General features: G+C 35.5%; 2 protein-coding genes across 9 annotated transcripts; both read left to right on the top strand.

Moving 5' to 3' along the window:
- Nucleotides 1-28,140: 28,140 nt before the first annotated feature.
- Nucleotides 28,141-45,521, top strand: LOC18447915 (glutamate receptor 3.4). Of its 8 annotated transcripts, none has more exons than XR_016049115.1 (8): nt 28,141-28,263; nt 28,961-29,318; nt 31,251-32,593; nt 32,737-33,014; nt 33,126-33,204; nt 33,457-33,488; nt 33,766-34,172; nt 44,605-45,521. XR_016049115.1 is itself a non-coding variant. In XM_020675949.2 (8 exons), the coding sequence occupies exons 3-8, from the start codon at nt 29,048-29,050 to the stop codon at nt 45,094-45,096; spliced, it is 2,823 nt and encodes a 940-aa protein (XP_020531608.1). In that variant the 5' UTR covers nt 28,141-28,263; nt 28,460-28,545; nt 28,961-29,047; the 3' UTR covers nt 45,097-45,521. The 8 variants fall into 8 exon arrangements, 6 of the variants coding, with proteins under 6 accessions (XP_020531608.1, XP_088714071.1, XP_011628437.1 ...); XM_020675949.2 differs by lacking the exon at nt 33,126-33,204 and adding an exon at nt 28,460-28,545; XM_088857945.1 differs by lacking the exon at nt 33,126-33,204 and adding an exon at nt 28,460-28,545 and having other exon boundaries at nt 31,207-32,593.
- A 23,523-nt stretch (nt 45,522-69,044) lies between these two features.
- CYP77B1 (cytochrome P450, family 77, subfamily B, polypeptide 1) lies at nt 69,045-71,004 on the top strand. Its single transcript, XM_006857999.4, has one exon. The coding sequence runs from the start codon at nt 69,095-69,097 to the stop codon at nt 70,649-70,651; it is 1,557 nt and encodes a 518-aa protein (XP_006858061.4). The 5' UTR covers nt 69,045-69,094; the 3' UTR covers nt 70,652-71,004.
- The last annotated feature ends 1,085 nt before the right edge of the window (nt 71,005-72,089 follow it).

Below are 72,089 nucleotides of genomic sequence, written 5' to 3'. Positions count from 1 at the left end.
ACCAAAAAAGTATCCTCTATGTGTACTATAATCTTTAATTTCATTGGTGGAAGACATGATTTGGAAATCATATATTCCAGTACTGTAGCACTTCTTGTCTTGATAATGGAGAAGTTTTACTGTAACCTTATATTTCCGGTTAAAAAGTGGATACTGACAGTTACTGGAGGTCGTGACATTTAGGGTATCCAAAGAGGCCATTTCTTTCTGAATTCAAACACGCCATTATAAAAATAAAAACACGTAATAAATAAACATTTTTAGGAAAAAAGAAACAAGAAAGAGGGAAACATGCTCCACTACCGAAAACTTAGGACAATAGGGCCGACATGTATGGCAATTATAGGAAGTGGAGGTAAACATGTGTTACACTAAAGATGTACTAAATCTCATGTTTGGGTCCCATTTCATAAAAATGAAGTCAATGTATGTTTACAGGAAAAGGGACTTGGGTCGTGCTAGTAGTACCCCATTAGTGTCACCACGTTGTCGTTTTTATTCTCACCACTAACAGTACTTTAGTAATACTTTTTAAAAGCTAACTCCTAATCAACTTAAAAAAACAAGTAGAGGGAATGTAATATATATATATATATATATATATATATATATATATATATATATATATATATATATGAAAATTATAGTATAGGCCATTGAGCCTAGAGTTAAATATGAGTCCAACAACCTAAATTCAATATGACAGACATGATTTCATTTCGTATTTTAATTTTAATTTTTTTCTACAAATCCAATTTACGTGAAATTTTAGACGTCTATTCTTCTCATCGAGGTATACCTAATAAAATATTAAAAAATAATTTATAAGATATAAATTATCTAAAATACCCCTGAAAAGTTTTGAGGGTATTTTGGTCAATTTATTTCTCACAAAATAAATTGACCAATTATTTATTTCTCACAAAATAAATTGATCAATTTATTTTTATTGGATATTTCTATTTTAAAGAACACACACCCAAAATTTGAAATGATTTAGATTTATAAAAAAAATATTAAAATTAAAATTTAAAATACAATCATGATTATTAGATTGGCCTAGATTCAATCTGGACCATTGGCTTCATATTTAACTTAAGCCCTATGGCAGTACTTCATATCGGAAAAAGGTTATATAAGGATGCAACCTTATAATGTAGAACTACAGATGTCTTATAAAATAAAAAGATTTTATGTCTCAGAAATAATGTATTTTACAACATATTATCACCGTCCATTTTCAAGATTTTCATATGTTTATAGATCTAATTGATTTTAACCATTTTTGAAATTTAAAATTTTACAATCAGATATAAAAATAGATTTTGAGATGATCCTAAAAACATTTTACATCAAAATTATATGCCATGATAAAATTTGAAGGTGCACCTTACCTCTACACCTACGGATGCATCCGTATGCCAACTACACCCTTTTATATATATATATATATATATATATATATATATATATATAGGGGAATGATTTCAGGGGCATGATTTCATGCAACGGTTGTATAGTAGTATAATGCAACTGTCTTCAAAATTAATGAAGGCTAATCCATTTGATGTAATCAGATATGGGGTTGGAGCAAATTTTTTTACCTCAAATTTTGTAAATGGTCTTATCAAATTCAATGAACAATTTTGAAACAAAAGTTCAACTATGAGTTCGCGATGTTTAGCCTTTAATTGATCTTGACTACTGTCGATGACCTTCTTTAAGTCAATAAAACTCTTGATTTTATGAAATTGTTTTTATTTCTTTTCTTTTTTTGACCAATATTAAAATAAAAAAATTACAGTCAAGAAATTAGAAACCACAATCACTATCACCATCGAGAGTAAGAACGCCCCTTCTTTGCCAGAGAATCAGCCACCTCATTTGACTCTATGTACACAAGGAGATAGTCATAGACCCAGAGAAGCAGCCGCCTCATTTGACTCAAATGTACACATGATGAAAGGAGATAGTCATTAACCCCGTCAACTGTAAAACTTCATAGCCAAACTGATGTCAGGGAAATTTTAGTTCTTCTTTACACCATCTGATAACATCCAGCAAAGTCGTCTTCCATATCGCAAGAAATCCCCACTTTCTCCCAATAAAGAGCTTCAAACCTCGGAGAAGAGCTGAAACTTTTCCTGTTTCTTCTAACTCTTTTACCTCATACGCCTATGTGTCCAAATAATTGAGTGAAATGATCTATTCAAAGCGAAAAACTTAAGTCCTCTTTAAAATGAATTCTCTACCATGCTTTTTAATAAACCAATGGAAAGCCTGAAAAGTCCGTGATGAAGTGGTGTCATTTTCTTCCCCAGAACTTTTATATGATAGAAGAAGGGAGAATGGACGCGAGGGTACACATTTGAAGGTGACCTTTTACGTCCTTATTCCATGTGAATGACCCTTTCCCTAGAGGACCCATCTACAAACTTGAAGTCAAGTTCACATGTATTTTGGAAATGGGGTTGAGTCGGCTCTCATTTCCACCGACGTATTCGAAAACAGTTAATTATTTCTAAAAAAAAAAGGTAGGGCCCTGCATTCTCAACTAATCTACCAAAAAAAAAGTTCACATGTATTGTTCTCTTTCACTCTCATTCCAGTGTGGTGTGAAACTTGTCTTCTTATTCTTTTTTTTTTTTCTTTTTTTTCAGATATCACATTATTAATTTTCCTATTTTAACAAAGAAAACCATAATGTTTTTGAAGTATTTACAGTTAATCAATTTAGTGTATTATTTTTCTAGGAAAAAATTTGCTCCGCTTATTGGTCTACCTTCTTACACCAAAAAGCACTTTTTTTACCCAAAATTTTGCACACACATTTCCTTCATTTGACAAGGCCTAAAAACAAAATTATGAAAGATCAACTTGTTAAATGTTTTTTTCAAAAAACTTGACGGGTGCATGCCATCTATTTCATGTGTCGCTGGATCCATCTTTTTAGGGACTCAAAATTTTTGTTCTTTTTATATTAGGATACGGTTTTTATGAGTCCAATTAAAAACACCTTTTAAAAGTGATGGATTTTCGGACCTAATTTTTAAGGATATATAATCTCTAACTTGGAGATCATGAATACGAAAAAATAAATAAAGTTTGAAAATAAAAAATAATCATTCTATTAAAAAAACACTTGGACCGTTAATTTCAATTATTTTTTTTGGTGGACTACCTATTTACATCCATCTTTAATGTAGATACGGTATACCTTGAAGACTGCCAATGTTGAAATGCGGTCCACTTTTTTTCTCTCCTCAAATTCTTAAAATGGCCCACTTTTTTTCTCTCCTCAAATTCTTAAAATGGCCCACTTTTTTTCTCTCCTAAGAGCAAGCAATATATTTTTTTGGGTAAGTCAGTGGCAAGACAGCCCCTACCTTTTTTTTTTTTTTTTTGGGTCTTTTTTTTTTTTTTTTTTTGCTTTTTTAAGTCAACGGATATACAAGTCGTTATGCAGCCCTGGATGCATACTATATTGCAGTGTTCACAGGATAAGTGCATTATTTATAGGAAGATAATTTATATAGGTGTTGATCTAGAAGTAAAGAGCACCTTAAAAATCAGATGTAAAAGGTGCTCTAAAAATAGTGTATTTTGTAATAGATTATCGAACCGTCTATTTTGAATATTTCAATATTTACAGATCTAATCAATCTGGGCCACTTTTTAAAGCTTTAGATTTTATAATGAGGGGTGGAAATAGATTTTCAAATCATGATATTGGACTTGCATCTTCAAACAAAGTTCAAAATTACATCTTATTTTTGGACACCTTTTACATACCACACTCTTATTTTTCAAGTTAGAAGAGTGCTTTTTTTGGTCACTGGGTTTATTTTCTTAGTAATGTTATTGGTAACATTATTTTAGTTTAATAATTTTATTGGTGACATTATTTTTATTTATTATTTTAGTATTGAGAAAATATGCAATATATATTGCATGTATAATATATGGTCCACACAGGAACTATTTACCTTCCTCATCAGAGTGGAGGAAATATTTGCGGGCCATGTGCCATGTGCTAGCTAAGGTGTTAATTTTTTTCAAGCAGGTATAGGGACTAAGATGTATACGAATCTAGAATTAGGTGGATTACTTTGTTAGAGGGACTATGAATAATTATATACTCTCTCCCCCTCTCTTGACCTCTCTCTCCACTGTGTAATAACTATATACTTTCTCCCTCTCTCTTGATCTCTGCACTTTGTTAGAGGGACTATGAAATAACTTTATACTCTCTCTCTCTCGCGGTGACAGAGCTCAAGTAAATGAGTTAGCGTAACTAGTGAGCGTTTCATCCAGTGTTTGGAAGTGATTTAATCGGCTAAAGTGTTGAAAAAATAAAAAATATACCAAAAAAAATCTACTGAAATATGGAAAGTATATAAATAATGATGGAAACAAAACACATTCAAATGAAGTTGAAAATTAATGAAAAATAGATTTTAATGAATCGATTTTTGAATTTCAGTGATCATTAATGACAAAAACAATTTTTAAATATTACCATAATGTAAAGAATATTAAAAAATACATTACAAATTAAATTCCTTATTTTTGAAAATTTATATACAGTTTTTTTTTATTTTTTCTTTTAAATACTGGTTGATCACGAAAGCCACCCAAAACTGGCCAGTTCTGATCCCACTGGGCAGTTAGCAGTTAGATCGCCCGGTTTTTCTAACAATGGTTTCACTGGAGGTCCATGGCTTGGAGCACTTTCCACCCCAAACAAATCCATAAAAATTTTTTGTTTATTAAAGTATATGGTTCATTGTCCTTGTGGTAACAAAACATCTTTTTACTCCACATAACTTATCTTCATTATCATCATTAGAACCTTATGCCGACTCTTTAGGGTTTGGCTACATGAATCTTATCCTTTGCTCTATTAAGAGTTACCCTCAATCAGGATTGATGAAAGGATGTAGCAAAGTTTTATGTTGGTTGTCTTACCCAACACAACTCTCCTCCTTTATCTGGGCTTGGACCGGCTATGGTAGAGTTATATAGTTGAATTTTATTGACCTTGTCAAAAATATATATAATGTGGGCAAAATAAAACGAAATCATTTATAAAATCATTAAAAAGTTCAAATGATCCTAATTAATATGTGCAAGGTTACTTCTTAGTTTCATTTCATTCATAAATCTCCTTAAAAAATATTAAAAAAATTTCAAATTGCCCTTGTTCAAGATTATGAAGGATGAACAATCCAAAATATTTCAGTAATTTGACCCCTGTAATTATTCAAGATTAGTAAGAAGAAACAACTAGGGATATTTTTGGTATTTGCCACCCAAATGCCTTGCATGTATAGAATGACATTCCCCTAATTTTTCCTCATTCGAAATCCTTAACAATGTTTTCCTTATTTGTAACCCCGAACAGACATGAGTGTTTTTTTGTCATTTAATAGAGCCTCTTGGGTTCAAATTACAGAAATACCCCTAATTCTTCATCATTCCCAACCCCAAATTAGGGCAATTTTGAAAATTTTCAAGTTTTTTTCTAAGTATATATTAGAATGAAATAAAAATGAAAAATAACTCTCAAATATTAATTAGGATCATTTGACCCATTTAATGATTCTGTAATGGATTTCAACTTTATTTTCCCATTAAACTAAAATTGTAGAGTCCACTTAAATCATCATAGAAGCATTTTTCAAAAAAACCAAAAAAAAAAAAAAAAAAAAACCCTAATTTACGCCATAAAAAAATTGGATACTTTGTCGAGTATCTACGGTGCGAAGTTTTTCAACCAATACATTCGGAGACTAACTTGACTAGGTCCATACTTAAAATGAGAGTCTTAAAAGATATTTATGGTTCAAATATATATTTTATCGCAGGTGTATGTAATTTTTTATTTATTCTTTGTTCCTATTGAGCAAGATAACCTAGGAAGATGTATTCAAATATAGGAATGGGTGAAATACCATCACATACGGAATATGAATAACTACACACACAATGTGGGGACATACGGAATATGAAATAACTACACACTCTGTGTGTGGGTCAGGGAGCTCAAATCAAGTAGTGTACCTGGTCAATTTTTTTTGTCTTTTTGTTTTTTTGGGTAATTCAATAGGGATAACGAGCCCCTACTAGTATTATGAAATCGTTAATAGTTTTTTAATGCGTTAGGTGAGAATGGAAACCTAAACCTTAGCTAGGCCACACAAGTGGCGCTACCACCACAACCCCAACCCCAACCCCATTCTCTTAACTGAGCACTTTCCACCCCAAATGGATCCATAGATTTTTTTTGTTTATTTTGGGCCTGCAAGTCCATAGAAACATATAAAATTACAAAGTATTATACAAGGAAAGCAAAACAATGAAAAATGTAGGAAACAACATAACCAATTAGCCTCACAATCTTCTAAGACCTAAATAACCAAAAAGCTTGTGATTTGGAATCAAATTTGTGATCTCGAATCAAATGGCTAAGTTTAAGGTTTTTCTTCTGGGAATTGTGGCATGAATTTTAAATGGCTTTTGGGTGCCGCAAGACATACAAGGCACCCACCATGTCTGTCGACATGAAACGTTGAGATGAACCATTACTTTTAAAAACAAGAGGTGGAGATTAAACATACAAGATGAATGTCTATGACTGGAAATTACATAATCTCTGTTACTTCTGAATCCTCCAGGAAAATCATTGTGTATTGATTCATAAAGAATATACAGAGTCCCCTATACATATAGGGCTAATCAGTTATTGATAATAATGAACTAATCTAGTCTTATCAAGAAAGTGTTAATTAGTTATTGATAATAATGAACTAATTTAGGTTTATCAAGAGGGATATCTACATCAAATACAAGATAAACTTAAAATTTAAACTATCATCAATTATCTATATCTCCTCGACTATCTCTATCTCTACACTCCCCTTTAAATGAGGTTGGGTGAACATCATCAGTTTGTCAACGAGATAGTCATGACGAGCATGAGTCATTGCCTTGGTAAAGATATCTGCAAGTTGTTGTTGGGTGGTAATATATGGGAGTGTAACTTCTCCGGCCAGAAACTTGTCATAAATGAAATGACAATCAACTTCTATATGCTTTATACGGTCATGAAACACTGGATTTGACGCAATATGTATGGCGCTCATATTATCAGCATACAATGGTGTAGGAGTTCGATGAATAATATTGAGGTCCTGTAAAAGGACTCTCAACCAAGTAATTTCACTACAAGCTGAGGACACTGCTCGGTATTCGGATTTTGCAGAAGATTTAGACACAGTTTGTTGTTTCTTACATTTCCATGAGATGAGAGAATCTCCAACAAAAATACACCACCCAGTGGTCGAGCGTCTAACATCGGGGCATCCTGCCCAATCCGCATCGGCATAGGCTCGTAATTGGATAGAAGAGTTAGAAGAGAATAATAGACCTCTATGATATGTACCTCGTAGATAATGAATAATACGATGGACAACAGAGAGGTGGATGCGACGATGATCAGCAACAAATTGGCTAACGACCTAAACTGCATGAGAAATATCTAAATGAGTCATAGTGAGATAAAGTAGACTCCTAACCAGTTGTCTATAAAGAGTAGGATCTGGAAGTTTGTCGCCATTATTCTTTCTATATTTTACATTCACCTCCATTGCTGTATCCACTCGTTTTTCATCAGATAAGTTGGCCAGTTTGTTCAAGTCTTTGGTGTACTTCTTCTGGTTAACTATGTATCTATTAGGGGAATAATGAATGTCCAGCCCAAGAAAATAAGTTAACGAACCCAAATCTTTCATTTTGAATGATTGACTGAGAAGCTCTTTCAAATCCAAGTTGTCTCTTGTGATGATAATATCATCAACATATAGGAGAAGAATTGTTATTCCTGAAGAACAATAATGAGTAAATAGCGAATAGTCATGAGCACTTTGTTTCAACTCAGCATACAGAACGACCTATCGAAATCATTCAAACCAAGCTCTAGGAGCTTCTTTTAAACCATACAATGATTTTTTCAAATGATATACCATAGATTTATCATTGCAATAACTAGGAAGAGGTCGCATATATACTGTCTCTTTCAAATGTCTAAGGAGAAATGTATTTTTCACATCCATTTGAGATATAATCCACTGATAAATAGTGGAGAGGGCAATTACGGTTCGTACAGTAGTCATTCTAGCAACAGGAGCAAACGTTTCATCATAGTCTATGCCATACGCCTGTTTGTAACCTTGAGCAACTAATCGTGCTTTATATCGCTCGATCCTTCCATCAGATTTAAACTTCACAGAAAAGACCCATTTATTGCCAATAATAAATGTATGACGAGGACACGGAACAAAATCCCAAGTATCGTTTTTCAACAAGACACTAATTTCTGCATCCATGGCCTCGTTCCAACAAGGCATAGTCAAGGCTTGTTGGTAGGAGGGAGGAATATCCATCGAATCTAAATGGGCAAATAATTATCTAAGGAGTAAATGGAGATCTAGGTCTTGAAAAGGAACCTCAATCATATCAAGGGAAGTAAACAAAGCTCTAGGCTGTAGTGAAAAGTCAAAATTATCAAGGGAGAAACCATATCGATTAGGCGCGTGAGGTACAAGTGAAGAACGTCGTAACTGAGTAGAGCTATCAATAAGAGTAAGAAAAGAATCACTTACAAGTACGGTGGAGGTTTGACCATGCTCTAGTTGGTGAGATGGAGTGTGCATGGATTGGTGTTGTTGGCCTTGCTGTTGAGGCACTAAAAGATGTGATGGTTTATCAATGGAAAAATCTGAAAAGAAAGGAGTAGATGACCCTGATGATTTTACAATTGAAGAGTAATAAAAGATGTTTTCCAAAAAGACAATATTGTGCGAAATACGTATACGACGAGCTGTTGGATCATAACATAGAAATCCCTTTTGGTCGGGACAATAACCCATAAAAACACAAGCGACTGCTTGAATAGAAAATTTTGTTCATTCATGCGGTGGAAGATGAACGAAACATACACACCCAAAAACATGCAAGAGTGAATAATCAAGATGAACATGACGTAAGAAATAATATGGAGATTGTTTATGCAAAACCAATGATGGGAGGCGATTTATGAGATAAACAGCTGTTGATGCAGCTTCAATCTAAAAACTGTGAGGAATACGAGAGTCATGCATAAGGGTCCTTACAACTTCTAAGATATGACGGTTTTTCCTTTCAACTATGTTATTCTGTTGTGGAGTATATGGACAAGTTTTCTGTGATTCTATACCCTGTATTTTCAAAAAGTCTTAAAAATCATTTGATAAATATCCAAGTATAGTATGTACAATCATCAATGAACAAAACAAAATATTTATATCCCATTCTAGATAGAGTTGGAGCAGGACCCCACACATCACGATGAATGAGATGGAAATGTGCAGTTGGTTCACTATTCGAGTCGGAAAAGGCAAACCAATGCTTTTATTCAAAGAACAACTAATACAAGATTTATTGATAGAATTCAAATCAAGTGCTTTATTTGGCAATGAACCAGAACGAAACAAAGTATCTAATTTATTTGCATTCGGATGACCAAGTCTCTGATGCCACATATGCCATTGTTTATTAGAAACAGAAAATCAGAATTCGATAGAGAAAAGAAAGAAGTATCATGGTTTGGTTTCTCAAACTCCAAGGCAAACAAACGACCAATTCTACGTCCCTTCCCTGTCACTCTCCCAATGCGTTAGTCATGTATTAGACAACCATCACGAGAAAATTGAACATTGTAACCATCATCAATTAGTTGGCCCACAGATATTAGATTAGCAGTTAATTTAGGAACGAAGAGGACACTACGTAAATGAAAAGGTGTACCACGGGAGATCGAAAGTGAAATATTATCAGTACTAATAATATTAAGTTCTCCCAATTAACGGTGAGAATTTGACTATTACCTTGGTATGGTTTAGTAGATGCTGGACTTGTGTGCACTCTAGTCATATGATTAGAGGCACCTGAGTCAATAAACCAAATGGCATTTATACTAGGGGATAGGTGAGAGTTCATAGCAGACAAGTCCATAGTGGAGAAAGCAGAAGCGATAGCCGTAGATACAGAGTTTTGTAATAACTATCGAATATTATCTGATGTCTGGGATATTGTCATACTTGGGTCATGAATAGTGCTGGATGGAGGGGTCTCTACTTTTAGTCCCTTGGAAGCATTATTCCATCTTGCTATGCTCTGTACAAAGGTCTTCATGTATTGAATGCCTGGTTGCCTCGCCTAGAACGATTTTGACATTCTGTGATAATATGCCCAACACGTTTACAATAAGTACAAAATTTTTTCTTCTTACACTGGGATACTATATGACCATATTCTTTACACTCATAACATTGCAGCAAATATGGATCCTTTTGTGATGGTGTTCCTTTAGCCCGTTGAGCTACAAGTACAGACTCTATATCATTCTTTCCCTCAATGGTGGCTTGGGTCGTGATTCTTGTTTCCTCACAAAGTAATTCACCTAGAATAGTTGCTATTTTTTTGCGATTCAAAATATTGGCTCGAACAATCTCATAGTTTGGGCGCAACTTCATCAAAAATTGCATCACCTTCCTGTCACCATTTATCTCCATTAAACTCTGAATGCAACAAGCACTAGTGATAACCTTCAAGTTTAGATATTCATATTATGTCCATAAGTTCATGAAACCAGCATAATATTCTTGAATGGTTTTCTCCCCTTGACGATAGGAAAACAACACATACTCTATTTGGAAGCATTTTGCAAGATTTGATTGCTGATAAACTTTTTTCAAATATTCCCACATTTCTTTCGCAGTATGGAAGCCTCTCATTGGCTTTCCAATAACCAAATCTACAGAGCCGAGGATCCATGATATAATTTTTGCATTGTTGATCTTCCATTATTGGGTATCTTTAGCATTAGGTGTACCCGGTTCAGGTTCAGTGCCATCAACATACCTCCCCAAACCTTTTCCTTCAACAAAAAATTGAGAATGGAACCGCCAATCGGGATAATATTTTCCATCAAGTTTTATTACCAATACATCTCCTTTTTCAGAAGCTATGTGTAAGTTGTATCAGAACTCACAGACCTGATTAAGAATTTAATATTATATCAAGATTTTTGATATAATATGATCCCTATGAACCACCTCTTTTATTAAAAAAAATGTAAAGAGATGAACAAGGAAGAGAGAGATTCACGGATAAGGAGATCCACCGAAGATGGTTTCTCTCTTCAAGAAGAAAACCTCGGCCAAATATGCTTTGAGAATAAGTAAGAGAGAGATGCAAGTTGCGACCAGAGGAATCGAAAGAGAGATAGCAGCCTTGCAATTAGAGGAGAAAAAACTTGTTGCGGAGAGTAAAAAGACAACAAAATCACAGAAATCTTGGCTCACCAACTTGTTAGGCTAAGGCAACAAATTGCTAATTTGCAAGGAAGTCGTGCACAAATCAAAGGTGTCGCAACCCACATACAGGCAATGTATGTCAATACCTCACTAGCTGCTGGAATGAAAGGTGCTAGTAAAGCAATGGCAGCAATGAATAAACAAATGGCACAAACCAGGTTCTTGATGAAATTGGTGTTGATATTGCTTCTTAGTTGGACTCAGAAAAGAGGGCACAAACAAGGTGTTATTCCTTGAAGCGACAATATGGAGATATTGCTTCAATGGTTTGATCTTTCTCTCTCTTCACAAGAATTTTCACATTTAATTAACATGACAAGGCAAACTCAGCATAACTTTATAGTTTCTGATCATGGGCTCCACTTGGATGTTGATGGTCACACCTTTCAAACTCAGATGCATCATTAGATGGGCAACACTTCGTTGATAGGGACGTGTTTCTCCACCATGATGGTGATAGTTCGACAGAGAGCAATATCGACATTGACCCAATACATGCAGGCCTGGACCAGTGGGATTCTAATGTGGAAGATGAAGATGGTGAATGGGCAGAAAACTTTTTGAGCCAACAGATGGAGAGAGAGTGGGTGCTCTCCCTATATACTCTCTTCTCTCTCTTCAGCCAACAGGGACGACATCGAGAAGGCAGCCGAAACTTTGCGTCGGATAGTGGTTGATTTTAGGTTCGAAGCTTCTTCTTTTTGTGGTATGGCTCTGATACTTGTTAAATTTCTGAATCCTTCAGGAAAATCATTGTGTATTGATTCATTAAGAATATACAGAGTCCCATATACATATAGGGCTAATCAGTTATTGATAATGAACTAATCTAGTCTTATCAAGAGAGTGCTAATCAGTTATTGATAATAATGAACTAATCTAGGTTTATCAAGAGATATATCTACATCAAATAAAAGATAAACTTAAAATTAAAAACTATTCTCCACTATCTATATCTCCTCGACTATCTCTACTATCTCTATCTCTACAGTCTCTACCGTCCATCGTTTTGGATTGAGGGTGGAGGGTGGATGCTCCTGTTGTGTACTATACATACGTAGGCTAAAAATTTACCTTCTCCTTTTTTTTCATTGAGCTTACGAAGATGCAAGGCTCTTGGGAAAGCTTATATCAACCACTTATGTGTGGCGCCAACCACTTATATGTAACCTCACATCTTAGCCGTTGGATCTGAATTGACAGATATGATTGTTTATATCACAATGTCACGTCAAAAACACTGTTTGATTTTTTATCTTTTTCTACAAACCCTTTTTGACAGAAATTTCAGGTGTCTTGTCTCCTTCTTAGGGCACACCTAGCAAATATAAAAAAAAAGAGCAATGATCCAATGCAAGGGTTGTATCATAGTATAATGCAATGACACTTTTAGAAAACCATGTTTGTGGCATTTGTATGATCCCAAATTTTACACACACATTCTCTTTATCTCAATAATCAATCCAAAAAAAAAAAAAAGTTCAATTTGAACCCTAGATATGGTCAAAATGAGTCCCCTCCAAAACCGAATCTAGACCATACAATTTGTGAATTTTAAGATCTTAGCCTTTATAAACTTAAAATCATTTTTTTCTTTTTTAACATTGTTCATATAATGATAATAAAGCCATCTAAAAAATTTGAAAATGAAAAAGATTGAGACCAGTGATATCTAGGGGGGTCATACCGAAAGGGAAAACTTCCAAAGGCTTTTACTATATGGAAGAAATCTTAAAAAGGAGATAATATGTCTTCCTCGTTTTTTTAAAGTTACATGTACTTGTCAAAAAAAAAGGGGGAAAAAAACCCCAATCGCTAAGGTCTTTATCCATTTACAGGGCCTTTCATTTTCTTGACTAAGTCTACAATTGACCACTACTTTCCATTTACAGGGCCCTTTTTTGTTTTTTCCCAATCGCTAAGGTCTTTTGATTTCCAAAGAATTCTATGTGATTTACGCAAAAAAAATAAAATAAATAAAATAAAATTAAAAAAAATATATATATATATATATATATATATATATATATATATATATATATATATATATGTTTTTTTACGTACTTCTCTCATCTCCCATACGTCTAATAGGAACTTATGATTGAGATGGCCCCAACCGTAATGTCATGTCTAAATACTATTTCATTTTTAACATGATATTGAAATCAAATTTGGGACGTCCAATCCTCTCTTAAACTTGCACATAAAAAAAATTGATAAAAAAAATATTGCAGATAAAATAAAATAATCAAAATATCTTTGAAAGTTATTTTCTTATATATATATATATATATATATAGTAATGATCCTATGAGACCCTCCCACACCCATGTGTGTAGGACAAAGGATCACCATTCAATTTGGCACAAATCACTAAAAAAGTCAAGTCTCACACCCATGTGATAACTTTTCTAGAGATCTGTGCCAAATTTAATGGTGATCCTTTGAGGACTTACATACATAGGTGTAGGAGGGTCTCATAAGATCATTACTATATATATATATATATACTCTGAGATACTAAATCTAGATCAAGCAGTTAGTGGCCACTTATGATATTAAGCTAAAACTATTTTTGCCATCCATTTAGAGCTCGTCATAAGGGATTTGCCTTTAATGTGTGGAGAAAGACGTAGGTCGCTTAGCCCATGGGTCCCTAGGCAAGCAGGCGTACCCTCAAAACTTTTTTACAACGGGACTAATAGTCCCCACCCAATTTTTACATGTAAAATTTATCGAGATATCCTTGTTCGCTAAAAATTTTCAAAATTGTCCAAATTCAATGCCCTTCAAGGCCTCAACAAACCCAAAATTTACTGGAAAATACCCACAAAACCTAATGACAGGTCCCCATTAATGCTTGTTAATGTCCTTTAGGGCATGTTTGTTTTTATGAAATCTTTCTAATTTTCTAAAAGTTCCACGTTTGATACACGATTTCTCTCTAAAAGTTTAGCAAGTAATCGTCCAACAAAGTTCCCGTTACTTTGTTAAAATGTGAAAGATTAAGATCTTGGGGTTAGGAATTTAATTTTTCAGAGCGATTTCGTTTATCACTTTTCACTGTACATAATAAAAATACATAATATTAGCATCATTAATATGATATAATGTAATAAAGATTATATACAATGAGACCGCCTCACTTTTGGTGACAATTCCTTACAATCATTTGATGTGAAACCTGATAGCTTGGATGTACCATGAAGTTCGAGAAAATTTCTTTTGAAGTTTGAGCTTGGTCAATGTAATAATTACAACCACTCAACTTCACATCCAATGGTGAAGATCATTGTGATTACCTTGTATTAAAGATAAATGGTTTCGTTCTATAATTTCCCATATAATATATTATTACTATAATATAGTATTATATAATATAATATTCTAAAGTATTTATATTTATTTTATTATTGTAATTTATATTATATAGTATATATTGATTATATATGTAATATATAATATTAATATATATTTATGATATTATATTTATAATATGTATTATATTATATTAATATATATATATATATATATTATCAAACACAATATCTAGAACTTTTTTGAAATTTTAGTAGGTTAGCAAACACAATACTCAAAATTTATTTAAACCTTTCAAAATAAAACATAATTTTCTTAACATTTTAATAGGTTATCAAACAAAGTAATCAAAATTTATTTAAACCTTTCAAAATAAAACATTCAACTTTCCAAAAATTATCTTTAAGTCAAGAGCGTTTGGGGGAGCTTTTGGAAGCAATAATGTGAATAAGCTGGGTAACGACGATACTCTCTGTCTCTCTCAATTCTTGTTCTGATCTTATTGTCGGTAATGGGTTTTGTGAAATGGGATGCAAAAGTCAGTGACAAAATAGGTTTTCTAAATGGAAAAACCAGAGAGCGAAAATGAATTTTGTTCTCAAATTGGGTCCTTTGAATGTGGTCTACTGCAGTTCTCTTTTGTACTTCACAAACAAGTATTAATGGGAATTGAATGGCCTTCTCTGTCTCTCTCATAATTGTTGATTTGAACTCAACAGGGTTAGGGTGCAGTTGGCATATGGATGCATCCATATCTGTAAAGGTAAGGTGCACCTTCAAATTTTATCATGGTATATAATTTAATGTAAAATATTTTTAGAATTATTTCAAAATCTATTTTTATATCTAGTTATAAATTTTTAAATTTTAAAAATGGTTAAAATCAAGTAGATCTATAAACACATGAAAATCTTGAAAATGGACGGTGTAGATAATATGTTGTAAAATGCACTCTTTCTGAGACTTAAAATCTTTTTATTTTTCATGGTCATTCCTCTCGATGTCGGGATGATCAATCAAAGGGTTTTTCAACATTAAAACTACCTTTTTGAGGGATTTTTGAGGTACATCCGTAGTTCTACATTATAAGGTTGCATTCTTATATAAACTTTTTCCATATGGTTATTATGGATTATCAGACAAATTGGTAGCGAAGGAGGTTTATGCAAAAGTCAAAAATGGCGTTCCAAAAGGTGGCCAAGTGCTTGTTCAGATTCACGAAAGCTTCGTATGAGCAGAAAGGAACGTCTTTTTAACCCAGCTTCGAAAATTTTCCTCTCTACATTGAGCTGGCCTGATTAACGTTTTTATTTCTTTCATAACTTTAGTTGACTGAGATTATAATTGGATACATTTTGGGATTTCAGATGAGAATTTTCTAGCAATACAAGAATGGAGGACCAATAATCTATCTTCAACTTTTTTTTTTTTTTGGGGTGTGGTTTGTATAGAGCCGAGGCTCTAAACAATCGAAGTAATGAGCACCTTCAAATAGTGTTGAGAAATATGGTTTCAATACTGTAAATCTTTGTGATAGCCTTAAAATATATTTTTACTTTTAATTATAAAATTTAAAGCTTAAAAAATGGTGTAGATCGAGCAGATCTATGAAAACTTGAATATCTTAAAAATTAACGGTTAAAAAATGTGTTACAAGATGCACTATTTCCAAAACTTGAAATTCATTTTTTTCTCATGTCCACACATCTTGATATTAAATGATCAATTTGAGGATATTTAGGCATCAAAACAACCTCTTCTAGTGAAACTTTTGAGGTACGCTTTATTTGATTGTTTAGAGCCTCGGCTCTATATAAACTTTTTTTTTTTTTTTCTGACTGATAGTTTGGTGGGAATGGGTCTTCATACATGGTAGAAATAAAACTTAAAACTACCACTCAGACGTCGTGTTGTAACGAGTACCACTATGACCAAGAGCATCTTCGACTTAGTTTAGTCCATCAGTGAAGACAAAGAAAGGTGGATAGAAAGATGTAAACGTGCTAGAATTCCACCCAAAAGTATGAAAATTCTGCCAAAGTGCAGGATATTGATGGAGAAGAAGAAGTTACTTTTCTTGGCGAGACTCCCACGTTTTCTGGCAAAATTAGATTTGTTATTAATTTTTTTAGAAATTGAGTCAAGGTTCAACAAAAACGGATTGGTGACTTAGATCGGCCACCTCAAAAACTATGTTAGATCAGTGGATCTGTGATTTGGATCGAAGAATCGGTAGCATCAAAAAAATCTCAAAAAATAATTATAATTTCTAAAATATTTAGTTTTTTAGGATTCTAAAATAAATAGTGACAATTACATTATGATTTTTCATTATTGTTTAAAAAATATGTAAATAATGATAACATATCTCATGCTAAGTATTTATTATCTATTAAATTTATTTTATAGTCAAAATTAAGTTTAAAATGCTGCATGATAATAAAATGAATCTCTCTAATTCAAATTTTTTTTTTTGGGTGCGGTTTGTATAGAGCCTAGGCTTTAAACAATCAAATTAGAGACTACCTTCAAATGGTATCGAGAAATATGGTTTCAATATTGAAAATCTGTGTGATAGCCTTAAAATATATTTTATCTTTATTTATAAATTTTAAAGATTAAAAAATAGTGTAGATCGACATATCTATAAGCACCTGAAAATCTTGAAAATTGACGGTCAAAAAATGAGTTACAAAATACACTATTTCCAAAACTTAAAATCCATTTTTTTCTCATGTTCATGCATCTTGATGTCGAGATGATCAATTTGAGCATCAAAATAACCTCTTCTAGAGAAAGTTTTTAGGTAGACTCTAATTTGATTGTTTAGAGCCTCAGCTCTATATAAACATTTCCCCTTTTTTTTTTGTATGAACTTAGGAGTTTTGATTTTTAAAAGAATAGGTTTAAGATCTTGCCTATAGGTTTTTTTTATGCCTGGCACACAGAAAGAACCGAAAGGATTTGAAACCAGTCAGACGGGAAGACACAGGTTCTCACGTTTATTCACCCACGTGGGAAATAGGGAGTTCTTTGGAGATGGAAATACCAGACTAGGCAAAAATTGTCTTCGGCGCAAAAGCCAAAAAGCAACGACATCTGGGGATCGCTCCATCTATATATCAGTATATTAGCCATGAGCAATCACTAAGCAGAGTTGAAAGAGACTTGACATGTCAATCTAAATGGAATAAATTTAGTGGGGATCGCTCCATCTATATATCAGTATATTAGCCATGAGCAATCACTAAGCAGAGTTGAAAGAGACTTGACATGTCAATCTAAATGGAATAAATTTAGTGGAAGAGGTTGTTAGTAGAGAGAGAAAGAGAAATTTAATAAAATTGATTATTTGGAGAGAAAAAGAGAGGGGGGCTTATGGGTACGGGGCTAGGGAGAAATTTAATGGAATTGATTATTTGAGTGTGTGCACAATTATTAGCATGTGCGATGTACGAATAATTTGGTGAGGCCCACATGAATATGATGTCGCTATTTTAAACAAAAAGTACAATTGGTTAGTGGGGCCTATGTGATGTCTCTTTTTGAAAAAAAAGTACAATTGGTTAGAGGACATCACTTTTTGAGACAAAAATAAGGCTTGAGTTGCTGCTCCTGGTTTTAAATCTTTTTTTAAAAAAATATAATTAAATTTTTTTTTCAAAAATACACTTGCCCAAGTTTTCTTATTCAAACCGATTCAGACCAGAACTTGCTTCTGGCTTGACATATTCGATCGATTTTTGACAGAATCATCTAGTTTTGTTAGACATCAGACTAGTTAATTAAAAAGAAAAAATTTCAAAAATACACTTGCCTAAGTTTTCTTATTCAAATCGATTCGGACCAAAAACCGGCATCTGGCTTGACATATTCGGTGGATTTCTGACAAAATCATCTAGTTTTGTTAGAGATCAGACTAGTTCAAGGGGGGGACCCGAGCAGTTCCCAATATATGGAGGGAACTGCATAGCCATCGACGATTCCCGATCGGGATCGAGCAATTCTGGTCCATATCACTAATTTTTCAAACCTTAATTTGAATGCTTTTGAACTTTTAAAAAATGGTTATGTTAGGGTGCTCACACTGTGGAATAATTTATCATTGTACTCAACAAATTTTGGACACTTCTATATTCTTATTTTGTCCACAGAGAATTTTTTAATGTGTGCGGTCTGCATAGAGCCGAGGCCCTAAACAATCAAAGTCAAGCCTACTTCAAATAGTGTCTAGAAATGTGGTTTCAATATTGAAAACTTTGTGATAGCCTTAAAATACATTTCCATCTTTAATTATAAAATATAAAGCTTAAAAAATATTGTAAATTGAACAGATCTATGAAATTGCGAAAATCTTGAAAATTGACAGTTCAAAAATGCGTTACAATATGTACTATTTCCAAAACTTGAAATCTATTTTTTTCTCATGTCCATACATCTTGATGTCGAGATGATCAATTTGAGGATATTTGGGCATCAAAACATTCTCTTCTAATGAAATTTTTGAGGTGAGCCCTAATTTGAATGTTTAGAACCTCAACTCTATATAACATTTTTCCTTTTTTAATAAGGATATTTTTTGTCATTAGACCTCATCCATATGAGGTGTGACATCATCTACATGGGTACACTAGTTGCATTTAATGTTCCATGTGGGTGATGTTACACTCTATGTAGATGACATCACACCCCTCTTAATGATCAAAAATATCCTTCACGCCCCTCTTAATGACCAAAAATATCCTTACCTAAAAAAAGCTCTTTGTACAAAACAAGTGTATATAAATATCCAAATTTTGTTAAATACAATGATAAATTACTCCATAGTGTGAGCACCCTAACATAACCCTTTTAAAAATGGTACCTTGGTAAAAATTACATGTAAAAGAAAAAAATAGTAGGCGGAAAGGAGGTTAATGATCCAATTTTTAAAAGTTGGAAGGAGTTTATGAGTTTACATAAACCCAATACGAAGAAGACCCTGAGTTTTAAGGGGAGAATACGTATGTTTCTCTCAATTAATATTTTTCTTAATTAAGGCATTAAATTTTGGGAAATAATTAGATACCTTAATTTTTGGCTTATTAGAAAAAAATCTATACTTTCCTAAACCTCGTTCATACCTTTGTTTGTTTTATTTTCACTTTATGTGTTTTTTTTACCAAAATAGCTTTATGATAGTCGTATGACCGTGAAGGCATCATCATATGATCGTCAAGGCATCACGGTACGTAAATATTGTGATGACCATAAGAGGTATCATGGTACTTAAAATACCATGATACACCATGCTATGTACCACAATATTTTAAGTACCGTGATACACCCTATGGTGGTTCACTGTATTTTAACTACCGTGATGGTCTCAATGTTTTGAGGCATCATTGAGGTAATTGTTGTATTTTATCACAGTATTTTAACTACCGTGATGGTCTCAAGCCTTGGTTTCAACAATGGAACGACTGTACAGTTTGGGGGCTTTGGATGAAGAAGGGCTCTTGAAGAAATTGGGGAGGAAGATAGCTGAGTTTCCTCTGGACCCACTTCATTTGGAAATACTTCTTGCTAGTGTGGATCTTGGTTGTATTTTTTTTTTTTTTAGTATCAAGTGACTGACTCTTATTACTCACCTAATTTCTTTTATTGTCCATTTTCTTTTTTAATTTTTTCGACGCCAAATCCTTTTCACTTGTTGCGTTGCCATATCTGGTTAAAATGTTTTATTCTTGCTGCTAATTTGTAAACAATATCTTGCACATGCATGAATTGGATGTTGTAAGTGAGGGAAAAAATTTCACCAAGAAAAGGAAGGCGATTTGTGCGGGGTTCTTTTTCCATAGCACCCGAAAAGATCTTTAAGAGGGCTATAGGACCTTGGTTGATAGCGAAGCAATTTGTATCTATCCAAGCAGTGCATTGTTCCAGAGGCAGCTTGATTGGGTCATCTACAATGAGCTTGTCATGACCACAAAGGAATATATGAGAGAAGTTAATGTTATTGACCCGAAATGACTAGTTGTGCAAATATTGAGACCATCACGGTAGTTAAAATATCATGATGATTAAAGAGGTATCATGGTACTTAAAATACCATGATGACCACATGGTGTATCATGGCATTTTAAGTATCGTGATGCCTTCATGGCCACATGATTACCATAAAAGCTATTTTGATAAAAAAAATACGAAAAGTGAAATTTTTTTTTTCAGTATAAACGAAGTTTAAGAAATTATGCTTTTTTCTTTTCTTTTCTTTCTAATAAGCCAAGAATTAAGATATCTTTATGATAATTTCCTTTAAATTTTTAGTTTATGTTTTGGATGGTTTGTATATAAGCCTATAAAGTATCAATTAAGACACGATATGGTTCTAGTAGTAGGAAATACTAGTGATGGTATGAAAATCTATTGTTAGTCCTTGTTAAGAAATTTAAAGTTCTAAAAATCAAGATCAAGATGATCTATAAATAATTAAAAAGATTGTATACAATGAGAGCATTTACCCTTAATAGAAGGTGGTCACCATTCTTTACAACCAGTTGATGTGAAGTTTGATAGTTTGGATGCGTTACGAAGTTCTAAAAAATTTATTTTGAAGTTTGAGCTTGGTCAATGTAATAATTACAACTATTCAACGTTCACATCCAATGTCAAGATTATTGTGACCACCTTATATTAAAAGTAAATTATCTAAATTTATATTTTTTCATAATTAAAATTTGGAAAAATTATATATATCCCTTCAAAATCAACTTTGTAGACATCCAACCTACAATACTTTTAGGATCACAACCTCGACCCCAATACATTTTTTTCTTGTACTTATCCCTCAATACTTTTAGGATCACAACCTCGACCCTAATACATTTTTTTTCTAGTATTTATCCCCAATCAAAAAGTCAAAAGGTTTAAGACTAAAAGGCCCTTACTTTCTCTCTTCTCCTATGTTTTGTAGTCACGTGTTATTAGACATCTCTTCTCTCCCTCTATGCGAGAACTCTCTCTCTCTCTCTCTGCACAAACTCTCTCTTTATCAAAAAAACACATTTTGCTCTCTCTATGCCCAAATTATCTCTTTATCAAAAAACCCATTTCGCTCTTTTTGTGCCCAAACTCTCTCTATCTACTGATAAAACCATTTCACTCTTGCTCTCTCTATGCTCAAACTCCCTCTACTGAAACCCACTTTGTCTCTTTTTCTCTATTCACCTCTCTCTACTCGCTTTGTCTCTCTTTCTCTCTACCCACCCTCTCTATTTCTCTCTCTACCTGAAATCTCACGAAACCTAGAGATAGAGAGAGAAAGTGAGAGGGCGGATTGAGAGTGAGTGAGAGAAAAATTCGAAGTCTTGGCCTTTACTTGTTGCCATTGTTCTTACTTTCTCTCTATATATGGATATTGTCTGTCTGATTCTAGTGGTACCTTTACTGCCGCCCCCGAAACCGCAGTGGCGGTAAAAGGCAAAGACCCAGTGGGGAAGGCGGCTAGGCCAAGCCAAGTTAGTTGGCTAAAGTCTTACTTATGCTAGTTTATAATGTGTTTCTTGGTTATGCTTTCTCTCCCTATTTTGATTGATGCGATATAGAACTAACCAGTTTGGCGTGTTTGTAAGTTGTTTTTGTTGCAATAAAAATGGATTTCTCTCTCGATTTTTATCGATCCCTTAATTAGTGCATGAAAGATAAACTGACCAATTTGGCGTGTTTGTAGGTTATTTTTGTTGCATCAAAAATGAGTTTCTCTCTCGAGGTCTTTATCGATGCCTTAATTAGTGCATGAAAGATAGATGGGGGATTCTCTCTCTTGTGTTTTTCTATCCATGGTTTTCTATTGTGGGTAGAGAGAGAGGGCATGTAGAGAGAGAGGGCATGTAGAGAGAGAAAGATAGATAGAGAGGGCGGTAGAGAGAGAGAGAGAGGGTGGGTAGAAAGAGACGGCGGGTAGAGAGGGAGAAAGGGTGGGTAGAGAGAGAAAGAGAGAGAGGGTGGGTAGAGAGAAAGAGAGGAGAAGTACATTTTAGTTTTAATTTCTTTATTTTGGCTGGGGGTAATATAAGAAAAAATAATGTTTGGGTTTAGGGTGTGATACAAAAAATATTGGAGGTAAGATGTTTATTAAGTTGATTTTAGAAGTATCTATAATTTTCCTTTAAAATTTTAAAAGATGAATGGTGTAGACAAATACATAGCAACATGCAATATTTTCAAGACTTAAAATCTCTTTTTTTTTAAAAAAAATATATTTTGATAGGGCTGTAACCCTATCAAAATAAGTAAAACCTCACCTCAAAAAACTCATCAAAATTGTAGTTTTGGCGTCAGGAAAACCTTTGAATTGATCATCTCGGTCTTGACCATTAGGATTGTGAAATCGTTAGGATTTCAAGTCCTAAAAATAGTGTATACTGCAACACATTTCTCGAATGTTCGTTTCGCCCTAAAAATAAGCCATCAATTCACAAGATCTTTACCATTTTTTGAACGTCAAAATTTCATAATTGGTATTGGAAATTGATTTTAGAGTCATCATAAAGATTTCCAATGCCCAAAGTGCTGAAGCTTTACTTTGTTTTCTTAAAGCTCCCTTTTATAGAAACTGTATCTATTTTTAAAGGAAAAGGTTTATATATGGTTACAACCTTAAAATGTAGAATTACATATGCATCTCAAAAATCTATCGGAAAATGTTGTTTTAATGTTGAAAAATCTTCTATTTGATCATCTCAACATCAAGATGTATGAATATTGAAAAAAAAAAGTTTAAGTCCAAAACAAGTGCATCTTTCAACGTAATATCTAGACCATCTATTTTCAAGATTTTCGTATGTTTATGGATCTAGTTGATTTTAACCATTTTTGGAGTTTAAAATTTTATAATTATATATGAAAATAGATTTTGAGATAATCCTAATACTTTTTTACTCCAACATTACATATTATGATAAAATTTGGACGTGCGCTTTATTTGGATTATTTAAGGTGACAACCATATAGAAATCACACCCATTTTTTAATTTTTTTCTCATATCTATACATCTCAGAGATGATTGATTTGAAAGTTTTTGGCGTTTTGTCTTGATTTTTGAGGTGTGCCCTATTCGATATTATAAACTTGGTACCTCCTATAAAATTGTTTTGCCATATCTTTATAAGTAATGATCCTCTGAGGCCCTCACACATGTGGGTTGCATAGTACCCTCCTCAATCACTGAGGCCCTCACACATGTGGGTTGCATAGTACCCTCCTCAATCACTGTCAAATCTCTTTACAGATCCCAATGACGTATGACTTGTTTCTCATCCATTAAATAAATAAAACCCAAATCGATTAAAATGGTAAATAAACAATTTTCCATAGTTAAAATCTATGCAATCTCTCTCTCGCTCCGCAACCTAGTTAAAAGCGAACTTTCTTCCCGAAACGCTGAGCTATTGTGTATGCTCACCATTACTGCACTTGTGCTTCTCAATCCAATAATCCCCAAACCCTGACTTTCAACTCGGCAAAATCGAAGCTTCGCTGTGTGAGCAACCCTGATCAAATCATTGAGATCTTTAACTCAACCCTTGACCTAGCAGGCGTAGTTAGAGATTGGTATTTGATGGATCTAGCGATTAGGCGGCTTGCCAAAGCTCAATGTTTATCTGAAATCGAAATCTTATTAAAAAATCAGAAGAAAAGCCACTATATCAAATCACAAAAGTTTTTATATGGCCTTATTATCTCTTAAGGTCGAGCTAAAATGGTGGAGCTAACCACTTAGCAGAGATGGATGAGTTAGGAATCCATCGTCGTGTAGATTAGTTCAATGCTCTTTTAAGTCCATGCAAAGATGCAAGGTATGGAGAAAAAGACTAATGTCATTACTTAATTTGTTGCTGACTTGTTACTGTAAAAATGGAAAAATTGCAGAGATAGGAAAAGAGGTGGTTCCCAGATAGATTTATCGTTAATGTTTTTTCCATTTTCTCTATGAAATAGATGATTAGGGTTCGCATATGAACGGTTCAAGGACCGTATTAACAAGAAAAGAGCTATTGATTTGGAGACTTTGGGCTTTTTAATTAATGGTCTAGTAAGAAATTCATAGGAGGAGGAAGTAAGAGAGATCATCAAGCTAGTTACAGACGTAGTTATCCTAAATAGAGAGAGATCATCACACGTATTCTTTACATCTCTCTACCCCAAATAGAGAGAGATTTACTCCCAAGTCGAAAAAAAAGCCTTATTTTTGAGAGAGACCTAGGTCCAAAAAAAACCTTAAGATGACGGCACCAGATTTATTTTAGAGAGAGAGAGAGGATAAGGTGAGCGACCCACCTTCCTGCCTATTTTGGCATGAAGGTAAGCTAAGTTGATAAGAGAGAAAAAAAGTGAGAGGAGCGAGTAAATAAACTAAGTTATTAAGAGAGAAAAAGGTGTTTCAAAAAAAAAAAAAAAAAAAAAAACATAAAAAAAAAGTAATCGGCTTAGCAAGTCACTTTGCCGGTATCTCGAGGAATCACAATCTCCGTATGTGGGGTCTTATGGTGCCATCGGTGTGTGAGGGATACACAAGGTCATTTCCCAATATTCCAACTCAATAATTTTGGACCCCAAATAAATTTTGTAGACCACGCTTTCAATGCGCCTGACGTCGATCCAGACGTATTGACAACCACATTCTTGTGAACTTGATGGACTTGGGTCAACCTGTTTAAAAATATCAGAGCTTAATGGACCCATCTATTGAGGAAATATGGGTCCACCTGAAGCTCCATAAGGTTCTTGCTCCCACTGCCATGCGATTTTTCTACTTGGATTGTATACAATATGATTGTATCTTGACATAGGCTAAGGTTGCAAGTCCTAAAGAAGGCCGTTATATGTAAAATCAAACGGCTGAAATGTGCCACATTGTGATGATATTTTTTTTAGACTTTTTATTCTTGTTTTTGGGTGAATAAATCTGAGAATCAGAGTATGATCTCTTTTCTCATACTTGAGAGCAGTCAATGGCATACTTCCACCCGCGTGTTGATATAATTGTTTATCTCCTTCTTTTTTTTTTTTGGTTGTATTTTAAAGAAAAAATTATGTAAATATGCTTATGGAATTTAAAGTTTTTAAATATTTCAAAATTTACGCTCATGTTCTATTTTCTTACAACATGTAGCGTATTTTAACTTTATGTTTTTCGCATGCATAAGATTAAGATTAAATTTCGGGTGTCTATATTTCTCACCATTATGTACCAACAAAATATAAAACTAGTAATTTAAAATAAATAATTGACCAAAAAAACTAAAATATCCCTAAAATTTATGCATATTTTTTTTGTCATTTTATTTTTATTTAAATATATTACTTATTACATATTTGTGATAGTGAGAAATATGAACACATAAAATTTGAGCTTAATACAATAAATGGAGAAAGATACAATTGAAATACTAAATACATTACTAAAAAGCTGGAGCTAAATGTAAAATATAAATGACTGAGTACATGTTTTAAAGGAAAAGTATAAAATGAGATTATTTACCATTGGTATAAAGTTATCACACTAATCCTGAGATAAAGTATAGAATGAGACTATTTACCATTGGTACGAAGCGGACACATTAATCTTGATAATTGGATGTGAAATTGGGTGGTTACAATTATTTTTTTGATCAAATTCAATTTTTTTAAATTTTTTTTTCAAATTTTGTGACACGTTCAAACTATCAAATTTTAAATATAATGATTATAAGTAATGATGACCACCTTATATCAAAAAGCAAATGGTCTTGATGTTTTAAATTCTAAAAATAAAAAATATAATTATTGAGAAATTTATACAAATATCTATAAGAGATGAGTAATTTAAGTTCTAACCATATCAAACAAGTTAGTTTGAAAAGCAGTCATCAAATGTCAGGTGATCATGACGTAATAGTTGAAGGAAATGAAGAACTAAACAGGTCATTTCTACCACGACTTTGATATATTTCTATTTTTTATATTAATTATTTATTGCACTCTTTCTTCGGCTTTAAGTGAGGAAGCCTCCGGTTTCAACTGGTTAAAAAATTTTCTAACCAATTTTTAACAATATAATTTGACCTTGAGAATCCATTAAAGAATTTGTGAGGTCATAATCATTTCCAAGTTTTTATTGCGAACTTTATATTCATTATTTTAGACACGTGAAACAAGCAGGCTATAAATAAAGACTGTATGTTGCCACGTGGGAGAATTTTGTTGGCTCCTAAGTCTCTGATGACATGAGGAGGCCCACCGTGTTTCCCTTTCTTTCCAAAATTTTTATTTAATTTTGAGGAAATCTACTATACTACCATTGGAGCGTTGTGTATCCACTCCCTCACTCAATAGGAGAAATACTTTTGTTCTCAAATTTTAAGAACCATATAAGAGTTATTAGATTATTATTTTAAAGTAAACAATTAAAATTTGGTTTTGTGACAGGTAGATCTGGCCCTTAAAAATTAAATAGTTTCTATTCAATATTGAGAAGTTAAGCTTTTCTAGTATATAATTTCAGAAAGTTAATTTGTTAAGATTATTTTAAGGAAAGTATATCAAGAGATCATTTATTTTTAATATAAAGAAGTCCTAATCACTTTATTCTATCACATTTCAAATTATATGGTTGTGAGCGTATTGTAGATTAGACTATGTTTTTTGGATAAATAACTAGACTCTAAGTTCAAAAAAGAATTTCTTTTGATATACTCCAAGTGTTTAAATTTGATATCTAATTACCAGTATTAATTATGATCCTTTTGTATAAAAAATAAATTATTTTATAATATACAATAAGTTTAAAGAAAGTATATAATGAAACGATTTACCGTTTGTATAAGGTGGTCACAATTAATCTTGACCATTAGATGTCAAATCGGGTGACTGCATTTATTTTACTCACTAAGCTCAAAGTCTAAAAGAAAGTTTTTCAAACTTTATGATACATCTAAGCTATCAGATTTCACAAATGATAAATGATAGTTATAAATAATTGTGACATCTTTTTACAAAAGGTAAATAGCCTCGGTAGTATACAATCCCATAATTTTATGCTCGGTAAATATTACAAAGTATATCTACATGTATTTTGCCCCAGGACGAGGGAGTAAATGCATATATGCTCGCGAGGGACTAGAAAATCTTTTGGCTTATTGTCTCTTCACAATTATTTGTGGGTTCGGATTTTGGTGATGTGGTTTGTCTTTGCAACTAATTTTTCTTAATATTTTGTTTTTTTTTTATATAATATAGTCTTATTCTAGCTTCCCGCTACTCTGTCTATCTCAGTTCTTTCTCTCTCAAGAAATAGAAAGTGGAAGTTCCATTTTTGTGTCATGAATCCACACCAAAGAATCATTCCTTGCTTCTCTCTAAAACCAGTTACATTTTTGTCTTGCATGGGAAGTGATATAGAGCTACCGTTGAGCCCCTAGAGGTTTCCAAATCCTGAAGTGGTGACTTGTTGGAAAGCATATTGGTGAAGTTATTGGGTTCCTAGAGAGAGAAACACATTTCCAGGTATGGTTTCTGTGTTAGTTTTCTTTTCTATAACACATATCCTCTCTGGGTTCTGATTTGCTTGTAGAACTTTTGTGAGAGAATTTGGAGACAGTGAAAAGTGAAAGTTAAACCATTATTTTGCCATAGATTGTGTATCTTTTTCGGATTTATCCTTTTTTTTTTTTTTTTAATATTGGTAGTGTCTATTTCATAGGAATTGTGGTCCCGTATGAGGAACTTGGTGCTTTTTATTCATTAAGCATGGAGGCTTAAATGGTTCCTATTCGTTTTTTCTTTGAGGTGGGTGTCTGCAAATTTGAAAAAATGGATTGATATTGTTCTGGTTACATGAATTGGGTAATTATGCTGAGAGATATCAAGCTGATACGGAATTGGGTTTACTTGAAAAATAAATATGCAGAGAGATATCAAGCTGATACGGAATTGGGTTTACTTGAAAAATACTTAAGAAAGGGAATTGATCACTATTTTTCTATCTAGCATATATTTACCTAATTCATCCCATTTTTAAATATGGATCCTGCACTGCATATAGAAAACTTGGCCCAGTTTGAGGAACTTGGTGTTTTCCATTCATACATATGGAGGTTGAGATGGTTTACTTTTCATTTTTGTTTTCCACCAGGTTTTTTGTAAACTTGAACTAAATGGATTAGCATGGGCCTGGTCTCATAAATTGGGTATTTTTTTGCAGAAAAATACAGAGCTGCTATGAATTGGGTTTGCTCAAAAACTTATTGAGACAAGGGAGTGGGTTGAAGTAATTTCCTGGTTCTCTATAATGGAGTTTCTTCTGCTTCATCTGTTTCTGGTTTCCTCTGCTTGTCTTTGTGTTGTAACTTCGGGCCAGAATACGAGTGTTTCTTCCTTGCCAACCTCTGTAAATATAGGTGTCCTGTTTACTCTTAATTCATCAATTGGAAGATCATCAAGGATTGCAGTTGATGCTGCCGTAGCCGACGTGAATGCTGATAAGAGCATTCTTACTCATACAAAACTAAATATGGTTTTGGAGGACACTAATTGCAGTGGCTTCCTTGGAACTGTAGAAGGTGAGCAACTGTATCATTCGCCTAATTTTTGTCTCTGTATTATTTAGATGCTATTGATACGACCATTGAAGTTCGGTGCTACTCTGGACAAGGATGAACGCTTCTTTTTGTTTTTTCCCCCCTTGATTGAAGCATATTGTTGTTGATATTTCATTTACTTACACATGTTGCTGGCATGCAATACGTACAAAACATTTTTTATGGGAAATATTCTAGTATTTGATGTGCGGGTGTAGTTATTGAAGTAGGTTTTTGGTTGAGATTCCCTTCCAGTGAGGTTTTTGTTGAATTCCTTTCTTTACATCGGACTAGAAACTTCTATTTCTAATTATTATTTATTAATACTATTTTTAATTTTTGCTCAGTGTTTACTATAGCTATTATCAATGCTGTGGTGCTGCTTCTGTTGTTGTTATTGTTATGATCATCATCATCATTGTTTTTATCATTACTATTTTAGTGATGGGATGTTAGGGTGGGTAGAGGGCAATGGTTAGTTAGTTCAACAAATTCCTACCTCTATATCTATTTTCAGAGAGGTTTGGATTTTTCAAAACTCCGTGGTCATGCAGAATAGAAATGCTATCCCCAGTTGGACCAGGACATAACTTTTACCAAAAGAACAGTTCATTGTGGTATTTTTATTCAAATAAAAATTAAGGTGAAGCAGGGTCTGGAGCAATGAATCTCTTTATGATAAACATATCCATTTTGCAAGCTCATTACTACACATATTTCCTACAAAGGATCGGTCAATGTTGGATACAATACTTGAATTATTGATGCAGATGCTTCATAGTTTGTTCTCATCCTTTAGATGAACATCTGTTAGCAAAAAGATCGCTCTAAGATGATAATTCTACGGCTATTGAGTAGGGAGAGGGGATTGTTTGTATGACAGAAAATAAACTTTCCTGACAATTTAGTGGGCTATAAGTGACTGAATAAATGCCTCTTTGAACTGTTCTGTTTTTCCTTTTGTATTGAATTGCAAGTAGATTTGATATTGCTTGTACTTCTTCATTTATAACATTAGAAGTCATATGTTTTCATATTTATCACATATTTCCGCCAATAAACAACTTGCCCAATTATGTTTAATTTATTCAAACCCTGCTGTGTTGTGCAGTGTATCGTACCAGTTGTTTTGTTCTTTTTTGCGTTTTTTCTTTATTTCCGTTAAAAATCTAAATGGCGAGAAAAATGGCACGTACCCGTAGATTAAATGCAAATTTCTATTCAGACTCTGTAGATTTGTAATTATGTGTCCTCAAGAGTCTTTCAAAGCACATGCAAGTAGATTTCATCTGATATTTTTTCTGTTTAAAATTAGTAGACTAGTGAAACGGTATTTATTTGACCATCTTCATGAAATTTATCCCATTGCACTGAGCTTCTCCTGTCCCAAGTTTATATACTCATTATTTTCTAAAATTTATTCCAGCATCTTCGTTGTTGATTAGAACATTATTTTGGATCAGTATTTTTGTGGTGTTATACATAATTACTGTTAATATTTGAATATAAATTGCACATTCTTCAGAAAAGAAGCATTTGCAACTTCAGAAAGGTACTTTTTGATCACCAGGTTTCCTTATCTTTCCTATGGGTTGTGATTAGATATCAATCTTTCTGTTTGTAATAAATTCCTGATTTTAGTGGCTTCCTTGTGCTCAGTTGAAATTCAATTCCTTCATGTTGTTACAGAAACCATTAGGTTACATTTGTTGTTGTAGACTTACTGATTAGGCAAAACACAAATGAAAACATAACTCGTTGTATATGGATTAATAAACTCAAAGCATCAATTGAACAGGTTCTTGCATTTCTGTTATAGCTTAAAAGTTAAGCTTTCTATACAATTTCCTCTAACTAAAAATTTGTTTAGTTATGCATTGCTGCTTGGGTGAAAAGCTCTTCTCATTTGTACAGCGCTTCAGCTCATGGGGAAAGATGTGGTGGCCATGATAGGCCCACAATCCTCTGTAATTGCTCATGTGATTTCTCATGTCGTGAATGAACTCCACATCCCCCTTGTCTCATTTGCTGCCACAGATCCCACACTCTCCTCCCTGCAGTACCCTTACTTCCTTCGAACAACCCAAAGTGACCTCTACCAAATGAATGCAATAGCTGATGTGATTGAGCATTATGGATGGAAACAGATCATAGCTATTTTTGTTGACAATGACTATGGAAGAAATGGAGTAGCTGCTCTAGGAGATGCACTTGCAAAGAAGCGCTCGACGATTTCTTTCAAAGCCGCATTACGCCCTGGAGCTGGGTCAGATGAAATTAAGGATTTGTTGGCTAATGTGAACCGGATGGAATCAAGAGTCTATGTCTTGCATGTGAACCCTGATTCAGGGCTCAATATTTTCTCTAATGCTTACTACCTTCATATGATGGAAAATGGCTATGTTTGGATCACCACAGATTGGCTTACAACGAATTTGGATTCATCATCACTGTCTAATCCTGATACCCACAGTCTTATTCAAGGAGTTGTGTCCCTCCGTCAATATACACCGGGCTCAAGCGCGAAAAGGCGTTTCATGTCTCGATGGAGTGACTTGCTTAGAAATGAGAAGGCTGATACAGGCTTAACGAGTTATGCTCTCTATGCATATGATACTGTTTGGTTAGTTGCTCGTGCCATTGATGAATATCTCCATTCAGGAGGGAGCGTGTCGTTTGCCAATGATCCAAGAATAAAAAATGTGAATGGGAGCACTCTGAATGTATCATCTCTTAAAATATTTAATGGGGGTCCAAAGCTGCGTGATATTTTGTTGAAGATGAATTTTAGTGGCTTAACCGGTCCGTTCCAGTTTAATGCGGAGAGATCCCTGATTCATCCAGCTTTTGAGATCATTAATATTGGTGGAACAGGGTCTCGGAGAGTTGGGTTCTGGTCTAATTACTCTGGTTTATCTGTTGTTACCCCTGAAATCTTATATCAGAAGCCCCTAAATATTTCGACCAGTGGCCAACAGCTGTATAGTGTTGTATGGCCTGGACAAACCACAGACACCCCAAGGGGTTGGGTGTTCCCAAACAATGGAAAGCCATTGAGAATTGGGATTCCTAATAGAATGAGCTATACAGACTTCGTGTCAGTGAAAGGTTCTGGGAAGCCCGAGGGATTTTGTATTGATGTCTTCGATGCAGCTGTGAACTTGTTGCCTTATGCTGTGCCTCATACCTTCATTCCCTTCGGGAATGGCATTAAAAACCCGAGTTATGATGAGCTCGTGAGAAAAGTCGCTTTGGATGTAAGTTATACAATAGATTTCTCTAGAAATATGGGTTTCTTACACATTTCCCAATTTTTGGCTTACCCATAAATTCACAGTTTTTTGGTGAGCCTTGCACGTTATGACAGTGCTATTAAATATATATACATATGTATGGTCAGGACTTTGATGCAGCTGTTGGGGACATAAGCATCGTTACAAACCGGACGAGGATTGTTGATTTCACTCAGCCTTTTGTCGAATCTGGTCTTTTGATAGTGGCCCCTGTCAGGAAGAGAAGTTCTAGTGCTTGGGCTTTTCTGAAGCCATTTACACTGGAGATGTGGTTTGTAACCGGTACATTCTTTCTTATTGTGGGGGCAGTTATATGGATTCTCGAGCATAGAATTAATACAGAGTTTCGTGGACCTCCCAGCAAACAGCTTGTAACTATTTTCTGGTATGTCATCGTTTAGTCCTTAGCAATCAAGAAAATTATCTATCTACAACCGTAGTTTATGTGGTTTGATAAATGGTCATGATATTGCTCTGTTTTTCTTGAGATTTGTAGAATTTTATACATTTGATCTTGTGGGAATTTACTAGTTCTTTCAGCGAGTTTATACAGTGGCGCATGCGGTTTGCACATGGTAAACATCAATCATTTGTTGTTGAGATGACCGTTCCTTTGACATGGCAGAGATTGAGTGGAGGGGAAAGGTCACATCAACTGTCTGTTGTCTATTTGTTGTCGAAATACAACGGACAGTTCATGTGATGGCATTTTACTGTTTGTAAACTTATTACTGTATATTTTTGCTCCTTTCATTAGTTTGATTCCTTCTACCTTTCAATCACTAAATTATGTCTCATGTTTCATCTTTTTATTGCTCATATTTCAGGTTTAGCTTCTCAACTATGTTTTTTGCACACAGTGAGTTCTACTCCTCATTTTATGCAATTAGTACCTCTCTCTCTCTCTCTCTCTCTCTCTCTCTCTCTCTCTCTCTCTCTCTCTCTCTCTCTCTCTCTCTCATTTTATGCATTTAGCACCTCTCTCTCTTTCTCTCTCTCTCAATATGTCATACATTATGCTATCATTTTATTATGATAAAAAAAATTCTAAACCATCACATGGATTTTCTTTAACAAGGTATTAATCCTTGCCTCACATTAGTTGGATTGCCCCAAATTTTTTGTGTTCCCTCTAGGAGAAAACACATCAAGCACCCTTGGGAGAATGGTGTTAATTATATGGCTATTTGTTGTCCTGATCATCAATTCAAGCTACACTGCAAGCTTAACATCAATTCTAACAGTTCAGCAGCTCAGTTCTCGTATTGAAGGAATCGATAGCTTGATCTCAAGTAATGACCCTATCGGGTATCAAACAGGGTCCTTTGCTAGGGACTACTTGACTGAAGAACTCAACATTGCAGCATGGAGACTAAAACCTTTGAACACTCCTGAAGAGTTTGCAGACGCCCTTGAGCGTGGACCTAGGAATGGAGGGGTGGTAGCTATAATTGATGAGAGTCCCTATATTGAGCTTTTATTGTCAAGCAATTGCAAGTTTCAAGTTGTTGGACAGGAGTTTACCAAGAGCGGATGGGGATTTGTAAGTAAATTATTGTTGTTATGCCAAATACTAACTGGAGGATTTTGAATGAGAAAACCAACTATGTTTTAGATATTATAATGTATCTTTCGCTGCTTACAGATATAAAATTGCATTCTTTTTTATATTTGGTGGCAATTGTCATGTCTTGCTCTTTTGAACTTGATGCCTTGCAATTACATTTCACAGATTGCCTGATGCTTTCTTTTTATATATATTTTTTTTGATATTTTATCATGTTTGAAATTGCTTGGGTCTAGCTTTCAGTGTTTCATGGATGCATACCTAAACAGAAGGTTGATTCTTAGTTGCAACCTTTTCTGTAAAAGTTAGATATTACTTCATCTCACAGTATCACATTATGGTCTAAAGTCATTATCTTTCATAATCTTGTTGCTTAAAATCTTTTCGAAGTTTCATATTTGATTTGCACTTCACTGGAGGGCATGTTCTGGATCAGGTATGCTCTCTGGTATTACTGATGGCTGCACACCATTTTAATCCTGGGGGTCCATCTGAGCATAAAATGAAGTGACCATCCAATTGGTGCTCACTTTTACAAAGTCAAAGTTAGAAAAAGTCTGAGTCTGTACCACAATGACATGATGAAGAGCCTGATGCCTTGCACCCGTGGCATGGAGAGACAAAAACTTGAATAGTTGGGATAGGCTCACATTGCTATCTGGTTTTAGAGGAGACCTATCACATTGACCTGGCATGGAGTCATAAACCAAAATTTCATAATAGCTTTGAGGGTCGTAATGGAAAGTGTCTAATTCTATTAGTATACAGACATTCAAGCATACCAATAATCATGATGCTAATTCACAAGTTATATGAGTGACCAAGGTGGATGGCAAAGTTAGTGGTCAAGCAATAAGGGTACACCTGGCAGAGAAACTTGGAGAGGAAATCCATAGGGAGCTCTGCTAGGTATCTAATCTGTAGTGTCCTTATGTTGTGAATTGTCCTTATGTTGTGATTGTGATGACTATGGTCAAGATGAAGATCCAATAATTGTTAAGGCTTTGAAAATTCTTATAAAAAGTCAAATGTTAAAGATTTGTTGGAAATATAGGTCGATATTTCTTGATTCAGAAATCTAAATTGGATAAGTTGTCGATTATGAGGTGACTAAGGTGGTGCGGGGCTGGATTAGGTGGGTAGGTGGTCCTAGCTAAGAGATAGTTTATGACATCTTTGTCTGGGATAGTAGATTAATAGGAAGGTGGATATTACAATGTGAGGGATGGTGACTATAGAGCTTTACATCATTGAAGGGGGCCTGCATGTGTGTCATATTAGCTGTGCATGGCATTCACAATCGAAATCCGTAGAATGTCTGGAGATAGGCTCAAAATGACTAGGCTATGCAAATGATCATGTATTTTTATTATTAAGTAGTTAATGGTGGGTTTAACATCATCATCTTTGTAAAGACAAATCTTGTTTGTGTTCTTAAGAAAAGCAATGAGTCCATTTCTCAAGTTGTAGTGATTAGAGAGGAATTTATTGCGATTAGGTTCTCTTTGAATAGAAGAACAGAAGCATAAATGCTCTGAAGGGGAGTTCCAGCTTACTTGGACTAATTGCTAGGTTGAGAGAGTGATGAGCGTGCTAAAATGCTACCTAGTTTTTGTGACTGAGGAGGCTACTCTTTGGGTGTTAATCAGGTTGCATTACTTCAACCTACCTCAGAACACACTCATTTCCTTATCAATATATTGGCTGAGAGATATCACCCTTCATCCTTCCTACTGGACAATGTCTATGTCTATACGATTCAATTATTTGTAAAGCAATTCCAGATTCATGTGTCAAAAAAAGTGTAAGATTGGCTGGCTTCAGGATGGGTAATAAGTTATAAGAGAATAAGTTTAGGATAAAGGATTGAGACCAATCCACGTTTGGCAACCCAGATGACAGAAGAGACATAGTTCTTTCTGTAATCTCTCCAAATAGGAGGAAAGAGCGAAAATAAGATTTCAAAAAGCTAGGAATACCTATTCAGAAAATAACTATGTAGATGACGCTAGGAAATATGAAATTAGTTAGTGCCAAAAATATAAAGTCAAGTGGCTCAAGCCGGATTACATAATCACAAATTATTCCTTGGTTGGAGTGTAAAGATTTGTTGAGAAAGTTGGTATATGGTTTTCTTTCTAGAAGAGATAAAACTCGAGCTGCTGATGATTAGTCATTTTCCTTCATCCAACACTTGTAGGAGATCATGAAGGAGTATTGCTGGAGTTTTTTAAAGGTTTTTCTTTTTCTTTTGTTGTCTTTTGTTTTGGGTATTGGGGATGGGGCGGAGATGGGGCTTAGCCTCGTGCAAAATGCTTCATTGCATGCTCAGAGTCGAAGGAAAAAAAATACACATGGATTTTAGACCTAGTGGGAGGCTTGTTTGTGATAGTAAGTAAATTAATAAAGTCCTTTCCCCAAGACTTCAATCCATATCATGTTCTCTCTTCTTGAAGTGGCTTTGAGTGCCTGAGGGACTTAATTCATGATTTATGTTTGAGGTGGATGAGAGGAGCCTATACTCAATCTTTGTGAATATCTCCTTGAAGGGTTTCTTTTGGAGATGCAATTAAGGAGACACCATCTTCCCCTTTCCATTTTCCATTGTTTCTGAGGCCAATTCCATCCCTTACTGGGAAGGGACTGTCCTAGGACACGCATGAAAGGTATTTGGACTAGTCATGGTGTGGTTGAAATCACCTGCCTGCTGTTTAGTCAAGCCGAATACTTAACAGCATTCTTAACTTCGAAGATGCTTTGAGGCTACGTCTAATGTGGATCCATTTTGGTAGCAGTGTCCTTTTGTTAGCTTGGTAGCCGTAAGTCTAGAAGTGATGAGTTTGGTGATAGGGTGCAAGATTGAAAAGCTTGAACCTAGGGTCAACCTTTCAGATCTAGTAGCTATGAACAACTCATGGAGGTTAGCACCATAAAAAAGGCATCCTGGGTGGGCTATAAAATGCATTTATTGACTATGAACAATTTATGGAGGTCCATATTTTTAGTATATGTTCTTTCATATCCTGTGAAAGATAGTTATCGGCCTGGGCCTGGCCGCCCTTGGCCCTAGGGCCCCGCCCTGAGCTGGCCATAAAGGCCCTCACCGAAGCCGGGCCCTAGCCATATCTGGTCTGGACCTAATAATTATGTAAAAAGACCAAAAGAAAAAACAAATACAAAGAGGTGGGGCCGGGCCTGGCCTGCCCCTACTCTTAAGCCATGGTTGCTCGACCCTGGCCCGGCTCTCGGGTCACATTTCATGGCCCAAGCCCTAGTTTTTAGGGCCTGGCTGACTGGCCCTCGGGTCACATTTCGTGGCCTAGGCCCTATTTTTAATACATCACTAACAGTTGAAATAAAAATATTGTTAATTTTTTTTATATGTTCTCAGAGTTGGTAATATCATATTGGGGACAAGTACATGGATAATTCTTCTTGGTCCATCTTGCTGATTCTTAGACACCTTTCTAACGCAAAGAATTAAGCTACTGATTGTTGGCAACCGAGGCTATCTCGATTACCCCTTGTTGGGAAATTGGGACAACACAAATCCCTACTTGATGTGATGAACTCCCCACAACAATGAATCCAACAACCCAAATAAAATAACTCAAGAACAATAATGTGTGTGCAATATATTTGAAAAAATTATAGAATAAAAAAAAAGTAATATGAGAAATCATCATAACCACAATACAAGCAAAAAGTTGAAGACACACGGATTAACGTGGTTCACCCAAATGGCCTACGTCCATGGGTAAGTGGGAAATGATGCATTCACTATCGTAGGAAAAAATTTACAAGCTTAGGGTTTTGTAGAGACTACCTCATACATGGAAAGAAAGCTCCATAGAAATTTCCTACCATAATCCCGCCATCAATCGAATCATTGCTTTGTCTCCATCGACTGACACCGTCGCTGCAAGGAAACCACGATTACATATGGGAAATCATCATAACCACAACACATGCAAAAAGTTGAAGACACGGATTAACGTGGTTCACCCAAAATGACCTATGTCCATGGGCAAGAGGGCAATGATGCATTCACTATTGAAGGAAAAAATTTACAAGCTTAGGGTTTTGTAGAGATTACCTCATACATGGAAAGAAAGCTCAATGAAAATTTCCTACCATAATCCTACCATCAATTGAATCTTTCTTTGTCTCCATCGACTAACACCATCGCCACAAGGAAACCTCGATCAAATTTGGCCTAGTACAAGAGTCATAATGGTGCTAGGGTTTACACAAGAAGCCCCCAATCTCTACCTCCTAAAGCTTCTCGACACCTTTCTTTTCTCTTCTTTCTTTATGTTTTCTCTCTTTAAAAATGTCTTTTATAGATCTCCATAAAGCGCCCATTTTCTAGGACAAAAATGCGCTTTAACAGAGAAAAATACTATAGGGGTGATATTTGCATCATGTCCCAACAATCTCCACCTTGATGCAAAATCATACCTTTGCCTTGCCAAATCATATCCGGTTATTCCCTCTTTGAAAAACCTAGAGAACTTAGCCAAGCTCTCTAGCCCAATAACCGCCATGAGCATGCCTTGCTCATCTTCCTTCATTCTTGTTCTTCTTATGCAAACTCCACCTTCTTCAATACTTTCATCCTTGAGTTCTTGAGGCCTTCTTGCCTTCCCACATGCTCCAGGTGAATCGACACACCTACAAGCACCACCGGTGCTTGATCTCATTTCACTGAGATCCCTTGCATATGTCTCTCCCATGAGGCCTTCTTTATGTTCATATCCTTGGCAATGCATGCCCATACTTGTCAAACTTTGAAGTACCCATTTCACTTCATTCCACCATTTTCTTCCAAGGCTAAACACAAGCCATTCAATAAGACTACAAACAAGTGAAGTAACAAATTTTATAGAAATCATGACAATAATCGAAATCAACATTAGAGTAGTATGCAACATTTTAATCATATCGGCCCTTCCTTCACCAAACTTTGAACATTGGCCCAAAGGAAATCCATGTGGTGTTTCTGGTTTCACTTCCTCTTGTGAAAGTCCCATAGCTTTGATTTCTCCACCTTGCTGAATATCTTTATCAAGACCTTGCTTTATCCCATCAAGATCTTCAATTGCCAAACCATGTGCTTACTTTTGAGCTTCATCTTTCTCTACAACCAAATTTACCTTTTCACTTACAACTGTGCTCCCAAACAATTTATACAACTTTCCTTCTCGGACTCCGTTCATCATAACTAGAGCCCCCTTTGAAACTTTGAGCACTCCACCTAGCCTTGTGAATTTATAGCCTTCCATATCTAGAGCAGATAGTGAAATCAAACTCTTCTTCAAATCCAGCACATGTCTCACTTTTTCTAGTGTCCGAACCATCGTATCATACATCTTTATACGAATCATTTCTATTCTGATCGTCTTACTCATTGAGTTGTTTCCCATTGATGCTAAACCGCCGTCACTTGGCTCATATGCATCAAACCACAATCTATGTGGGCACATATGATATGTAGCTTCACCATCAAGAACCCAACTTTGATAGTACATGAGTTTGCATGCCACCATCAACACCTCATCTTCAATGTAACCGGATGTTGATTCTTCAACTTGGTGAGCCTCATTTTTTGCCTCACCTTTCTCTTCCATTCTCAATTCCAAACACTATGAGGAATTTTGCCTTTTTCTTTGCCAACAATTTTTCTTTATGTGGACAAGCTTGCCACAAAACCAACAACCTTTGTTATAAGACCCCCTCGAATTTGATTGGCTACTTGAGGAAACTCTTGATGAACTAACCCGTTCATCCAACCAGCCTCTTGCCATAAGGACATCCATCCTCGAAGTCATCGAATCATCCATCGGTGCCTTCTTTCGAATTTCATTGGCAAGAGGTGCACTACAAACCGAGCCCAAATCAAGAGAATCTTCTTCACTACAACTCAACGTACTAACAAGGTTATCTTAGGATTCCGACAATATACAAACTAAGGTGACCGCCTTATCTTCATCCTCCATTCTCACACCAATACTTTCAAGTTGACAAATGATATTGAATTCATTCAAGTGTTTCGACACCTTTGCAACCTCTTTTGTTCTCAAGGGATACAATTGTTTTTTAAGAAAATTCGGTTTATGAGAGATTTTGTTTGATACAAACTTTTCAATTTTTCCCACAAATTTTTTACTGTCTTTTCGCCAACAATATTAAACAATACTTTATTTGCTAAACATAAGCGAATAGTGGGTTTTGCCTTCATAACAAGTTCGTCCCAATCATCATTAGTCATTTTCACCGATTTTTTATCTTTTCCAATGGTGCCTTGTGTTGCCCTTGATGTACTATCATACATCTTGCATTTTTAATTTCCAAATTATCTTTCCCATTAAACTTCTCCACCTCAAACTTGTGAGATGCCATTTTCCCAAATTATCCACACTTCCCTTGAGCTCTAATACCACTTGTTGGAGATTCGAATACTCAAAACCCCAATTTAGCCAATCATCGAATATCACACACTCAAAACCGAATATGTAAAATCGATAATCTAACAATAAGCTCAAGGATTGTTTGCAACACTTTAAGAAAAATAAATAAGAGATGGAAACATATTAATAAGAGAAAATTAGAGAGAGACAAACCATAACACAAATTTAATGTGGTTCACCCTGTAGGGCTACGTCCATGGGTAAGCTTGGGAGTACTTCCATTATCAAAGAGAACTTTACAAAGAGGATACAATGTTATCTCAATGGAGAAAATCGATGAAAACTGTCACCAAAATACCTTGTTGCAATCACCTAAAACCTACGATATACCCCGTATTTCACTTCGGATGATCCAAGGACTTGAGCAGGACAAGCTCATATAATTTCTCCATAAAAGTGGACAATAAATCCTTTTTCACCTCTTTCCCTTTCTCAAATAACCAAAACAAGCCCAAACCCCTTTCAACAGAGAGAGAAACCATTGTTGGGTTTGGTGATAGCCAAAACACCATACCCATATTTTCTTCTAAAGATTAAGGGTATTATGTAAAAAGAAAAAGGTACTTTTTGGGAAATAAGAAAGTGACATCTATAAAAGAGAATCAATGAAGACATAATACCCATCCTTTTGAGGGTCATCCCTTTGGGGGGTTATGGGAAGGGATCTCCAAGATGGAGATGGGTACCCAAGAGAGAGAGACATGGCCTCCAAGAGAGGCTGTATTCCTATGGGATTTTGGGTTAGTTAAGTTTCCACTTCTAGATAAAGAAAGTCTCTTGGTTGCTCTCAAGGTGCTCTTTCCTATAGCGGTGATAAAGATATTGATCGAAGGTGTTGCTTGATCAAGAGAGTGGGTTTAGAAGGGAAGATCGGTACGAGTTATTTTACCGATGTTTAGAGAGAGGTATTATCTCTTATAACCCAAAATTGTAATCTTCATTGTGATAGTGGATTCCTACTTGCCAAGGCCATGGATATAGCTCTGCAGGGTGGACCACGTAAATCGTATATTGTGGTGGTGTGCTTTTTAATGTTTGCTTTTTTTCTTGCACTCAATTTATAGTTGTATTCATCTACTTTGTATTTAGCAATCACGTATACGATCTTGGGTGGGATCCTGGTTTTTGAGATTTCCGGTTCCTCAAGCTAGGGGTTCTTGAGAACCCTACACTGATGGTGAGCTTCTTTCCATTTCTGCCACATTTAATTGCCTTTTTAAGTACCATTTGTATTAGATCATGGCCTTCTTAGGAATAACTCATGCAGTTAATGGGGTGAGTCAGTTGTTCATGTATTACACACCTCTTATTTGATGGTTCAACATATCATGCAATACATTTGTTCAAACTCATGTGCGATCTTTGTATCAACATCTTCGGATCTCTAGGTGGTTGCCTATCGAGACTAGCTAACAGGCTTGTTATTCCAGGATCTCCATTAGTTTCTTGATGTTGGAAGAAGCACTAGCAAGAAGAAAGAGTATCTAAGTCAAATATATAGGCTAGAAATTGAATTATATTATCTCCTCTAATGAGATCACAAGGCTGTAAATTCTATTGGCAAATTTAGAAGTTTAGGTCACACAATCTATCCCTCCCAGCATGTATGTAGTGGCAGGAGAAAGGAGAAACACATTAAGGTAGATGTTAACCAGCTATATAAGTTAGCATGCATCACCTTGGTGAAGTAAGTCACATATTCACCTACCAGCTTATCAACTCAAGAGAAACATATTTGCTTGATGAACAAATTGTCACATGGGCTAGTGGTTTAGGATAGTTTGTACTATGTCTTCTTATGCACATGTACTAGGGTAAATTTTTTATCTGAGATAGTATTCATTAGCAACCATGACTTTAAACTTGGCTCAGGTTCTGGACTAGGCCCTTGCCACGAACTTGGTAACTCGGGCGAGTCTGAATGGATTCGCTCAATTTCAACCCGTGTCCATGAAGGAGTTGGTAAAAAAATAGAAAAACTAAAAATATTGAATAAAGTAATTCAATGAAAAAATTATCTGAACCAAGCAAAATTAATATGAATAATTCAAGAAAATATGCAAAACATTGGCTACACAATGTGCCTATAATAGAAGCTCTGAAATACAACCTGTTGAGAGTACGCAATGCCTGTCAAATAGTATCAAATGAGGAATCAATATAAGTAATACACGTTTTTTTGATAAAATAGAACAGAACATGGAACAGCTTGTAAGAATAACACAAATAATAGTATAATGATTCAAAATATCAAATATTGAACTATTTTTATGGATGTGAAAAAATGATAATAATTTACTCGAAATCTGGATCTTTGTGCTTTGTGCGAATCAGGGCTTCAATCGAGGCCAAGCCTTATGCAGCACAAATCAAAACCTCCGAACAACTTTTGGGATCCGACTTGGATCTATGAGATCCAAGGGTTTCAAAATTTTGGGTTCACAGAAAATCTGAAAAATAGAACTAGCAGTTCCTCTCTTTTTTATCGGGAAACTTGCCTTTGAATGCATCAATTACACAAAAATGATCTAGGCTTTGATTTTCATCAAAGATCAGCAATTGGAATCATAGATATCAGAGTGTTTTTCGGTTAAAAAAATTCCCCATGTTTTGATCTTCAAAATGTGAGCAATATGATTTTTTTGTTGGATGTGATGCATGTATTTGGTAGATCTTGTGATTTTGCACTTAAATCTGAAGTTTGGGCTCAAATGGACGCAATTTGGAGTTCCAATGGACAAATTTTTGCATAAATGGGCAGTGGATTGCTGTGCCACCTTATATTTTAAAATACAGTGTACAGTATTCAGTCTCGTACTATACGTACTTTCCCGGTACTGTGCAGGTTCCCCTGTACCCAAGTTGGTAGATGGGAACTTGCCTCGGCTGCTAGTGAAGGCTGAGTAACCTGGCCGTCAGAGTGGACCCCACCGACTTTTTAAAAACTGTTACCAACCTTAAGCCATTTCATCATATCACGTAAAGTTCCTTGTACACAAGGGTTTCAACCACTTATTTTATTAATAAAACGTACTTGTTATCTCAAATTCAATAGAAACGATACTCGACTCTTGGGTAGAAACCGATAACTGTTTGTGAAATAAACCTAAAGCCAATGTAATTTAAATGGTTGCAAACTTTCTGTTAGACCGCATGATGGACATCTTAATATTATAGATACATGTATGGATATTGATAACCAATTAATTTAGGGTTATATTAACAAATAGTTTATATGAAATGCTTCTACTCCATCGTTCCATCATCTTTGAGCTTATGCAAGAGAAATTTTCATGTCATTTCGTGACATCTATTTGTGTGGCAAATCAACTATGGGCAAAAGTGCTATACAACTTTATTTTGTAATGTCTTTTAAGTGCATCTCATGCTCACTTGATTATTTATTAGTATGGCTCATTATTGATCCTATAGAGAAGTAGATGGTTCAATCCAACAATCAATTAAATCCAGCTTTTAAAGAAAAACTGCATGGTTTGATTTATTCTTTTTGTGTTTTACCAACATATGTACATGTGTACATAACATCTATGTAGACAACTAAGATGTATTTTTGTGTACCACCTCTGCAAACATGTGCTGAGCAGTAAAAAACTGAAGCCTAGCATACTTTGGCAATAGCAGTAAATACGTACGATATGTGTATGTATGCGTTTGTCGATGTATATGTAAATATAATCAAGAGGTGTAATTCATTATATCCAAAGCTAAGCCCTCTCAGGTACAAGCATACTAGAGTAAATATGTCCTCTGAATCCTTGCCTCTCCATGGCTATGTATTCTAAGTAGTCCCACATGTAATACTCTATACACACACTTGTACATCAACAAAAGTAACGACTTACACAGAAAAAAATCGAAGTACTTCTATTTTAGTAAATATACTTATCAAAAAAATACTGTTGTTCAAATCTTGGCAGGCTTTCCAAAGGGACTCACCCCTAGCTATTGACATGTCGACCGCCCTCCTCACTCTATCAGAGAACGGCGAGCTCCAAAGGCTCCATGACAAGTGGCTCACAAGACGTGGGTGCAACACTCAAACCACTCAAGTGGAGCCCAGCAAGCTTGGGCTCGAGAGCTTTTGGGGCCTCTTCCTTATATGTGGGGTCGCATGTGGCTTAGCCCTCTTCTTGTTCTTGGTGAGGCTGGCATGCCAATACAGGAAATATGGCCCCGAGATCGTGAGGCCTGTGTCCTCAGCCCCAGGTAGCGAGCCCCAAAGGCCCATACATGGTTGCATGGGTGGCATGATGAAAATCTTTGATTGGAAAGAAGAAGAATTCAAATCATTTAAGGAGCAGGTCAAGAGAACTAAGAGTGAGAGGCATTCGAGGGAAACAAGTTTTCAGAGTCAGAATTCATTTGATCAGCAGCCTGAAACACCTGTTCAGAGTATGGTCATGTTGTGATGAGTGTTCCCTAGAGCCTTAATTGAGTCTTTCACTTTTTTTTGATGGAATGGGGATTCTATGATGGCACCCACACAAAAGGCTTCTTTCTAAATGAAGGCTGAAGTTATTATGTGGATGGAAACTATAGCTTGATTTGGGTTATTGAAGAAAATAGTGTCTCTATAGAGCTTCGGGGAAGTTCCTGTTGCTTAAGCATGCCGGGGTGTGTACGTGTGCATGGTGATGTTCCATGGTGCACCTATTACATGCCATTTTGTGGCTGTATCATTTATAGAACCAAGGTGCCTAGGAATTAAATTGCAAAAGGGAGGGTAAGAGGAACTTCCAGTCATTGTAAATTATCGGTCAGATTGTAGATGAGAAATAGTTGTTTGTACCTTTACCCTCTGTTCCTTAATTTTATTCTACGACCATGTTATCAATTTTAGTGGCTATATTTGATTAGTGGATTTTTTGTCTGGTGAGAATTCGAGGGTTCTCCATTTCTATTATCCAATTTTATTTTCAGTCTTTTGTTCTTGTTTTCTTCAACAAATTTTCGTCTTTCAGAGCTTTGATTTAAAAGGTAAGAGTTGAAACAATAATTTAACTTACACATCGACCACTTCTTCGTGCATGGCAGAAAATTTAATTCTGATATTTTAAATCAAACATGGCCAGTAAGGCTAGGTGACAATGCAAAAATTATACTTATATTCATTCAAGATCAATAAGTGAAGCTGAACCACAAGGGTTGTTAGTATTGGATAATACGATCACAAAACTCTGGTTCATAGGCAATCAAATGCAAGTAAATATAATTATATGTCAAAACATCATAAACCCAACATATTTTATAGGGAAAATTGCATAAAAGCCCCCAAAATGGGCTTTCTAATCAATGTACCCCAACCTAACGCAACTTCCCTCCAAAAAACCATGTTCTCTAGCAAAAACCTCTCAATACAAAAAAATTTATTTATTTTTATGAAAATACCATTCCCTTACATAACAAATCATATTTGTTGGACGGGGCGGTCTAGCGTAGCAAATCATTTTCGTTGGATGGGGCAGTTCAGTGTTTGGAAGAGGTTGTCCGGCGATTATTTTGCTGGAATGGGCGGTCCGGCGTTTCATTGTAGCGATCCGGGAATTATGCTATTGGAGAAATGGGTACTCCGGCATTTTGGAAAAGTGGTCTGGCATTTTATTGGGATCCGAAAATGATTTGTTATGTACGGGAATGGTATTTCGTAAAAAAAAAAAACTGTGTATTGGGGGTAGCAATATTGGGGGTATTTGCTACGAAACTTGATTTCAGGGGAGAAGTTGCTAGGAAAAGTTAGGTAGGGTAAGTTGATTAGAAAGTGCATTTTGAGGGGTTTTATGTAATTTTCGCTATTTTAAAGCCCCAGTCGAAATACTTTAAGATGCTGCAAGTAAACAAACAACGACACAATCACTTCAATAAAATAGGTTTATCGACGAGCATCACTAATATGGTAACTGATCGCCTTTGGGTAGGAATAATAAATACATCCAATGAACAAATTCACGAATAGCACCCGATGCGTGGATGAACAGTTGAGGCAAGTCCTCCATCACTGTACATGAATGCAGAGAAAAGGAGAGTGTTTGGAGAATCCTGTCCTATGTTTTTTTTTTGGGACACATTGTTAGTTAGAGAATGTCGGTGAGTGGCCACTGTACAAAGAATGTCTTGATTGCCGGATGATTGGTCACCACCTTGACCGACAATGAATCACTTTGACCACTGGTAACTCACCGTGACTGATAGTGACGCCTTGACGACCGGTGGGACCTTAGACAGCTCACAAGACCTTGACATACGGTGGGACCTTAATCCTCCATGAGACCTTGATATCCGATATGACCTTGACCACAGGCGACACCTTGACAACTAGTGGGACGTTGATTTTCGACGACACCTCGACAGTCAATGGGACATTGACTGACAGTGACTTCTTAACTGCCAGTGACGCCCTGATAGATTGTGATCCTCCCTGACTGCTAGTAAAGGGAAGAAAGTTGGTGTGGAAAACTAGTGTCTATGAATTAAAAAAAGATTATTGTGTTGGGGGTAGAATAATGTCACTTAACGTTAAAAATTGGATCATTTGGAAGCCATAGATAGAACATCTTCTATATTTCAGTGACTTATACATGCTCAGTGAAGGGGTAGAACACAAACCCAGCGAAAGTCTCTTGAAGCTAGTTGAATGAGGAGATAAGAAGAAAGTCTTTTGTCACATCCAACTCATAAGCTCTTGTCACAAATCGAGTAAGGTCCAAGAATATGGACTAAAACAAATTTAATGGATTTAAGGATAAAGCTAGATCGGAGTCGAGAAAGGGACTCACATGTTTTCACCGTGATAAGAATGGGCACATCAAGAAAATGTGTTAAAAGCTCAACAAAGAGCAGAATGAGAATAATGCCAAGAATGATGGCAAGCAAACCGCTACGGTGACCACAAATATCGGTGCGGCTAGAAACTGCGGTGATAGGCATCAATATTGCATCAAGTTCGTACAACTCCGACTGGGTTGTAGATACTAGAGCATCATTTCATGTTCCTACCTAGATACTATTTTGCTTCTTATAGAGTAGGAGATTTTGGCTTTGTAAAGATGGGAAATAATGGTTCTTTAAAAAATTGTACATAAAGGAGATATATATCAAGACCTATATCAGGATGCATTTAGTATTAAAGGATATCAAGCACAAATGAGATATCTATTTGAACCATATCTCCAGAGGGTGTTTAGATGATGACCGGTACCACTAGAAGCTGAGAAAGGGACCTCTTGTCTTAGCAAACGTCAAGATGTATTGTTCACTCTGTAGAAAAAAAATGCAAGCATGCAATAACAAAGCTAATACCACCATAGAAGAACCCTTACTTGACATGTGGCACATGAGACTTAGCAATATGAGTGAAAAAGGGATGCAAATCTGAGTAAAGAAGCAAATCCTTCTCAATATCAAGAGTACATCTCTAACCCCACATGACCAGTTTTTGTTAGTCAAATAACATAGAGTCTCATTAGCCGATAGTAGCTCTAAAGATATGAAAATCTTGAGGGTGTGAGGCATTTGTGCATACACCTAAGGAGCAAAGATCCAAAGTTGGATGAGAAACCATCCTTATGTATCTTCTTAGGGTACTCAGATGAAGAGTTTGACTACAGCATATAGGATCTCGAGAACATGAAGGTGATTGGGAGTAGTGATGGGGTCTTGCAAGAAAACCTTACTATTGAAGATGTGAGGAAGTCAGACATGCCACTGATCATCAATTATTCAAAATTGGTTATAGCTCCTACCATTGTGCTACATGATGATGAGGAGAAGTACAACAAGAGGATAGGTCTCAAGAGTCTGACATGCTAGTTTCAAGTGATGTACAGTAGGAGGAGCAACATGTTCAATAAGTACCACCTACATTTGAACTGATAAAGTTCTCTAAGGGATATAAACCCTCTACTTAGATACTCCACATCATAACGTACCTTATATATTGAAGGACTCGAATGCTACGAGGAGGCGCAGGCCAAAGAACATAGAGAGTAGGTCAAAAGCTATGCAAGTGAAGATGAAATCCTTGCATAAGAACCATAATTATGACTTGTGAAGTTGCCTAGCACTTAAGAGCAAGTGGATACTTAGGCTAAAGATTGAAAAAAAGAGCTCACAACTAAGGTACAAGATTATGATAATTGTGAAAGGTTTTATGTAGAAGAAGGGTGTCGACTTTGATGGAATCTTTTTTCCAGGAGTAAAAATGTCATTAATTCATATGGTGTTAAGCCTAGTTGTAAGCTTGAATTTAGAGATTTAACTACTAGATGTCAAGACTATCTTTCTCAATGAAAATTTGGATGAAGAGATATATATGGCGCAGCTAGAAGGATTTAAAATACAAGAGAAAGAGCACACAATCTCCAAGCTGAAGAAGAGCCCATATGGGTTGAAACAGGCCCCAAGGAAGTGGTACAAAAAATTTGATTTCTTCATTAAGAACTATGGGTATACTAGAACAACCTTAAACCAATGTGTATTGATCAAGAAGTTCTCCGACGGTGATTTCATCGTCCTTTTATTGTACGTTGATGGCATGCTGAGTGTTGGTCATTCACTGATTGACAAGTTGAAGGAAGAGTTGACTAATGACTTTGCCATGAAGGACATAAGATCTGCTCAATAGATCTTGAGCATGAAGATATATCGTGATAGCAAGGTCGGGAAGTTATAATTGTCATAAGAAATGTACATTGAGAAAATGCTCCAAAGTTGTACTCGAAAGTTTTAATATAGGCAACGCAAAACTTGGTAGTTTGCTACTTGGTCGGCACTTCAAGTTAAGTGCTAAGCAGAGCCTTTCAAATAAGAGTGATAACGAAGAAATATAAAAAGTGCCCTATGCATCAACTGTAGGAAGTTTGATGTATTTCATGATGTGCATGAGGCTAGATATCGCACATGCAGTTGACATATTGAGTAGGTTCATCGCTAATATGACAAGGAATACTAGGCAGCAGTAAAAGTGGGTTTTCAGATATCTTAGAAGAACATCCAAAATATTTTTATGCATTGGGGGAGGTATACATGTGCTACAAGGGTACACAAACGCTGCCATGGCATGAGATATAAACTCTATGAAGTCAATATGGGGATATACTTGTTCCCTTTTGAAGGGGAGCTATTTCCCGGACGTCCAAGCTGCAGAAGTGTGTGGCCCTATCAACCACATATGCATAATACATTGCAGTTACAGAAGGCTACATGAAGATTTTGTGGATGAAGAGATTCCTACAAGAGCTAAGCTTAAAAAATGGCATGTATATCATCCACTGCGTGTCTACATTAGAACTTGGGATATTGTAACAAATCTTGCGCATTTTCGCTCTAAACAAAACTTACAAGTGAAGAAGGGTCATGCAGAATTTCAGTGGAAAGGTTATCTAATCTCGCCAAGAGATTAGACCCTCTTGAGTCATCGACAATGTTGGTGCGTACGCGGCATCGAAGTCAAGAGAAAATTAGAATAACAATAGGAAATATAAAGCACGAAATAAGGAAAAATATTATGAAAATGAAATAAAGCTTAAATAAAGGTGGCAATGAACTGGGCGGCTCGGCCCTAAAAGAGTTGGTCCTGGGCCATAAATTGTGGCCAGAGAGCTAGTTTAGGGCTAATGTTGGTCTGCTTCAACCCGGCTCGACTCTTATTTATTAATATATTTGTTTTTGGTTCTACCCAGGCCTAATAGGGCCAGGGCAGACCGGTCAGTTTGTTGCCGCCCTTAACTACTAGGGCTCTTTGGCCCATGAACCAGAGCAGGAGCCTTGATCATAACTCGATTAAATGGATTGGCTGAAAGGTTCCCTAAAGATCTAGGGTTTAATGTATTGATCATGGATGCTTCGAAATTGGTGTTTGAGGCTCCTAGATGAGTTAAGGATTAGGATTTTAAGGAATAGGGTTAGGGTTTGGTTAGCTTAGGATTTTTCTTTTTCTTTGATGACTTAAACATTTGAGGGTCAAAATTGAAGGCATCTGCAGGCGAAATGACTCTAAAATTTAGAAACGCGGTGGCCTGAACCAATATGAAGGCATCAGTTGGCAGTGCCACATTGTGACGGTTTTTTCAAATCTTCCTTTCTTCTTGACCATAAAACCTGGCTCTTTTGAAGTCGGGGTTTCCTAAGGCCTAAATTCTATAGGATTGGGATAATTTATGAAGATTTTGGCTGGATTATGGGTTGAGATTACTATAGTTTATGATGGTCCCTAGTGCATTAGGCTAGATAGGCTTTTCTAGGACTTTTCCATGGCTTTAGGGGTTATTTTCTATGCCTAAGAGTTAAGATTTCAGGAAAGTTTGTCGCTTCCAAACTAGGTTTATAAACTGTGACAATCAAAGAGCTATTCATTTGAGCAAGAATGCTAGTTTTTATTTAGGGACAAATTACAATAACGCATGTTACCATTAGATTCAAGATGTCTTAAAAAAGAAGCTATTGTAGCTAAAGAAGATTCATGCCGATATATTGATGAAGACCTGGCCAGAGACAAGTGCAAAAACATGGCTGGCATGGGCATCATCCGACCACCATATTAATTTATAAAAGAGAACCTCTCTCATATTACAAAAGGGAGAAATTGTTAGGAGAGTACCGTCCCATGAGAGAGGGACCTCAAATAAAACTAATGACCAAGCAAGTCATTAAAGCCTTATGAGGCTAGGGTTTTCTTTAAGGATACTAGGGCTTGCCACTTAAGCCTCTCTTTTGTTTGTGTGGTGGAAGAGAGAGAGGAGGTAGATACCTCTCTGAGAAATAAGAACCTATAAGATAGATAATCTTCGATAGAGAGGAAGCTTCTTGGAGAAAGAAGAACCCAATGGAAAGAAAAGCGAGAGAGAGAAAGAGAGAGCCTCTAGAAGAAGTCGGACATGAAAAAACATGCCTCTTGAAACAAGTTTGTACTCCATTAGGTTTAGAGGATTTTTTTTTATCATTTCTTTTATGTACATAGTTTGAAAAGATGAACCACGTAAATCTTGAATTTAAAAAGTGATTTATTTATTTATACATTGACTCTATTCCATATTTTCCACTCACACATACATATTTGGTGCTTGTGTTCCATAAGATTATGAGTTCTGTTGTACACATCTCCATTTTTACAAGAGGGCTCGATCGAGTGAGCCCAATAGAAAGAGTAGGCCTTGTTGGAGAGAGAGAACATTACGCATTTATGCGCAGAGAGATAGAGCATAGTGTTTTTTCGTGCCCTTCCACTGGAACAATCTATGAAGATTGCAAATGCTTGATTAATAAGACCTGCTAGAGAGAAAAAAATGAATATGCTAGATAGAGAAATAGTACACGCGATACTCATAACACTGAGCAAATTCCCTTTATACGTACGAAATTTGGGATGAGCAACTTGCTCCATATAATTAGTTAAATCAATACAAAATCTGCCGTGTAATGCAAATAACAATGACTTCATTTTTGTAATAGAAAGTAAATGATCATATTTGGAAAATATAAAATAAAAAATAAAAGGGAAAATTACGTAAATATTCTTTTTATTTTTTGTAATTCTCAAAATGCTTAAAATTTTCGTATTACTAATATGTCTTTTGAACCAGTGTAATGACTGGTGCGCGTTTTCTGGTAAACATTACCCTTACATTGGCTTGATCCAAGTATCACCACAGAGAAAATCTGCAAAAATTGCATTATTTTGTTGCCTTTGAACTTATTTCATTGTCATTCTAGTGCCTCATATAAGCACACTTCCTGAGCATCACAACCATTTCGGTAAGATCAGGGCAGCTTCAGGGCCTTTCCATGCTTGAGAAAGATCAGACCTTCTGAATTCCCTTTTACCAAATCTGGTAATCGACATGCAAATGCATGAAATCAAATGTGGCTTCTGCAAAATTTGATTGAATACTATGTTCGTAAGGGTCGAGAAAAGCAAGCCTTTCGAAAAGATTTGCGAACAATTTCACGCTTCAAAGCACACATGATGAATCTAGAGAGAGATTACACAATGTAAATGCAGCAAATTTGGACTTTGATTCGGAACTACTGTCCAAACAAAAATTGGAGGTAGAGAGAGAATGTTAAACTCTCACTTGTTGTGTGGAATATGAAGAGACAGAGAATGTCAAAAAACGCGTAGAGAATTAAGGCCCTCCTATTTGGTTTTTCAAAAGGTAAAAGTTTATATAGAACCGAGGCTCTAAACAATCAACTTTCATGGACATGAGAAAAAACATGGATTTCAAGTTTTGGAAATAGTGTATTTTGTAATGCAATTTTAGACCGTCAATTTTCAAGATTTTCATAAATCTATGATCTACACCATTTTTGAAGCTTTAAATTTTATAAATAAATATGAAAATATATTTTAAGGCTATCACAAAGATTTCCAATAATGAAACCGCATTTCTAGATACTATTTGATCGTAGGCTCTAATTTGATTGTTTAGAGCCTAGACTCTATACAAACCGCACCCTTTTCAAAACCCAGGTCCATTTTATTTTTGGAAACCAAGATGGGAAATTTAGTCTTTTTTAAAAAACTAGAAGTCCCAAAAACATACATACTAGTAATAATGGAAAGTTTTAGTTATTTCAATAATAATGAAAAATAAAATGGATATTTATATAATTTTTCCAAAAACAAAAATGTCAGAAAATGTGGCCATAGAAAAAAAAAAAAAAGGATAAAAATGAAAGCTAATTTCAAACTACTAAGATTGAGGATTATTAAATCAATAGATTTAATCTAAATATAAAGCACCAATTGTGTTGAAGGAATATAAAGGGATTGTCTACAAAAAAAACCATTTATCTTTTGTACATGGAGGATGTCAAATTGGATGGATTGGAGTGAGTCACGAAGTCCAATAATTTTAATTTCTTTTTGAAACTTTGTATTTATTAATGATACTCTTACAATCACTCATTTTGAAGTTTAAGGGACAAGAAGAATTGCGACTTCCATATACAAAAGATAAATGGTTTCTTTGTAGACAATCCCAATATAAATGTGTGTTTAGCAATTCTTGTAAGTTGTAGTCCCTCATACTTTAACTATGAATCATGAAAAACGATCATATAGTTGTTTACAACGCAAAATCGAGATAATTTCAAATCTAAAATCCCTTGATCTATCGCTATAAAATTAGTTAATTAAATTTGTGATAAAGATGTTGTAGGAACGGTCAAATTATGATGTGAAGACTAATTAACCTTGAATGGCAATGCCAACATGATATTTTCACCAAAATAAAATAAATCTATTGCAACATTAAGTCTACTTAAAATAATCAAAATAACTAAAATTAAAGGAGAAAAGGAAATAAGCGTTTACTTGCCCGGGATGCTCGGCCTGGGACACCTGAAGTTGGTGGTGTCGCCCGTATCAGGATCGCGGGTTATTTACGCCTCTGTGCCTTCACTTTTTTTCTTTGAAATTGATTGATTATTCCCTCTAAGATCTGCTGAAAATATTGGCTATGGATGGTTGAGAGAAGTTAAAATTAGCTTAGATCTAGGGTCATGACTTCTCGGCACTAAGGTTTGAAGGCTAAAACTCTAAACTAAGATTAAGATGATCTAGGCTACGACCTTATTATCTGGAATTGGTTTAGAACTAGGGTCATGACTTCTAGGAACTAAGGTTTAAAGGCTAACACTCTAAACTAAGAATAAGAGGATCTAGGCTATGACCGATCTAGGGTCATGACATCTAGGAACAAAGGTTTAAAGGCTAAAACTCTAAACTAAGATTAAGAGGATCTAGGCTATGAGCTTATTATCTGGAATTGGGTTAGATCTAGGGTCATGACTTCTAGGAACTAAGGTTTAAAGGCTAAACCTCTAAACTAAGATTAAGAGGATCTAGGGTATGACCGATCTAGGGTCATGACTTTTAGGAACAAAGGTTTAAAGGCTAAAACTCTAAACTAAGATTTAGAGGATCTAGGCTATGACCTTATTATCTGGAATTGGGTTTAGAAAACTAATGTTTATGTATCTCAAGGGTTAGGCTTCTTAATTCTAGATTTTCTCTAAAGATTAGGTCTCTAGATCTAATGTTCTATATGTTGGACCCTTGAATGACCTGATATAGAGCCCTTATATAGGCTTCAAAAGTTGGTTCTAAGTCGGTTGGGAAAGATTACTACTAGATTTTTATTGAAAATATTAGTTGACCAGGATAAGAAGTGTAGACGCCATGATATTTAGCGTTTTCTAAACAAATGGTCAGACAGCATGAAAACTGGTGTCTTTTTAAAAAAAAACTGGTCAGAAACCATGAAAACTGGCATCTAGGGCTTTTGGCTTGTAAAAGCTATGTGAGAGCACATTTTATGGGGCTATGGCTTAAACGCCAAAAAGTGGTGTTTTAGACCTTGGGTCCATATACCGAAAACTGGTATCCAAACTTTACAACTGGTTTTTCGAGATTTTAACGTGCTTTTCATTGTCATTTTTATTCTTGATCATATCTTTGACGACTCTGCTCCCAATTTCATAATCTTGAGTCAGTTTCCTAGTTCTAAGGCCTTAGGATAAATCTGTAGATGGTCACCTAAAGTTTTAGGACTCCTTAAAGGTTTCCTAGGATATCTAGAAGGTTGGGACCATGGTGCAAGGGATTATGGACCATAAAAAAGATATATTATGGTGTATTTGGGTAGGATGGTCCCTAAGGGTTTACTGGCATTTCTAAGGCATTTTTAGACATTTAAAAATTAGAAAAAATCAAGAAAAAATGAAAAAAAAAACCAATTTCATAATTAGGTGTCTAGAATATTGTTGCAATCTTGTATTAATGAGTAAGGTACAACTCAAAAATCCAGTAAAAAAGAGTGTTCTGAAGTTGGAAAACTTTTCAATTGATCATCTCGACCTCAAGACGTGTGGATATAAAGAAAAATAATTTCAAGTCCAAGAATAATGCATCTTGTAATAAGTTATTTCGACTAGCTATTTTCATTTCAATTATTTATAGATCTGCTCCATTTGTATTATTTATAAAATTTGAAATTTTATAAGTAGGATTGAACATGTATTTTCAAGCTATCATAGGGTTTCCTAATATTGGAACTACATCTTTTGGCAAAATTTAGAGGCGCGCCTTACTTGTATGGTATAAGGTGGGCACCTTATGCAATCCTACTTATGAATCATATCTTGAATTTATAAGCACTCAAAAATTATTTGTCATCGGGTATAGTACATTCTCATGTGAGTATATTATGTAATATCTTAAATTTGTTTTTAGTGCTGTAAATTTTTTAAAGGAAGCAGTCTATATAAGTGCGAGGCTCTAAACAATCAAATTCCGGCTCACATAAAAAATTAGAAGAGGTTGTTTTGATGCCCAAATATCTTCAAATTAATCATCTCGACCTCAAGATACCTAGATATAAGAAAAAAATGGATTTCAAGTTTTGGAAATAGTGCATCTTGTAATGCATTTTGGACCATCAATTTTCAATATTTTAAATTTTTCATAGATCTGCTCGCTTTACACTATTTTTAAATTTTATAATTAGAGACAACAATATGTTTTAAGGCTATCACAAAGATTTTCAATATTGAAGCCACATCTCTTGATCCTATTTGAAGATGCACTTTACTTTGATCTCCTGTATAAACAAGATTAATCACTTCAATAAAATATTCAAGAAGCTTAAAATATCAATGGAATTTCACCAATATTGCCAGTGATCACCTCTGAGAAGGGAGCAATTAAATGCACCGTTGAGTGGAGCATCCAAGTACAATGAACAAACTTTATTGTTCACCTGTGGAGAGAGAGAGAGAGAGAAAGAAGAACATGCCTTGTCGTGTTCACAGAGTTCATTGGTACTACCTCGCAGGGAAGTCTATGAAGGCGGCACAGGTCTCTGTAAATTTGAGGTACCAATGGGACCAGCTAGTGTTAGAGAGAACGGTATCTCAGATGGGATACTTGAATTCCAAGAATGACTCGTAATAATTTATCTTCCGGGGCATAAGATGATTCTTTTGTTGGGACATACGATGATTCTTTTGCTGTCTGAGGCGTCAATTTACCTACTCAAATAAAATGTGTGTAAACAATGAAGGTAAATTCCCTTTGTATAGAACTTTGAGGTAAAAATATGCCATGAATGAACATAATAAGAATTTCTGTTTTTTACTAAGTCATATTAAGGAATTTCTGTTTGTTTTTTTTTTTTTTTGGGGGGGGTAAGAAATGTGGCTGAAGGCCCAAATTACGAACTCTTAAATTAGATTAGGTACTGTTAAATTATGAAAATTACTATGTATCAAACATAAACAACACTAAAGCAAGTAATATGGCATAGTGAGAGAGAACCTAAGATGGAGGAAAGAGCCTAGAGAGAAAGACATTCTCAGAGAAATAAACTCAAGCGAGAGAAATGGCTTTCCATGAGAGAGAGCCTCAAATAAGGCATACCTTTTCTCGGACAAAATCCGAAGGAAAAAGATGATTTACTGTTGGGAGCATAGGCATTTCATTCTTGTGTAGCCCTGTAACTTTTTTAGTGGATGGTTTTCCCCTCTGCATGGACATAGCCCATAAAGTTGAACAATGTTAAATCTTGTGTAAACATTACTTGCATGTTTGCTTGTTTTCAGTGTATTTACTTGGTTCCAAAGGCTCAAAGCCTACACTTCTTCCATTGTGTGTATCCGCATTGTTGTAAGAGAAATTTTTGCGGCAAGCCCAACATCTGAAATGCCTTCTCTTAAACATACTTAAATTTTAGTATAATTTCAAAAAAAACTTAAAAGAATGCCACAAAGTAGTTCTATTAAAGCTTTTTTTGAATTTCCTCATTTTTGTCGAGATTTTGAAAAAGGTTTCAAGTTTCTTAGATATTTTCAGTGAAATATATATTATAGCCATGTGTACGGTGGATTTGGGATTGATCTTGCACGAGCTCAACAGCAAAATCCGCACTTTATTAGTTAATTAAAATCAAGTAGATCGGATCCAGTTGAATTCCGATTCAAAAGTGATTTGATCTCTAACCCTCTTTAGATCGTCGGCATGGCTGGCTTGTGAATCGCATCAACCTAAGCAAGATAGAATAAATGATTTCAAGAAATGAGATAAAATGAAACAAGATATAATAAAATGGAGAAATGAAACTAAACTCAAAATGAAAGCAAATGAACGAGACTTAGGAACCGGCCGAGACCTTGCGGCCCATAACTTGGAGTAGATGCCTTGTTTAGAATTTAGATAGACTGGATGAACTTGTCCTGATGCAATTGTTGGGTTTATGTGGCTTTTAAAAGCCAAGAGAGATTGTATAAATAAATGAATCATAAACTCAGCGGGAGTGTGGTCCTCTTGTGGACCATACTAGGAAAATACACTTTGCCGATACTCGGACTATGCTTGACGTGTTACGTCAGCCGAGTAGGAAAATCCAATGCACCTGGGCATAGAGATGAAACCGATGAGGGTTTAGTGGGTTAGTAGCCCTTGATGAGGTCAGAGTACGTCGGGATGAGAGTCAAGGGACTGTGTGACTCTTGTGTGTGATGAATAATCGATAGAAATATGACTAAAACCTCATCGTTGTATCATCACACGGCATGTACATAGATAGTCGAACTGAGATAGTAATCCAGGGTGAATCGTGTATATGTGCGAGAGATTATCTCTATCCACCTGACAGTCATGGTTGCATCATGGTCTGGCGGATCATGGTTTGTCTCTAAGGAAAAACCTAAAATCTACAGACTGAGATTACGTTCTCTAGCCCATTGATTGTATTTGGCGGTCCAATCATGAGCCCCTACAGTGGACTGTAGGTCATGGGAGCTGCTGGATCAGTTTGAGAAAGCCAGTGTGGATCATGGTCCACAATTGAAGGTGGAGTGCACTTATGCGTTAATTAAATCCTAGACCTATTCAGATCTGATTCCCATCAAAATTAATTTAATTTAATTAATTTTATTTTAATTGACTTTTAGAATGTTTATTTCAATTTTTATGAATCTTTTGATATTATAATTTTGTGATTTATATTTATAAATAAAGAAAATTTCATTTATAGAGTTTTAAATAAATTAAGAAGTTTGAAAAAAATCTAAAAATCAATTTTTTTTATTTCTAAACTATGTGAGACCCTCCATAATTATTGGAGACCCATTTAAATCACATGGGACAATTGGGTGGGGCCCATGAATAGCTACCAAATGATGACACGCCTCACCCATATGGGATTGCCTTTTCTTGCCAAATATTGTGAGAGGCATCTCATACTAGTTGGCTTTCCTTTTGTGGAGAGAAGCTACTTGCAATAAAGAAATGAAATATGTGGTTTTAGAAAATCTCGATTCATTGAGAAGCAAGGAATTAATATTTACTATTAGATAATGTAAAGAATATTTTCTTCATTTAACTTATTTGATGGGAATACATTTAAGAAGTGGAGGTTAATGTTATAGCACCTTCTTTAGTATCTTAATGGCGGATCTAGGGAATAGATGACTCATATCTCTCACCCCATAAGTTTCCTTAGATCGACGGTAACAATTTACTCTTGTGATTTTATGGTAACCCTAATGCATGAAAAATCTATAAAAAAGATCGTTCTCTTCCTTTGTTTATATGCTTCTTACTTACTCTCTCTTCTCTCTCTCTAGCCTCTCTAAGGGGTACTCCCTACATAGGTTACTCTCTTTCTTTCTAAGAAACCTACCGGGCCACGCCCCACCTTAGCCTACCTCTCTCTCTCTCTCTCTCTCTCTCTCTCACACACACACACACACAAACTATCCTAAGGAGGGGCACATCCAAGCTAGAATAGGTTAAATTTGAATCTCTCTCATGAGTTCTAAATCAAGCTAGGTTTTGGTTATGTGATTTTGTGAGCAGCAAAGGGATCATTCCTAGTTAGTAGTTTTCTCGCTCCTTTTTTTATTTCTATCTCTCATTAGGATCAATCCAAGGGACTTAAATTAGGCCTAAGCATTGAGGCTTTAGGTGTGTAGTTCTAGATTGAGATCTATGTACATTGATTGGGTTTTGATATAAGAAAGAGCAATCAAGAGACCAATCGAAGATCTCGAGCACCATAAGAAGGAAGAGACTCGGCGTGGGGTGTACTAGGCCTTGTTGTATCTTTATTCCCAAGCATAGGTTGTGTCGTTTCTTTGTTATTGAAAGAAAGGTTTTGAATGGCTTCAAATTCTTGAGATCTTATTATATTCTTTTATTTTATTTGAAGTTATTATATTATAAAATGACTACTTGTAAGTGATCTAGACCGTGACGAATAGAAAAAGAATTAAAAAGAAAGAAAAAAATTATTCTATACTCCAGCTGGATCACCTATCACATGTGTCCTTTCAGAAATAAATGATTGACCTTGATCTTTGAATGAACTAGCTTCATAATGAATCTGGAATCTCAAAGGTTTGGTACTTCAAGTGATGAAAAGAGAAGGTTTATGTTCTCTGCAATTGTTCTTTGTAATGGTTCCCCATCGTTACTAAAAACTAAGGTTGGTGCTCTGGTTTGGGCTTCCTAGATACTAGGGTTAGGGGATTTGGTTGGAGAGATGAAATTAGAGTTTCTTGAAAATGTGCGGCTCTCTCTCCTAATGGGAGGTTGAAATTGAGAGTTTTTATAACCAAAGATGACCTAGAAATGCATGAGGCAGTTGTCTATTTGAATTAGGAGTCAGCAACTGTTTTCACCACAACTTGCGGCTCAGGTCCGATGTACGACGCACTACAAGCTCTGGCACGGCAAGCAACCGATCAGGCAGGTGCACATTTATTTAGGATTGTGTTTGTGATGATTGGAAATTGCTATATCGGATCATAATTCATGTAGTTTGGCAATATTGACATATTCTCATCCCGTTTCACTTGTAAACCTGCCAATTTTTTTATCAAGCATCTTCTAAAAATGGGATTTTCTAGATTTTTTGGGATTTATAAGATGGACTATAGTCTGAATATACTAGGCAGATGTGGTCCCTAGGGTTTAAAAGGCTTCTCTAAGGCTCTTATTATGCATTTAAGATCCGATCAGTTATTAAGACTTCAAAAGGTCCGACTTCAAAAGGTCCGGTCCAGTCAAAATTGGTCTGACCGTTGGTCAAATTGGTTAGACCAGGTTTTAAAAATATAAATAGAAAATCTAAATAATAATTCATAAATAGTTCATAATATAAACTATATAACAAAAAGTTATTCAAGTTTTTTAGACAGTTGAATCACTCATAACACGCCAATTGTACTGGAAATAATAGGCCGACTCATCATCATTATCTAAGCTTTATTCTAACTATTTGGGGTTGGTTATCTGAATCCTAGAAAATAAACATGTTGGACTGGCCAAAATTGGACAAACATTAGTTTTATCGATTATTGACTAAACCAAGTTGACCGGCCAAAGACATTGATTGGTGGTCCAACTCCAAGACCAGCCGGTATCGTCTAGTCTAGTCTTGATTACTGTGATTATAGCAACTAAATGAATATGAATTGCATGCCCCGCCCCCTCTGAAAGAAAAATAAAATCCCAAACTTCATTGTTTTTATGTGTGCACCCGCGCGAACTACTACATTTTTGTTGCAATTTCATGCTGGAATTGTTAAATAATTCCTCTAAAAACTAACTGCCAATTACATTCCCAGAAAAAAAGTTCAATGCCATGAATAGGGGTGGGAACGGGTCGTGTAGGGTCCAGGTTCAGCGAAATCCATACATGGGACTTGGACGTGGACGCAGACCCAGACCCAGACCCAAAATTTTTTTAGCCCGGACCTGATGCAAAATTTACTTAGAGGACCCGGACCGGACCCGATGGATTATACATAGAAAAAAGAAAAAACATAACTACAAATTTTAAAATTGCCTAAAAACATGTACAAAAAAAATACTAAAAATTAACAAAAACAAATAAATAGAAATTTTCTCATTTTAAAACCAATAAGAAGATTTGCAAAGAAAAAATAAAAATATATATTAGGGAAAATTATGTAAATATCTGTTTTAGTTTCTGTTATTACCAAAATACCGAATACTTTATGTTATTATTGATATGTATGTTTTTTAAACTTCATAAAAAATTTTTTAAAAAAAGACGAAACCACCTTTTTTCGGTTTTTCAAAAACCGAAAAAAGTCAATTTTTGTTTTTGAAAAACCAGAAAATTTAAAACTTTTAGCTCTTCAAGAACCAAAAAAATTTTCTTTCCCAAAACCGACAAGTTTCAAGCCAAAAACCAGAAGCCCACCTTCATCAGACTGCTCTTTAAAACCCCACAACCATGGCCTCTCCAATTACCAAAGATAGTTTCAAAGAGGTTTCGGAGAGAGAGGGGGTCTCTGATTGGGAGAGGGGGGTTTGAGAGAGAGACAGTTTCAAAGAGATAGAGAAGGGCTATCCCATTAACAAAGATGGTTTCAGAGAGTAGTTTGAGGAAGAGAGGGAGTCTCAGATTGAAACCGATAAAGGGTTTCAGAGATAGAGAAGGGGTTTACAGAGAGAGAGAGAGGTAGAGAGCGAATACGAATTTAAAATTTTTTGTTCTTCAAGAATTTTGCTATGAAGTCCAGAAAACAGATATATCAGTAACAACATAAAGTATTCAGTATTTTGATAACAACGGAACGTAAATGGCTATTTATATAATTTTCCCTATATATTAATATATATAACCTTAACTAGTTTTGGGATGGTCTGGCCCAACCCAGTTCCCCAAAATCCCCCTTATATTTTTTTTTTTTTTTTTTTTTTCAAGTTTATTGAATATTTTCTTAAGTTCCCCATAAATCCTCACCTTAAAACCCCTCTTTTAATTTTAAATTTATTTAATTTATTTTTAATATTTTCTAAATCACCAATTTAGATTGATCTAGATCGTCGATCCAACGATCCGATGTAAATGTGCTGGTGACCGATCCCTCCCCCTAGATCTGGATTTTGAAACGCTTAAAAACTAAGCACTTGGCGTTTGCAGTGTAGTAATTTTCCTATTAAGATGGACACAACACATCCCAAAGTCTTTTTACACATGATCTTTCATTTCCCCAGGTACTCTTTAAGTGATTTGAGAGAGCAGCTGAAGGTATTCTTTCACATGATCCTTTCATTCCTCCAATTACTCTCCATGTGATGAGACAGAGACCAACACTAACCTTTTGTTGTTAACCAAACAGAGGGATAGAGAGTTATGAAAACTTCTAAAAGGAGGAGAGATTTCCAAGAGAGAAACACCATGAAAGAAGCCTAGATTCCTTTTCTCATTTGATGGATATTTCACTTGAAACGTGATAATTAGTGGAACCTCACAGTATTTCTATTTATTTAGACGCCACCTACCAAAATATCACAACAATGTACATTTATTGGAACTTCAATGTTTGGGGTATTAAGGGCCCTGTGCATGGCCCCTTCCATACAATATGAGACTTCAACTCCCAAATAATTTTTTTATATTCTAGTGGCTCTTATGGAGAGGCAGTTTTGTTCCTTTTTACTTATTGGGCTTACATCTTTTAATGTTGGGTTTAAAAATTTTTGAATTGCTATCTTGTTTTTTTTTTTTGTAGGTACGTTTTATTAAACATTAGCTTTTCCTAATTTAGAAAGCCATTAAATCCTTACACTTCAAGCATATTCTCTTTAGGCCTTTTTTAATATAAAGAAATTTTGGTGCCACCACTTATGGTTGATCGTAGAGTTCATGTGAATAGGCAATGCAAGTATTAAAGTATTAATAGTGAGGCATGATATGATATATAAATGATCTTTGAAATGGTACGGTCAAAAAGTATTATCATCTTCCAATGGACTGATGGACTGTGATGCAAAGAGAATGGGACCCACCAGTACATTATGTGAAGCAAATGTGAGGTCCCACTCTCCCTCCACTTTTCTTCAACGCATTGAATGAAGATGGACATTGTAGAGATTTCTATACTAAAAGTGAAAATTTTCTTTTTGATTTGTTTTCTTTTGTGGGCTTGTATACTATGCTATCAATTCGGTTTTAGCAAACATCGACATACAAATGACAATCCCAACCGTTTGTTATTGATTTCATATGGTTGAGACACCTAAAAACTGTAAAAAACATAGTGATTGCATAAAAAACTTTCCCTTTATTTATATAAGAGGGGAGTAGCAAAGGAGAATGGGATGTGGAGCCATGAGGAAGTAGCTCTAGGGGTGGGAACAAACGGATAGGGTCCAGGTCTGCCTACACCCAAGCCCGAACCCGAAATCCATACATGGGACCCAGAGCTAACAGGCTCCAGAATATATAGACCCGAACCCGGCCCCGGAATTTATTTGGAGGAATGGATTATACATAGAAAGATAAAAATTCGCTAAAAATTTAAAACTTACTTAAAAACATGTCCCAAAAATTTACTAAATTTATCAAAAAATATGTAAATAGCTAATAAAAATATATAGGCAATAATTCATCAATTTTCTCATTTTATGGCCAATAAAAAGATTTGTGAAAAGAGGAAATGAAAAGCATATATAAAATAATATATATCAATATATATAACCTTTATATTTTATATATAACCTTAAAAAGTATATATATAACCTTTTATATATATATATATATATATATATATATATATATATATATATATATATATATATATATATAGAAAGGGTGGGTAAAGCTATAAAAAGAAGAGTATTGAAAGAAGACAAAAGAGTACGTATATATTTCTATATTAACCTTTATAAATTTATATATGATAAACATTACATAAATTTAAAGTAAAAGGGTCGGGTCAGGGGCGGATCTAAGATTTGGAGCCTGAACTGACCCACCAGGTCCAAATATTGGATCCATACTCGAATCCGGACCAGGTTGAGTAATCAGGTCTCGGGTTGGGTCCTAGTAAATTCCCACCCCAAATAGGTCGGATGAGCCAACTACTGAACTCCATAAGGTTTGTTTGGCTCCCTTGAAATGGGTATCCTAAGGAGATGCCTCTCCTAAAATTGGTATCTCGTGGACTTGGCCTCTGCTGTTTGAAAAGAATTTGGTAGAGACCTGGAAGGTGCCGGTCCATAGTTTGAGTTTCCCGGAAGATATTTCCCAAAACTTATATAATATTATAACATTATAAAATAATATAATATTATATTATAATATTATGTTTTATATATATATATATATATATATATATATTATGTATCAGCTTTTTTTATATAATATTTATTAATATATTAATTGTATGTTTTATAATAAATTAATTAATATAATATTATTTATAATATATATTATATTAATTTATTATTTATGTATATCCTATAATTATTATTGCTCTAGGTTTGAAATCCTTCTTTTGGGCTGACCTCAAACTACTCCACAAAATATAACTTACCGCCAGTGTTTTTTGGGTCCGTGACTCTCTTTCAATATTTCCAATATGTTAATTCCTGCCATTTTCATAAAAAAAAGGATTTAAAATGTGGAAACCGATCTCCAAGCAGAAATGAGGCATCCATTTACAGGCAGTATGGTGCATAAGAAACACTTGAAGGAACTACTGCAAACCAACATTTGCAATAATGGTGTTCCCCCATCATGCGAAACAAGTTACATGTAAAGGACTAGCAATGAGCCTGGTGAGCCTAGCCTGAACCAATCTCGAGTCTGTATAGGGGCAGCCCAAGCTTGGCCTGTGCCTTGCCCCACATTCGGTCCTAGATCAGGCCGGACGGGTCAACCATAGCCATGGCCCATCTCAAGTATCCAACTATATTTTTTTTGTCTAGGCAGTAGATTAGACCAACCGGGGGCTGGGCTGCCCAGTGTATTGCCGGCCTAAGTAGGACTATGTGATCAAGCATGGTGGATATAAATTACTATTATTTTTTTATTCCTATTCCGACAAGATCACTCACAATTTTCAATTACAAATAAACAACTCTTAAAACAACTAAAGAGAAAAAGAGAAACGCAATTCTCACTTGCTAACACTATTGAATACAATTACTTAAATCAAAATCTTAACACATTGCTTTATCGGAATAAAAGAGCTTAACATAAAAAAAAAAAAAAATTAAAAAAAATTTACCAGAGATTACCTCAATCAGGCTTAGTATACCCCACGTCGAGTCTCCTCCTTCGGATGGTGCTTGGGATCTATGATTGATATCTTGATTCTCTTACTTATTGGCAAAACTCTCTCAAAGCCATAGTCTTGTTCAAGTTATCTTTGATTGATCTTTAGAGAGATGAAAGATATAAATCAAAGGGAGAGGGAGATATCTACTAGTAAGGGGATGTTCCATTTTGCTACCTACAAATCAAGAACCGATCCCAATCTAAGTTTTGCCCCTTAGAACTTCCATGAGAGATAGAGAGAAGATATATTGGGTGTGTCCCCTTGGGAATTCAAAATGAGTAGCCTATGTCGGGGCGTGCCTCCTCTTGAAACTTAGGGAAAGAGATATGAAGCCCTAGATTGGGGCGTGTCCCTTTTAGAATTCTTGGAGAGAGAGATGATTCTTAAAGAGAGAAGAGAGAATTGGTGTAAAGATTTGGATAAGGGGGAGAGTCCATTTTATATATTTTTTATATCTTATGATTTGTCATAATTAAATTGGATCAAATTTTGACTGTCGATCTAAAGAGACTTGTGGAGTGAGAGATGCGAGTCATCCATTCTTTACATCCATCATCAAGATTCTAAAGAATGTGTTATGACATTATCCTCAATTTCTTAGTCCTATTCCGATCAAATATTTAAATAAAAAAATATTATGTATACTTTCTCATTTAGTAAATATTTATTCCTTATTCTTTTAATCAAACAATCTAGATACACAAGACATTCAATTAAAATATCTACAAAACACTTTTCATAAACTTTCAATTTAATTGATTGTCTTGATTCACAAGATTAGAAAATAAGAAAGTACCCCTACTAAGTGGGGTGTGCCACTCATGGGGCCCCTATGTGGGCCCCACATACATCACAATGGTGGATTTGGTGGACCCTCTCAAATATTTATGAATTAAAATGATTTTTAGAAATAATTTTTCATTTCTCTTTGATTATTTAAAACATTAAAAGATGACTTTCTATTATTTTATAAATCAAAATGATAAAAAAAATATAAAAAATCAATTAATTTTTTATAGGAATCGGATCCGTTTAAGTCAAGAAATTTATCAATAGGGGCAACCTTATATAAACCTCACCCTTTAAACAAAGCTTCAATAAAAAGAGAAAAAAGTTTATATAAATGATGCCTTAAACCATGAAATTAAGGCACACCTCAAAAATTCACTAGAAGAGGTCGTTTTGATACTCAAAATTTCTAAAGTCTATCATCTCAATATCAAAATGTAGGGATATGAGAAAAAATGGATTTCAAGTCTAGGCAATAGTGCATTTTGTAGACCATCCAACTTTCAAGATTTTCATGTGTTTATAATGCATTTCGTGGACCATCAATTTTCAAGATTTTCAAGTGATGAAAATAAATTTTAAAGCCATTACAAAGATATCCAATATCTTTGGACATTATTTGAAGGTGTGCCTTATTTTGATTGTTTAGGGCCTCGAACCACACCCATAAAATAAATACAAGTTAGGAAAATTGTAAATGACTTTCCACGACTAGACTTTATATACAAGTTACCCCAACCAAACTTTTTTTCACTTTTTTTTCCAAAATATACCTTTCTAGCAAATACCTCCAAGTAAAAAAAGGTACTTTTTTTTTTTACAAAAATACCCTTTTTTGGACATAAAAATTTAATTTCGGCCAAACATTCACGTCGGCATACATGGGTTGCCAGACCGCTCTTTGACATTGCTAGGCCCCGTTAAACTAAAAAAAGTGTCAAACCTCTAGTTGACTCTGTCAGACCGCACTTTGGGCTTTTTGCCGGACCGCATGGGTCTGTTGTCGGACTGCATGGCCTGTTGTGGAACTGCATGGCCTATTGTCAGATCGCCCGTTGTCAGTGCCGGACCGCCACTTGTACTGGCAAACAGCCACTATTATTTACTGAATCGACATTACACTGTCGGACCGCCCTAAGAATACGCTAGACTGCCTTTTCGTGGAAAAGAGAAGAGAGTATTTGTTAAGAAAGTATATTTTGAGGTAAAAAGTGAGAAAAAAAATTTAATTGGGGTAACTTACACAAAAACAAAATATAGCCTTGGGGGTTATTTGTAATTATCCCTACAAGTTATTTGGCACCATCGCTATACGGTTGGGGAAATTATGGTAAAAAAGGAGCCGCTGATGCAGGTGGCTTTCGAGTGATGTTCCGGAAAAGGTAACCCATCCAATAAATGCTTTGAAATAGTGTTCCTGGGTAATATTCCCTTTTATCAACAACAACAAAATTCCTCAAGAAGCAAACTTCAAAATTTGATGCCACTTATTGGAGAAATGGTGTCGACATAAGGTTAGGCAGTATTCAAGTAATGTAATACTTCTTTGTTTGATAACAGGGAATTTTCCTAGTAAAGGAGATGCCGCATTATACACTTACTTTATTTTTAAAGAAGGGTTTTTATACTTTTTCTACAACTTAGAAGATATATACTTCCTCTCCTCTGTCTTACCGTCCGATTTAGATCAAGTGAGCTATTGACCGTTTGATCCAGCTCTGATATCTTAGAGTATTTTATTTTTAATTTTTTATAAAAATTATATGAAAATAAAATTTGGTACTTCTCATTCTCCTCAATGGGGCGCACCTAAAATGATATTAAAATTATTTTCGATAAAGTATAATAACCAAAATACCCTTTAAATCTTTCAGGGGTATTTTGGTCATTTTACTTGATTGAGAGTATTTTTTTTATATTTTTTACGAGTGCGAGTTTAAGAGAGGAGTGGATGCAAAATTTGGAAACAAAATAATTTGTAAAAAATTAAAAATTAAAAATAAAATAGTGTAGAGACGTCATCTCAGCCATTGATTCATAATAGAGAGTCTGGAAAGAGAGAGAAGTATATAAATTTTAAGCGGTAAGGGAAGCAATAGAAAACTTGCCCTATATTTAAAATAAAAAAAATTGGATAACGGCAGTTGTAAGGGGGGACACATAAAGGGGCCTTTATGGGTGAGAGAGGTTAGGGTAAATTGATGAGGAAGGGGAAAAACAGAGTGTTTTGCTCATTTATGGGTAGAGAGAGGGAGAGAGCAGTTGTGAACAAACTCTCACCAATCCAAACATTTATGCATTCTCCAAAAATTGAACACTCCCACTCGCAACGCCGCTCACGGGCACAGTCCAACCAGTGAAATTAAATGTGTTTGGTAAAAGAATTGAATCCTCTCCTGTGCTGGTGGATGGCCTTATTCACTCCATTCTTCTCTCTAAATACCCCTTCACTCACACTCTGCAATCCAATACAAAACTCTAACTCTTTTTTCCTCTCTCTCTCTCTCTCTACCAGCCATGTCCATGTCCATCTCCATCTCCATCTCCTCTCTCTCCTCGTCTTTTCACCTGAGCGACATCCTCTTTGTGGTGACATGCCTTGCCATCGCATCCCTGTGGTGGCAACGCTGGTCTCGAACGGGAGGGGGCCGCACGGGGCTCCCGCCCGGCCCACCTGGTTGGCCCATCATAGGCAATCTCGGCCAAGTGGTCCTCCAAAACCGCCCTTTCATATTCGTGGTCCGCGACCTCAGAGCCAAGTACGGTCCCATATTCACCATGCAGATGGGCCAGCGCACCCTCATCATAATAACCGACGCGGCCCTCATCCATGAGGCCTTGATCCAGAAGGGCCCGCTCTTCGCGAGCCGGCCTGTCGACTCGCCCACGAGGCTCGTCTTCAGCGTCGGAAAGTGCACCGTCAACTCGGCCGAGTACGGCCCCCTCTGGAGAACCCTGCGTCGAAACCTGGTCACCGAGGTGATCTCGCCCTCGCGAGTGAGGGACTTCTCCTGGATTCGCACCTGGGCCATGAAGAACCACTTAGAGAGACTCAAGCTCCAAGCACAAGAGAAAGGTTTCATTGAGGTTCTCTCCAGTTGTAGGGTAACCATCTCTAGCATACTGGTGTGCATCTGTTTTGGGGCAAAAGTTGCAGAGGAAGAGATCCTAAAACTAGACAATGTGTTGAAGGACATCATGCTCTTATCAGCCCCTAAATTACCTGACTTCCTCCCCATTTTCACCCCCTTGTTTAGAGGTCAGCTAAAGTTTGCTAGAGAGCTGAGGAAAACCCAAATGGAGTGCTTAGTTCCATTGATCGAGAGGCGCCAAGCTTTCCTTAATGGCGGAGAAGACAGTGACATGGTGAGCCCAAAAGGAGCAGCATACATAGACTCTTTGTTTGATCTAGAGGTAGAGGGGAGAGGAAAATTAGGGCATGAAGAGTTGGTGTCCCTTGTATCTGAGATCATCAATGCAGGCACTGATACAAGTGCAACCACCATAGAGTGGGCAATGTTGCACCTGGTCTTGGACCAAAAACTCCAAGAAAAGTTGTACCGAGAGATCATAGAAGTGGTGGGTAAAGATGGGGCCATTACTGAGAGTGGCGTAGAAAAGATGGTTTATTTAGGGGCTATAGTGAAGGAAACATTTAGGAGGCACCCACCTAGCCACTTTGTGCTGAGCCATGCAGCTATTAAGGACACAACCCTAGCTGGATATAGGGTCCCTTCTGATGCTAGTGTTGAGTTTTATACTGCTTGGCTCTCTGAGGACCCTAATATGTGGGAGGACCCTAAGGAGTTTAGGCCTGAGAGGTTCTTGGTTGGGGATGGGAAAGATGTTGATATAACTGGGTCAAGGCATGTCAAGATGATGCCTTTTGGGATTGGGAGGAGGATTTGCCCTGCTTGGACACTGGGGACTTTGCATGTCCATTTGATGCTTGCTAGGATGGTTCAGGCTTTCAGGTGGGTGCCGGACGAGTCGGCCCCGCCGGACCCAACAGAGACGTTCGCGTTTACGGTCGTCATGAAGAACCCGCTCAGGGCGCGGATCGTGCCCAGGTAGGGTGCTGGTGGAGGCTTCTCTCTCTCCATCTCTTTCTCTGCTATGTCAGTATCTCGCTTTCGCTAATCCTCTCTATATACATAATGTTTGTGATTTTATGTTTCTTAAATCTCGTTTTAACGTACCCTCTGCCGCAGATCATCCAGCTCTCTCTATCTCTATCTCTATCTCTGGTCCTGTTATTAAGTGATTTTGTGTCGAGGTTTTATGGACTTTCAGAATGACAGCTCAGTCTATTAAAGAGAATACATATATAGTTATTGGTGAAGTAATTGTCATTACAGTGGTGTACATGTGATATAAGTATGATTCTTATGGATGAATTAGAAAGCAGTAGTGCCATCGTTTTCTAATTGGGGCAAATGGCCTTTGTTTGGAGTACTTTGGTTGAGAATTTCCAACATTAATGAAACAATAATGATGCCCCTTTTCTATACATATTACGAAATTAATGGAACATCAATCAAGCAAAACATTGCCCGTATTTTTTATAAGGGTGTGGTTTTTATAAGGTTGCAATCTTATACAATCCAATTAAGGCTTACCTCCAAAATTTATCATGTGTAAGTTTGGTGCTGTTTTAAGCAGGTACAGTCAAGTGGATGTGAACCTTTTGTTTCTCCATAGAAAAGCTATTGTTATTTCTTTCACAGCGACTTACCCATCAATTTTTTTTTTTACGAATATCTCAAAATCTATTTTCATATCTAATTATAAAATTTAAAATTCTAGAAATGATTAAAATCCAGTAGATTTTATAAATATATGAAAATCTTGAAAATAAACGGTCTAGATACCTTGATGCACTATTCTTAAGACTCAAAATCATTTTTTTTTTTAATATTTATACATTTCGTTGTCGAAATAATCAATTAAAGCGTGTTTCAATAATTCTACCTTTTAAGGTTGCCATCTTATATAATTTTTTTCCTTTTTATAATTAATAGATTTGCGATGGCCTTAATAATTAGACAACTCGGTGGAAATGTTGTCCGGGTCCACATATTGCTAAAGTTTGGAGTGTCCACGTGCTTTACTTTTGCCGTATCAACATGATGTGATGTTCTAGCGGAGGGGGCCCTGGGGGCGCATGTTTCGGTCGCATTCAGATATGAGATGTTAGGATGTAGTTTTGAAAGGGCGCAGCATAAAATTGATATGCCATCCCCACGGTTCATTTCGAATAAATTTTATATGCCATCCCCACGGTTCATTTCGAATAAATTTTATATGCCATCCCCACGGTTCATTTCGAATGGACGGTTGAGATAGTCGCAATCACAATATCATATCTCAATATTATGGCCTGGCCTTAGTCACAATGACATGTCTCTATATCATCGTCCCAATCACAATGTCATGTTTCTATATATTATGGTCCCAATCACAATGCCATGTCTTTATACCATTTTATTTTTAATTTTGCTTACAAAACTCC

This window comes from Amborella trichopoda, chromosome 2 (assembly GCF_054954075.1).
Source record: "Amborella trichopoda isolate Santa Cruz 75 chromosome 2, AtrichopodaSantaCruz75HAP2 v2.0, whole genome shotgun sequence".
Taxonomy (NCBI): domain Eukaryota; kingdom Viridiplantae; phylum Streptophyta; class Magnoliopsida; order Amborellales; family Amborellaceae; genus Amborella; species Amborella trichopoda.
This window is presented reverse-complemented; position numbering and strand designations above follow the sequence as displayed.

Excerpts from the sequence above, each read along its gene's own strand:
- CYP77B1 (XM_006857999.4), top strand. The coding sequence starts at position 69,095 with ATGTCCATGTCCATCTCCATCTCCATCTCCTCTCTCTCCTCGTCTTTT.
- LOC18447915 (XM_011630135.3), top strand. The coding sequence starts at position 29,048 with ATGGAGTTTCTTCTGCTTCATCTGTTTCTGGTTTCCTCTGCTTGTCTT. Across the intron at positions 33,015-33,456 it reads CAGCTTGTAACTATTTTCTG|GTTTAGCTTCTCAACTATGT; the intron begins GTATGTCATCGT and ends CTCATATTTCAG. Across the intron at positions 33,489-33,765 it reads AACTATGTTTTTTGCACACA|GAGAAAACACATCAAGCACC; the intron begins GTGAGTTCTACT and ends TGTTCCCTCTAG.